Genomic DNA, 66,713 nt, shown 5'->3' with positions numbered 1-66,713 from the left:
ACTTTCGACTACAATGCCAACTTCTTTCTTTATGCCAGTCTGGAGCAGGCTCGCACGATTGCTCACGGCCGCGTCCAAAACGGCGCCACCAACAATCCTCCCATCCTGACTGGTGTTCCTGCATCGGGCATGGCATACCTCGACCGGCCAACCGAGGCTGGATATTTCATCTTCCCCGACCTGTCCGTCCGACACGAAGGCTACTTCCGCCTGTCCTTTAGCTTGTACGAGACGACCAAGGAGCCCAAGGACTTTGACCTAGAGCCGGCCGATTCCGACCTTCCCCCTGGGGTGGACTGGAGGATGGAGATCAAGACGCAGCCTTTCAACGTCTTCAGCGCCAAGAAGTTCCCTGGACTCATGGAGAGTACCTCGCTCAGCAAGACCGTTGCCGACCAGGGCTGCCGAGTTCGAATCCGCCGCGACGTTCGCATGAGGAAGCGCGACGGCAAGGGCAGCGGCTTTGACCGACGCGGTGAGGAGGAGTACTCTCGCCGCCGAACCGTGACGCCAGCTCCCGCCGAGGATCCCAACCTGCGAGCCAGATCCGTCAGCAACGCGAGCGAGCACCGCGGGCCGTACATGCCGCAGGAGCCGCCACGGCGACCATCCGCTGCCGAGAGCTACCATGCCCCTCCCCCACTGCCTCCTCCGCCGCCTTCGTCGTACGACGCTCCTCCGCCTGCCGCTCGTCCCGGACATCTGGGCTTTGGCGGCGATCACAACATGCCGCCGCAATATGGCGCACCCGCCGCTCGGCCATACGGCCACCCGCAGAGCGCACCGATACCTCCTGCGACACCCACCGGACCCTACCCGACATCGTCCGCGGCGCCGTCTCCGTATGCCAAGCAGGATCATCATCATCAGCAGCAGTACAGCTACAACTCCCGCCCTCCGGCGCCCAGTGCTTCCCCAGCGCCGCCGATGAAGCACGCCATGTACGACAACCGGCCATCCGAGCCTTATGTGCCTCACTCCTCGCCTTCCGTATATGCGTCGACCGAGAGGCGACCTTCTTATGCCAACTACTCTGCTCCTGCGCCCTATTCTACTCCCGCCTCCCAGCCGACCTACTCTACTCCCGCCTCCCAGCCGACCTACTCTACTCCCGCCTCTCAGCCGACCTACTCGGCTCCCCCGCCAGCGCCATACTCGGCTCCGGCGCCTCCTCCTCCTAGGCCGTCGATGTCTCAGTCGTCTCTGGCGCCGCTCAAGATTGCGTCCCTGGTGTCTCCCCTGCCGCCCATTGAGGCTCAGACCGAGCCTCTTCCTCCGCCTCCTATGCTGTCGACCGGTGGCAAGAGAAAACATGACCACGTCTTCTCCCAGAACCACAAGCCGCTGTACAACGGCCAGCGCCAGCTTGACGCGCACTATGGCCACGGATATCGCGGGCTCACCCCCGAGCCCGACCAGGGCCTATACTCTCGTGCGGACGGTCAAATCGGCGTTGTCACCTTCAACCAATACCAGGTGTAAGGCCATTGGACGAGTGTTTGTTTGACTCGGACCCTTGGGTGACACGGATTCACTGGAGTATATTATCTGCATTTTTTGATGTGTGATAGATTTCTCATGGGCGTTTTGGGACCAGTACCCTTGTTCAAAATACCTCTTTTGTTTTCTGTTGGAAGAGGGAAATACGAAGGGAACTTTTGCGGGTATTAACGGAGTTTGGGAACACATGACAATAGTTTGAGGGAAATTTCTTTCATTCATCTTTCTCTTTTCCTTATCCTTTCTTTGTCTGTTAAAGTGAGATGGTTCAACGGAACACAGCGACTTCATTCCAACTCTCCCCTTTGCATCTCATTCTTCTGTTGTCTTGCCATTTTTCGATATCTTTTATCCGTGGGCACCCTTTATGCGTGGAATGCTAATGAGAGGGACCTGGGATATGGGGAGTTTTCTTTCTCTTGCCTTTTTTTTTTCTTCCTGAAAGCTTTGGGGTACTATTCTACCTACCTTTTATGTGTCAAAAGCCGGGCGGCTACACTCATTCTCTGAAGTCATTTGATTTTGAACATCTACCTCTACGGTTCCGTCGACGTTGCTTATTCTGATATATTACTTGAAGGATATAATTCATGGAAGCTACTGGAGTTCTTACAAATTGTGATCTGAACAAGAGCTATCGTGGAGTCATTCCTGACGGCGTTGAAGTATCCGTGAAGTGCCATGTGGTAACGTGAAAAGAATGTGACGTCTCAATTGGACGAAGGGTCAATGGATGGAGATGTTGTATCGGGAGATGATGAAAGTGGCCGTACAGAGGATGGCCTCTTGAGGTAATCTTGAGGAGTTGAACGGTGTTCTACAGGAGCGGCGACACGCCTTACAAAAGGAACCAGCTCGCTCGGCTGAGCTTGATCAATGCTCGGGTTAACAGGACGTTTATGGGAAGCGGCCGAGCTGCATGTTGTAAATGCGTACATGCCTTTTTCTTTTGCGCAGAGAGCCAACGTCGCTATCATCACTTACGACTGACCTGCGTGAAGAGGAAGAAGGGAATGAATGCCCTTAAGCAGGTCCTGACCTGACCTGGCCCAGCCTGGCCTGGTTTCTCTTCGCAATGGAGAGGTTTTTTTGTCGGGTGAGAATGATATTCTACGTGGGTAACTTGGTTGGTACAAGACTTTGTTTTTCTTTTCTTTTTTGCCTTTGCACTTTGGGTTTGTCTACATGTAAGGGTCATCCATGAGTCTCGATAGGTAGGTAAGGTTTGGTTTTAAGATGGAACCTGCTGGGTGAAGAGGTGTTGTTATGCTTGCCTGGCAGGTGCTTACTTTGGCAGCTTGATGGTTGTTTTGAACAAGGTTGTCCGTTTAGACTCTGCAAGTGGTCACGGCAGGGCGTTCTCCTTCTTCCTTTCTTCCTTTCTTATTTCTCCTTCTTTTCTTGTCCTTCCATTTGGTTTTTATAGTCGCTTTAAGCATTCCAGGTTTTTTGCCCTGAAATAAATGGCATCAGAGCTTATAGAGCTGTCTGAAGGAGTAGAACCCTCCCCCTGGCTGCTCGATACTGAGGTGCTCGTGACCCCGTTCTCTTTGGATCGCTATTACTTGAAGAGGAGAGAAAAAAAAGAAGAAGTTCATAGAGGAGAAGAGAAAACTGAGCAATCAAGAGCAACGATTTCTCTCGTGAGGTACGAGTAATGTTCGACCGTTGGAAAGAAAGAGAAAAAAAGCAAGAGGCTGGTGAAAAGATTCCCGATGCCGCGGCTGGGTCTGTTAGGACCCGTTGTGTGTGCGCTCGTGGTTGTCAAAATAACGGGTTGTCGGTCAACTCCGAGTCAGTGCGACTGGGTTCAGGTAAGGGACGTAAACTACTGTACGCGCTTTAATTGCCTGCTGCGATCCGCGCGGACAGGTGCATATATGGATGGGATACTATGGGGTCTGGAGTCCGGAGGAGGTGCATGATGGACGGGGGGGGGGGCGATGGTTTTGATGCAGATGTAGATGTCAGATGGTATTACAGGAGGATTAACGTCTACTAGTTGTTGGACATACTATCGTGAGATTAATTAGGTGAGGATGAGATGAGATGAGATGGGGATGGAGAGATGTGAGGGACATTTTGGCCGTGACATTTGCTCGAGTTTGGGGTTGAGTCCTGTTTCAGGGGAGCACAGCCGCTTCAGGTGAGGTCGGGGGGAATGGCGGTGGCCTTGGGATCCGTTGGAGACGGTTTTTCTCGTTGCTTTTTTCTCTTTTTTTTTCCAAGCCTCTCCATTTTCTCTCCTCTCTTTCTCTCTCTCTCTCTCTCACCCTCCCTCTCTCTCGAACTTACCAAGACAATAATCTCAAGTTGGTGCTTCATTCTTACGAGCGATTTTTGTTTCATTGCACAGGCTGGCTAGCCAATTGAATCGCACCGAGACTCTCATAGGAGACACCAAAGCACGAGGCAAGATGCCAAGCATAGAAGAGAGCTCTATATCCCTCTTTTGCTGCTCTTGCCTGCTGCAGTCTGCGAGTCCTAGCGCTCTTGTCTTTCTCGTCGGTTCAGGATTTACACAAGAATGGAGAGCCGGTGGTACGCTCTGCTGGTGAATGAGAAAAAGGAAGCATTTGTCCGGAAAAAGACAGATACATAGCAGTATCAACACCCTCGCTTTTCGGGGGGGGCTGGTGAGGGAGCTGTTCGGACTGATTGTGGTAGTATTACTAGGCCCGGACCAGGAGCCCATGTTGCAATCTCGACGGCGCAGAGCGCTTAAGCTGTGCCGCTGGTCCTGTGATGAGTCGTGGCGCTGGTGGTGTCGTTGTTGCTGTCGATGCTGCTGCTGTTCGTGTCGGTTGCTGTGTCGTGACTGTTGTTGTTGTTGTTGTTTCGCTCTGTTTGATGGTCGTGTCCGGAACTGGATTCCTTTATAAACGAGCGCTTCTCCCGCCATTCATCGTCCTGGATGCAAGCTGCACGACTGTGACAGCTCAGCACCTCTCATCTGCTCCTTCAATCCTCTCTCGCCATGTCATGTCATACGAGTACACGCCGTCCCGCCACCAGTATATCCGAGTACGAGACCGACAAGCAGCACCGCAAAGGGGAGGCTACGAACTTGGCCAATCCGTGCCACAGCTCCCCCCCCCCCCAAACCCCTGCCGCCATCCGACCACTTCTCCCCCATCATCCCTGTCGCGATACCCTTGGCCGGCCGGGATCATCGGCGCCGCTGTGAAGCTCTTAAGCAGGGACTTTGCGAACCCGCAGGCCGTTGCCATGGGCGACGCTCACGTGTGGCCGGGGGAGGCGGCAAACGTGCAGGGGTGCAGGTGGTCGAATGGGGGGGGGGGAGCCACCCAAGCCTCCCTCAATGCCGCCCATAAGAACAAAACGAGCTGCGCCTGTTCTGTGTTCTGGCTCTCGGTTGGACCCCCCCCCCTCTCCCCTTTAGGCGTGACATCTGACCTGCGGTTGTGCTGCGAGCCTGCAGGCAGCTAAGAGGTTATTCGGGGCCGGTTGCGCGAGCCCACGAAGAAGAAGAAGAAGAAGTTGTTGTTGCTGCTGCTGCTGATGCCTCTTGGTGGTGCTTCTTTTTGCTGCAGGAAGAGAGAGAAAGCAAGACACGCGGGCGAGACAGACGGAAGAAAAAGCGGCCAGGCAAGACAACAAGGTACAGCATTGCTGACACCAGATCGGACGTAAGTTGCACCCCGACAGCACAAAAGAGAAACAATAAGCCCAATCAGATGCTCTCTCGTCTCTCCCTTTCCCGCTGTTTCTCCTCCTTGTTTTTCTTCCAATCAAAAGAGCAATGTCATCTCAGCGAGACTGTCGAATCGGAAATCGTTGGCTAAAATCTCTCTTCTGCTTCGACCGGCTCCAGCCTACGATCCCTCAATTAAACTCCTAAAGAAGATCGCGGAGAACGACAACGCGGACGAGATTCCATTCCAATTCTTGCCCTTGGACCAAGATCGACGTCAGCACAGAGAACCAACAGCTGCGAGTACATAACAAGCAGAGCCGGCAATCAGGCAATCACGCAGCAGAAACATTCCGGTCGCAAGGGCGCTTGGAGCTTGGGAGCCGTTTGGGCCGTGGTCCGTGTTTTAGGAGTGTTTTGTTTACGGGCCGTTTGTTTTGCGACACGGCAAAAGACAGGAGAGAGAGAGAGAGGCGAAGCAAAAAGGCGCTGGTGGCACGAAGCACAGCGGCGGGCGGAGTCGACGACAACTCAGCTCGAGAGACAAAGGCGATTCTTCTTTCCTTTGACCCGATGGGAATGGACGCGTCTTGACACCGACACCCATCGCTTTCATCGTCTTTCATCCCATCCCCAACGCATCGGCAGAGCCATCGTCAGCGGGCATCACGCCGTGGGCCAATCAGGCCGTCATCGAGCCCTTCAGCCAACGAAGCTGACGATTCTGCCCCCTTTTCTGCACCCCCTCTTCCTCTTCTTCATCGACTCCCTGCGAACGCACGCCTGCTCGCCATGGGCCCTCCTAAGAAAAAGGGCCTCAGGCCCAAGCAGAGCCGCAGCCGCTTCCACGAGGGCTCCATGAACGACCGCGTCTCGGCCGTGCCGCCGCCCCATTTCCTCGGGCCCGACGAGATCGAGGCGCTCGAGCGGCCGCTGGACGCCGAGCTCGAGCAGCACCAGTACAACCTGCGGAGCTCCCGCCGATCCCAGGACACCCAGCGCCATCTCCAGCTGTACATGTCCCGGCAGGCCCCCAGCATCGCACCCAGCATTGCCCCAAGCGTCGCGCCGAGTGTCGCGCCCAGCGTGGCCCCGAGCACTGCCACGTCACCCAAGAAGGGCGTCTTTGGCCAGGTGTGGGAGGGCGTTCGAGGGCGCTTCAAGCTGAAGAAGGATGCCCCATCAGCATCGCCGGAGCAGAAGAAGCACGAGACTCCTTCGACGCCTTCACCAAAGAAGCCTGCGCCGGGTGCCTTCGACGACAGGCCCACTAGGGAAGAGGCCTTGGCGAGCTACCATCTGCTGGTCGAGTCGGGCTTCTTCACCTCTCACGCCATCCAGTCCACGCGGCAGCCTCCTCCGCCGGGCTACACGCGGCAACGGCCAGCTACCAGCCACCAGGCGCTCCCTACATCTGCGTCAACGACGACACCGTCACCCCAGCCGGCGCCTACCCACGCCCCCCCTTCTCTGCCTCCGCCGCCAAAGTGGCCTCTCAACACGACGCCCAAGACGCCCAGGAGCACCAGGAGCAACAGGACGTCTCTATCCATCATGACGCCTGCCAGCGGCGACTCGAGAGGCACCAAGCGGACCGCAAACGAGAACCAGCCGTCGTCCCCCGAGATCCAGATCCACCAGGACGAAAGGCCCAAACCAATCCGGACCAGGGAATCTCGCACCAAGATCCGTAGAACGGCTTCTCGCGACTTTAACATTCCCATCCTTCGCACTACTGGATCCCGGCGGAAGCTCTCGACCGGCCGCACAAAGGCTCGGAAGAACCCGAGCAGCACCAGCCTGCCGCCCGTGGTCATCCACCACTATCACAGCCACAGCACGTCGAGCCGCGACTCCAAGCATAGCAGACGGTCCTCCCACCTGCTGTGCGCTACCTCGCCCTCTTCATCTGCGGCCTCGTCCCCTCGCGCGTCCCTCGACTCTACGGCGTCCTGCCGAGACAGCGGCGAGAGCGTCTACAGCGTTCGTGCCATCGGCTCGGGCTCCAAGAGCTCCCGGCTGCTACGATCCAGAAAGACTGCTCCCGCTGCTACTTCTGCCGCTGCCGCGGAGGCCCTCAAGGTGGTTCCCAACGCCAACCGGGGAATCCCCAGCGTCCCCTCTATTCCCGCCAAGTATACTTTCGGAGAAGATCGAGAGAATGGCCAGCCCTGGCGGGGGCTGAGACGGTGATGGAGTTTGTCGACTTGTTTTCCGCATAATGACTGTTTTATATGGCGCATTTCGGCGATTTCGGATCCATCATTTTTTTCTCCATCAAAAAGCATTCTCGGGTCGAGCCTGATTCGGATTTTTTAACGAATTTTCTTTTTCTCTTATGACGAGATATGAAATGATTTTGTCGCAACCCCCCTTTATTTTCTCATATACCCCATCCGTTCGGAGGGCCATCATCACAGATTACACAGAAAACCACACACGATGAAAAGAACACAAAAAAAAAAAAAAACAATTGGAAGATTACGCACCCGCAAAAACAAAACACCAAAAAAAAAAGGCACACCTCAATCACCAACCCGATGTAATGATTTCTCCCCCCTTGGGGTTTCTTGCTTCCCAGTAGCAAGGCTTCCCCGTTTTCCCAATTACCCTTCGTTGTTAACATGGGACATTGCGTTTTCTTGGTCTTATGCAAAGCAAACGTTTTTGTTGCTTGTTACGTTATGTGTCATGACAAAAGGAACAATATATGAAACCCCCACAAGCTCTCTCACGTATATACGACTTTGACGACATGTTTTCTGTGCAAGGATGAAGGGACAAGCGAGCGAGGTGGATCAGAAGCGGAAATACCGACAAACTACAGAAAACAAAAAGGAAAGAAAGAAAGACGAAGGAAGAAAGGGAAACAAAAGGAACGCCGAAAGGAAGGACAGGGGAGAGGGGGGAAAAGGAGATGGGGAGAAGAAAGGGAAGAGCTTCTTTTTCTTCTTCTTCATATGAGTCGAGTCTTGTGCCCGGATTGGTTATGATGACGATCTACAAACCGCAAGGGCCATATCGGATCGGACCTCCTTTATTTCCTTTTCAACCTGGTCCCCTCTTTTTGTTCTCGTTTACCATTTTTTTTCTCGTCTTCAGGGGAGGGTGAGATTCCACCCCCGGCCTTTTTGTTGTTTGTTCATGGCTAATGTCATGGATGTCGATGTTCTCGCGGAAAGAGGAAGCTGGCTTGGCTCGTCTTTTCTTTTTTGACATTTTGCTTTTTGGAATCTTTTTTCAGTGTCTTTTGCCAGCAGGAGAGAGAGAGAGGGTCTTGTATTGTTTTTTTTTTTTCCCCTTTTATTCTTTTTTCTTTTTCCCTACCTTTTCTACATTCGCTCACATGCTCGGTTTCCCCGTCTTCTTCTTCTTAGTCCTTTTCATCTCCCTTGTCTCTTTCGAACTGTTACTTCAGACGGACCATGTATCATGGCGTAAAGACCATGAACGTCCTAGAAATAGAGTTCAAGAGGGGAGAGTAGGGGAGATGAGGAGGCGGGATCGAGGAGGGGGGGAACCTTGATGATGATGATATCATGAAGTTTGAGGGGAGGAGGGAGGGAGGCGAGTTGACGGATGAGGAGTGTATTAATAGGTAGTTTATATAGTTCATTTCTTTTCACGAATGACAAGACATTACATCAATATCTCCATCTTGTGCTTGTGGCATGGCTGACGAGTGACTAATACACTGTATCTTTTCTCTCCTGTTACTCTTTAATTGAGTATCGTGGACAGCAAGTCATTCGGTTGGCATTCGTCATCAGCCAAAAAAAGAAAGAAAAAGAAAGAAAAGAAAAGTTGAGAACATCGAATCCTATTAGTACTAGTTTTCTACCTTGTTGCGTCTGTAAAGCTTCCCTATCCAAGAACTACCCTTCTAAACTAAACAAAGAAAAAAAAAAAGGAAAAAGAAACAACACCCATTAAGAAATAAAGAAAAAAAAAAAAAAAAAAACCACACAGCCAAATCTCTTGTTGGTCTGGTGTGAGAGAGGGCCCCCCGACAAAACACCAAACTATACTACCTAGTAGGTTCAAATAAAAAGGAAGGAATCAAGAGGTATAAGTTCGTTTGTCGAAAGAGGGGAGAAACAAAAAAAAAAGAAAAAAAGGAGGAAACTGCGCACCAAGGGAGAAAGAAGCAACAAGGAAGAAAAAGAACACCATCAAGAAGAAGTAGAAAGAAGAAGAAGAAGAGAAAGAGAAAAAGAATCAAGATACTGTACCGCTGATACCAAGTACTGCTGCTGTACCGGAAGACCACCAAAAACTCCCTTCAAGAGAAAAAAAATGATCGTAGAACATACCCATTATCCTGCTTCCGAACAAACATTGCAGCCCAGATTCCACCAGCCTTTCCATCCCAGCCATTCGCATTGGAGAGAAAAAAAAAAAAAAACAAGAACACAGCCCCTCTTCCCACTCCGAACCCCCAACAGACCAGCAAGTCGTCCCTTGGTGACGGTGGTCGTTTAATTTTCTTTTTGTGGTTGAATACAGGTCATTGTAAAAGAAGACAACATCGGGTATAGAGGCGCAGAAAGCCAGCGTAATAAGGGTACAAGCGTCGTCTACTTCGTCCCGAACATTTCATTGCCGGATCGACGTCGTTTATTCGAGCATGCGGAGCAAGACGTGGATCAGAGCTCGAATAGAGGCAAAGATGAATGGGAAGAGTGACGGGCAATAGCTGTAGAGCAGCGCGCAAACCATCACCAAGAGAAGAGGGATCTGACAAGGGTTAGCTACTGTAATTGAATCACAAAAGGGGCCAAAAACACCGCGACTCACCCAGATGAAGAAGAGGTTTCGGTCGTTACTAAGCTTCTTCAGCTTCTGTTCCCGAGCCCGCAAAAAGTTCTCTTGCTGCTCCTTGGTGATGGCATGCTTGCGTCCAATCTCCAGGATCGCGGGCGGCTGGATGACGGCGCTGCTGCTGCTTTCGCCGGCCGAGGCCTTGGCCGCATTGGTTGTCGTCGCATGCTCTTCGTAACTGACCGTGGCCTTGGTAACGGACGGCTCCTGTTCATCAGTTCGGACGCGGCGCCTCTTCTCGTCGGCCTCTACCTCAGCAGCCGCTCGGGCCACGGACAAAACAGACTTGGCATCCAGGTCCTCTACCTGAGCCTCCTTTGCCGGATAGATTTCGTTATAAGCAGGAGGAGCCACCGCGCTGTTCATGTACGATGAGAGGTCCCACCAGCGCGAGTCCGCCTTACTGCCATCATCGCTTGAGTCCGCCTTGCTACCATCATCGCTCGAGCTGTCCGCACCCTTCCCGCTCGGCGAAGCCGACATCATCTCTTGAACCTTTCGCATGAGCGGTGCGGGTTGCGGGATGTAGGCATTGAAAATGGGCAAGCTGGCCAGATTCACGTTCAGGAATGAATAAGGAGAGCGCGCCGGGCTTTCGTTTCCGTCGCTGAACTTGTATGTATAAGTCGTCTGCTGTCTGCCCATATGGGATTGGAGCGGAGCCTGCATGCCGCGTGGCGGCTGAGCTCCTGGCAGCAGTCTCAGAGTCAGAGGCACCGGGCCGCCAACTGTGGATGGCGGAACCAGGCACACCAACGACGCCTCACTCCAGAATGTGGTCGTCGTGGCCTTATTGTCGCCGAACCATACCTCGAGTCCCTGGAAAAAGGAGGCGCCAAGCACCGTGACTTCTGTTCCGCCGCTGAGCTCGCCCTCGGGCGGAATGACTTTGTGGATGATGGGTGGTGACGACCTGGATACAGGGGGGGTAGCAGGGGCGAGACCCATTGCGAAATGGTTGGCTTGAGCCATTTGGTTATGCGGCACCATGTTGCCCATGTTGTCGCCATTGGGCAGAGAGCCTCTAGTCGGGCTCAGGGAACCACCCGACTGAGGAGATACTGGCGTGGAATAGAGCATGGCCGAGTCTTCTCTGCTCTTGGGGCGACTAAGTGGTGGTGCGAGCCAATCCGGCATGTCATGGGCAATGGTGTTGAGAGCGTTGGGGCCGGTCGGCACCTGTACATGAGGGGTCATGGCGCCCATGTGGCCCTGCGACTGTTGGAAAGAATGCATGTTGGGCGAGAAGACGGGGCTGACCGCGGGAGTGAGCTGCGCCGAACCGCCCTGGAAGGGCAGGCGTGCTGGAGGAGCCTGGTGGTTCGTGGTCAAGGCCTGCGATTCCGCTGCTGCCGATGATGGCCGGTCGCTCATCGCGTTGTGTGTGCTCGATGAGCCCGATGAGCTTGCTGAGCTCGCCTTTCTCCTCTTAGCCGGGCCCTGAGGCTCGAGTTCCGGAGCGTCGTCCACCGCTGAAGGCGAAGTGGTCTTGTGGTCATCTGTGATCATGATGGAGCCAGACATGGCCTGTGCAACGACGTTGTTCTTCCAATCCTTGAAGGTGAAGATCACCCTGAAGCCCGTCTTCTCCTTTTGATGACGGCAGTAGCACGCGAGTCGCATAGGCACCACGACTTGCATGGCCGTGGGGCATTGTCGGAAGAGTTCCGCTTGCGCCGGCTTATCGGAGCCCTTCTCCTTCTGCGCGGTCGGCGGTCGCCAATCACTCATCTCGAAGGTGTTGAAGATGATGATGCGGTGCGACTCATCCAAGTACCAAAGCTCCTCTTGATCGGACCTCTCGTGCTCCTTCTTCCTGTTGGCTCGCTTGCGCTCTCTCTCCATGCATTTCGGGCAAATGCGAACTTGACAGCCATTTTGAGTCTCGTGCTCAACTTCTTCCGGGGTGGGAAGGTATCTGTGATCGACCTCGGCAGCTCTCTGCAAGGCCCTCTGCCTCAGCTCCGGCTGCTCCATAGGGGTCGTGCATACTAAGCTGACATAGAGCTCCAGCGTATCGGGAGATGGGGTCGGAGGAGGCCTCAACCTGTGCTTGGGCTTGGAGATGGTATGAGGAGGCAGATGCAGCTTCGTGACGCCCAAGGGCAGGTGAGACATGGTTATGGTAACCATCATTTGCGTCTCAACGCGAGACTTGAGGGCAGACTGCTGAATATTCACGCCATACTCGCCGAGGTAGGTGAAGGCGGGGAAATCGAGAGTGGGCATTTGTGGTATGCCCTCGGTATGCTGAGAAGGGCTCTGCTGCAGTTGCCCAAGCTGTCCCCACTGAGGCGACTGAAACGAAGGGGTGGCTACTGGCGATGGCTCTGCCGTCTGGAGAGCTGAGGCGGGCGGTTCTGGAGCCGCCACTCGTTTTTGGCCTCTTGGGCTCGTCATGTCCGGCGGCTGGGATGAATGTTAGCTGGCGTCCTTCCTGGTCTCCCGAGTATGAAGAATGCCCAGGCTTCTCCAAGCCGCGAGATGCGCAAGACAAGACGAAAAGAAAAGTCGACGTACCGTAATGACCTGCTGAACTAACTCTTCTGGTCGAGCCACCTCCATATTTGCCTGCCTATAGTTCTGAAAGGCAAGAGTAATACCAGACGGGTCGGCTGGAGGGATTGAAAAGACGAAGGGCTGGCTGGTCGCGGCCTCGTCACTGCTGCCAAACGCAAACATATCGCCTCCATCGGGGGCCCCGAGAAAAGTCGACGACTGGCCGGCGAGCGTAAATGGGGAGACCGAGGCCTCGGCGGTCCGAAAGGCGGCCATGAGATCAAGATGGCCATTCGCGTTCAGGGAAACGGTGTCGGCTGCTGCAACGGGCGCCTTGGGAGACGCGGTGCCCGAGTCGAAGTCCTCATCGAAAAGCGAGCCGCTGGTCGAACCCTCAAAGGGCCCCGTCGGGACAATCGGCGGCGCGTCCCATATGTTCTTAAATTGCTCGGTGCCGAACCCGCTAACGTACTGTTGGAGGTCGTCGGGGTTATAGTATTCTCCCGAGGCGGCGATGAAGGACTCGGGCACTTCCTGAGCCTCGTCTCGGGGGATTGACGACGATCTCGCAATCAGCGGATCGCCCGCTCCAGACCGGAACGGAGTCGACGCCATAAAGGGCGGCGGGCGGTGATTTCTTCTCTGTGCGCGTCTGCCTTGGCTCACCAGCGGGCGGGAGAGAACAGGGTGGGAGGATGCGGGTGGTTGTCGTCGGGCGGGCTGTTGATTTCGACTCAGATTTTGTGCGTTTCTTCCCTTTTGTGTCAGCGGTGGGAAGTCGCTGATAAGCCGGTCGAGATAACGGACGTTGGGCTTGAAGTGTGGGGAGTGTCTTAGGAGACGACGACGATGTGCGTGTGTGTCTGGAGTAGTATGTATGCCGCCTGTGGTAAGTGGTGGTTTATCTGCTGTTATGTGGGAGGACGGAGTCGACGAGGAAAAAAAGGGTCCGCCTGGTCTTGGGGAGGGGGGACGGCCAGCCTGCGCGGATTGGCTGCGCGACGATGCAATGCAATCACGCAAGTGCGAGTTGTCCCAGATGGCCTGAACCTCCTATGATTGCATCTTTTCCGAGCAGCGCAGCGTCGAGCGATGGAGAACGAGATGGCCGTGGACGAGCGGCAGGGGGGGGTCGGTTTTGTCTGTCCTTGGGTGAGGGAGAGAGGGATTGGGGGTTGAAGGGGACCGAGAGGGTTTTTCAACGACGTCGAGCGAGGCCAGGCCTTGAAACAGGCGGAGAGCAACCACGCGCACACAGTTAGCGCACACGCCGTCTGGGCAGCCGCGTCTTGCTGGAGAAGTGGGCAGGTGTTTTGGGGTACCCGGGGAACAGCAGCCAATCGTGGGTGGCTGGAGGTACCGCACTATCAGCAGGCCGTTTCGCTTCAAGGCTGATCGTGGGACTACGATGGGATTAAAGCATGGGAGATGCGCGAGACGAGCATGAACTGAAGAACTCGGCGCAAAGCAAGGCGTCACGTGAGAGTGGCTGAACCTTGATAACGGCCTTCAACGGTGAAGATGGCACTGGCAACCACGACGCGGCCGGTCCAGGAACCAGTGCAGCGACAGGGCGGCAATACAGGGCCCTTTCCCACTAACCGCTCGATTGTTCCAGCGGTCGGGTGGCCGTTTCAGGTCCCCCATGTGCGCTGCAGGAATATGCACACCATCCGATCATTGCGACCCCCCGGAGCATTCGCACTGTCTGGGTACACGCACTCACCACACAACAGCACCGTTGGGCTGCCTCTCGTCTGAGTCACCTGCGGGTGCAATGAGTCGCGCCCTGCGCAATGCGGCACTGTGGCTTCGTCCACAGCTCTTCCACTCGACAAGTCGTCACGATGGGCCTCCCCCCCCCCAAGCCTTTAGACCATCGCACAATGACCACACAGCCTTTGGATGAGTTCCTTGTCGTACACCGTCCGCAACTCTCTAGTTTCCGCACCGTCCACGGCCTGGCCCAGGGACAAACCCATGCCCGTGCATATGCACCCAGTTTAAAGTCTTTCAATAGCCTGGTCGCTGACGCACACAGTGCGTCGGTGGCCGCGCAACTCGACTTGTTCCGTGGCCCCGGCCTGCCAACAAAGTGGTGCCCTTGTTCCGCAGCTTTGGGCCCTGAATTTTGCACTCGGATTTCTGCACTTTTGGGTCTGACGTCCTAATAGTTGGATGCTGCTTCTGCTTCCTTGGCTTGGTAACCGAGCTTCCAGAACGCCATGAAAACGTGTCAACTTTGATCGCGGGCTTATCATAGAGCCACCTCCATGAAGCTAGATACATGTACTACCTGCCAGGTACCTAGGTAGTAGTGCTTTTAATACCTTATGTACCTAACCTACAACCTTACTGCTCACTCACACCAAAGCGAGGCTTGTGTGCTCGTGATGAATGTCCGGTGACTGATCATTTCTTTTGTGCGTGCAGGTGCTTCAAGCGTCTTTCCTTTGCTCCCCCCAGTAAGAACTGATACTGCGAGGCGCATATAGGGCTCCAAATGCTCATGGTGCCGAGGTTCGCGCTTACACAGATGATCAACCACGCGTTCATCTGAAGAGTAATTCCTATTACTTCTTCTGCCTAAGTACTACTCAACATGTCGAGCATGGTAAGGTACCGTAGTAGTATCTCGAAAAAGAAAAAGAAAAGAAGAGCGGCTGCCGTCTTCCAGAACAAAAACCCACTTCCCCACAAGAGCTAAGCCTCACGATTAAATCATTAAACATCCATTCGCTTCCATCCGACCTGTTGAATCGCTTCGCCGTCCCAACAAATGGCCAAATGTCATCCTCCGCAGGGTCCTTTTCAATGTCTCACGGCAACGTGGCAGCATGCCATGGAATTGCATCATGGCAGATTACATGATCAAGGGTTTCAGATACATTGCCTACTCACTCACTCAGCTATACGCATCTTTACCGGACATAACCTCACTTGGCGTGGCAGTGTTTCCACGAGATGCAGGTGTCTGTACAGATGTACGCGTGGAGGTGGAGATGCGAATGAGAACAAGTATCGTACACATGTCAGTTTTGATAGCTTGTACAGCGTCCAGTATCTACCTATCTATGCCATGCCTCTGTGGCCCCAAGCACAAAAGAACTTTGTCCATGAATCTCCCCTAATCGCCCGAGTCTACAACCATCATTCTTTAAGCTGTATAACCCAAGAACAAGAAATCCCAAAGAAATGCATGTATCAAGCTCCAAGAACATCTATATGGCTAACCTTTCGGCTTGACATCTAAACGGGGAAAGAAAATAGAGGCCAACACATCGCTCAGTTTGGGTTCGGCGAGGGCTTGGGACTTGGAGGCGGTCTGGGGCTCTGCGAAGGTTTGGGGCTCGGCGAGGGTCTAAGGCTCGACGAGCCTGATCCTCCCTCTTTGCGAGTTCCATTCCGAGGCTCCAGCTCGTCATGAAAGCGGATCTGCGTCTCCCGAACGGCATTTCGGGCCTCTTGTCGAGGCGCAGCACCCGGACCAAGGGCGTCCAGCGGAACATCGCTAGACGGTGGCATAGGTGGTGGCTTCGATACCTCCGAAGTGGCAGATGTGCTCATAGGGGGCCCAATGACTCTCTCAGTGGCCACTCCGCCAGCACCGTTTCCGCTGGGGAACCACCTGGCTATGGTGGAAAAGGTCGAGCCATTGTTCGGGCCACCGAGGTCACCGCTAGTGCTCATGCTTGTTTCGGTGAGAACGCGCGAAAGCGTGCGTGGTGCGAGATATCCAATCTTGCCTAGGGGAATACTCAAGCCGTGGACAACCTAAGAAAAAGACGTTAGCATCTTTCCACATAATCGAGCTCAGGACGCCGGAGGGACTTACCACGCTGCACACTGCCAAGAACCAAACCACGATTTTCACCGTGGCGCCCAAATGTGCGACATCATCCCTCGGGTTTCCCTCTTCATCACTCAAGAACTTCTCAATAAACTCCAGGGTGATGAACAGATAAAACACTGCCGACACACCAATCGGCCCAAAAAAGCCAACAAAGAGAGCCTGGTGCGTCCCCGTAATCTGATGAATCCACCTATGCAGGCCAAAGATCCACGGGAGGCGCCTCACAAGCAGCACCAGCACCCCGAGGGGCACGAGCTTGTACAAAGGAATGATGGAGTTGTGGCGGAACTCGGTCCAGGGAATGTATGCCCCGTACCACAGGAAGATGGAGACGTTTAGCAGCATGTCGATTGTCGGCTGCAGCGAGTCGTCGAGAGTCTCGAGGCGGAACCAGTCGTCCCACGTAAACGCATTTCCAGCGATGAAGCAGGCCAGGACGTCGTCCGTGCCGATGAGGCCGCAGGTTCCCAGCACAAACAAGGCCAGCGAGATGGCGGACACGATGAAGCTTTCGCGATCGACGTAGTTGCGCTTGACGGCCCAGCGGAGCAGCTCCTTTGCTAGCAGCCCGACGACCGCACCGTATATGATGCTCAGGATGATGGTGTAGCCCCAGGTGTACGCAAACCAGAGGCCCATGGCCTCTCCAGCTCCGCCAGAGGTCGCGCCCGAGCCCACGAATTTGATCAGATACAGGGCAAAGAAGAGGAACGGATAGCCCAGTCCATCGTTGGCTCCGGATTCGGCCACAATCAGGTTCTGCAGCTCCTTGGGGATGTTGTGATCCGCAAACTTCCCCTTGACGATGACAGCAGACAGCACAGGGTCCGTAGGCGTGACGCAGGCCCCGACAGCCAGGGCGTGCAAGAAGCTGTGCGTCCCGGCAAAGGCGAAGACAAGGAGGCTGGTGGCCAGCCACATGCCGATCATGCCCGGGCCGAGCAGCAGCAGCAGCGACTTGTGCTCCCGCCAGAGGTACTTGCTCGGCAGCTGCACGCCCGCAATGACCAGCTGGACGCCGAGGACGAGGCGCGAGAAGTTGAGCGTGATGCCGGCCAGGCGGTCCTCGGTGCAGGCGACGTCGGTCACGCCGGAGCAGCCGGTGTATGCGTCCGGGCGGATGAAGTTTGCGCCATGGGGTCCGAAGGCAACGCCGATGAGGAGAGAGATGACTACAGCAGGGCAGCCATGTGGGTTAGCAATCAATTGTAGGAAGTCGGTCTGGGAAGACAGACAGGGAATTGTTTCGTCTGACGACCGAGACACTCCATGACAGATATATGCCTGCCCAGGGGGAATGCTTTCAGGGAGAGGGAGGGTGCAGGTGAGACTCACGGGCTTCGGATAAGTAGTAATTCTCCTTGAGCAGATACGACACCAGCCCAAACAGCGACACAAAGCCCCCCAGGAAAGACACCACGATGTTGAAGTCGGTCGATGCCAACGGAACGGCCCAGATATCGGCCATTTTCCTTTTCCCCCTTTTCCTTTTCTTTTTTTTTTTCTTCTAACTCCCTTCACAGAGGGGGTAATAGCAAATGTTAGCAACGCGAGTAGAGGCCAGTGACGACAATAGTAGTCGAGATCATTTGGGTTCGTTTTTCTGCAGAGGAGGCGTTGCTGCCTCTGGTGGGTTTCGGCTCGACTATCGGACGTCCAGAATCCGGGGGTGGCGGTGGGTATGCTGGTTCTATCAATCGATAATGTCGGGAAGAGAGCCGACTGATGTGTTATCAAGACGACGAGGCACGTTTGTGGTACGGCGGTAAAGGGTATGGGCAGAATATGGATGGAGGAGGAAGAGCCTCTGCCAAGGACCGCCTTTTCCCACTCAGTTCTCTGAATCGGTGATAAAATGGGAAAGAAAACAGAACCGGATAAGAATCGCCAAGACGTAAAGAATTTCTACGAAAGCCTTGGCAAGTGGCGTCTCTCGTTCAGAGTCAGACCGTACTGTAGTACACCAAAAAAAATCTCCACCAAAGAAAGGCGGTTTTGGGGGCCGGGCTGGACTAGGATCTTGAGTAAGAGCTTGGAGCAGCCAATCTGGTGTCATCGATGATATAATCTGATGGAGAAGTGTCTCGCTCAGCTATGACGATCATCGGGACCTTGAGCCGCCAGTTGACTCTTTGACACACGACACTCGATGTTTTTGACCGCCGTGTCTTATATTGATCCTTCATTCTTATAGCCTTCATTCCGTTCATCGGATTGGTCAGTACTACTAAAGGCTATGAAGGTACCTTAGGTACTAACTCTTTGCAGGCATTAAATACATGGGGAAAACTACCTTATGCACTAAGCCGAAGTATCCCAACGACCTAAGCAGCCAGATCCAAGATACCTCTACCTATCAACACACCCACCCTTCGACAGCTGGTATATAAGAAACACTGAGAAATGGAATTGCGTCCAACCCGTCCCGTTACCGTTATACTCATCAATGTGCATGCCCAACTCCGTGCTATACATACACTCTCCACAGCACCTTCGCATCTTCCTCGTCACCCACGTATCCCTCGAACAATAGGTAGTGTCTGATACGGGTCTGAAAAGAGCATCAGGTAAGAACTGACATGTCAAGACACGAGTACGCTTGACTCCTCGTCCTTTTCCGTCATAGAGAACCGCGTTGCCAAAGTTGGTGATTGTTCGGCACAATAGTCATACTCCGTTATCAAGCAAGATTGGCTCCTCTGACGGCTAGCCGATCTGCGGCAATGTTGCCAATGTTCGTGTCGTGGCCCTTTACCCACTGAAAGTATGTGTTGCCGCCCGCTTTCGTTCGCTCTTCTATCTTTGCGAGGACGGCCCGTATAATGTCCTGATTCTTCACGACCTCGCCGCTAGCCGTCAACCAGTTCTTCCGCTTCCAGCCGTCGGCCCATTGCGTTACACACTTGATCGAGTACTGACTATCGCTGTGGATGCGAACTGTCTGCTCAAGCGGCGCAATCTCCAAGGCGCGTTGCATGGCCAGAAGCTCCGCGCGTTGGTTGGTCTGCGGCTCGCCGGGCAGCCTCTCTGCGAGATTGCGAGGGTCATTTTCTCCAAACCAAACGCCCAGGCCGGCTCTCGCGCCGGCCTTTCCGTTGGCCAGACTGCTTCCATCCGTCCATATGTTGAGCACGTTTTCGCGCGGCCTTGTGTCGAGCTCTCGGGTCTTTGTTACGGCCACCTTCTCGATGGGAGTGAATCTCGTAGTGACCGGCTTTTCCTCCACCTCAAACTTCTCCACTAGAGGCTCTACCTTCTCCCCCAAGGCCTCGATCGCTTCCCGGTTGCCGTACTGTCGGATATATGCGACAGCTTCTGCGCGTGTATTGAAGCGCTTGTACTTGGGACCTTTGATCCCGGTGATGGCCTTGGAGGCTTCCGACCAGTCTGTGAAGATGCCGGTCGGGTTGCCGACCGCGACCGCGTAGAATTTCTCAGGCTCGTCAGCAACCGCCACCTTTTTCCCGGCTGCGAAGGCTTCGGCGTCTTCTCTCGAGAGGAAGGATTTGACTGCAGGACGGGGTAGACCACAAGGTTAGAGCTGCTATCTCAAGCGTTACAGAAGAAAAAAAAAGAAAAGTCTCTAGCAAATATCTACTCGGTAGTCACCCGCCGGGAGGAAACAATGTGGCCAACTTACAAACGGCACCCTTGAAGCCGGCTGTCTGGGCTTGACATTCCGAGTACGTCAAATACACGCCCGGAACAAAGCCCGCCTGTACGGCATAGTATTTCGGCATATTATCCGTCTTTCTCTTTTTCGAGAGGCTCGACGCCGTGGAGCTCGCAGCGGCGGGTCGCTTGTTGTTACCGCTCCCCATAATCTCGAGCGTTGTGAGCGTCGTCGTCGTCGTGGTGTTTTCGATTATAAAGGCAAAACGGGAAGTATACGAGGCAGAGGCCAGGGCATAATATTCTCGCGCCAGGCTCGGCGCTGCAGTGCGAGCACGGATAAGGCTCGATCGCAGCCCAGTCGCGACCTGCCGCAGCAGCACACTCTGGCGGTGTTGTCGGGCGCACTTGGTCGGGGCAAGGGCAAACTCGGGGCGGACCGCGCTTATGCCGTTGGCGACGATGTTCGCACAAGGCTGAGGGCGAAGGCGCATCAAACTTCACATCAATGACATGACGATGAGCCAGCGAGGAGCAGAGGGCCAGCCGGGGGGCTTCCTGAGCTGCGGTTGGTGGGCTTGGTTTCCCTTTTGTCTTTTCCGGCACACGACTTTGCGGAAACTGACGGAGGGGAGAACGAGAATTGCGAGGCGAGGAAGCGAAGAAGGGGGGGGGGGGGGGGGGGTTCTGCCCTTGGAGGAACAAGGCCGAGCAGCCGCGTGATTCGCGCAAACTTTAGGAGGGGCACCCTCAGCGTGCGCTGTCCGCTTTCAGTCTCCCGCCTGTGGAGACGCTGGGGGCGGTCGCATTTGCCGCCCATGGGCCCGGAAGCCAGGCGCTACAATCCCTGTGAGGCCTCGGTGGTCAGGGCAGCTTTGGGGCATCTCTGCCGCCTGGCTGTGCAGACATAAGGCACTGGACTTGTAGTCTGGAGGCCGTGCGTGCGTCGACATCACCACGAGGTGCCCTTGGCTGGACGATGAAGCTGGTGACGACCAGCAGCATCACACAAATATAAGCACTGGAGGCGACGTAACATAGGAAGCTGGTGATTGCAGCAGGCGCAGTAGTACCGAGGTGTCGCGGCGTGCAAGTGTCAGCATCAACACGAAGGCATCAGTCTGATTATAACAAGACTTCCTTGTCATATCAACATCAAGGCGGCATTGTCATTGTGCCAATAAGTCTCTCTTTGGTTCATGATCCATTCGAAGATGTAATATGCCACTGAACAACATCTTTGCCAATACCGAAACAAAACAATAATCCGTTCGCCGTGCCATGCCCTGCCAAAAGCCACAGGTTTTCCACAAACTAGTAATCCGATGCCTCGTAATTCGTACCAAGTCCCTCCAGCGCACAGAGGATTATCTAACCCCTCTCCCTTGTCCTGCAGCTCTCCTCTTGGTCGACGTCGTCGGCAGCATCGTAGCAATATACATATTCTCTGACACAATACTCGTACAAACAGCCGCAATCTGTCGCAGCTAAAACGCGTTATACTCGAGTCGAAACCATGCCACGCGGCTCGGGCGCTCATCTGCTCGGACAGATACATCATCCAGCACTGCTCTAGCCAAGATTGGCAGCAACAAGTCTCATATCGTCCTCGGAGGTGGTAATCCTAAACGTGAGTGGTTGGATCAACAGGGGGGAGGTCAGGTAAGCCGTCACTCTCCCACTCCCATGCCAGCAGGCTCCAGTTGAGCTCTCGTCGCCAGAAAAGACCCAATCCTCGTCCACCTCCATTAGGACGATCATCTGAGCTCAGGCCGCCTGATCGAGGCATATGCTTGCAGAATATTGCTTTTCCCATGCGCGAGTGGAGCACGCCCATGGAGCACGCCACACATGGCTCATGAGTAGTATAGAGCTCCAGTCCGTGGCAGAGGTATCCGTCTTTGTTTGGGTGCTCTTGCTTGAAACACTCCCTTTCCAGCTCAATCAAGGGTGCGTCCTGGAAGGCGTCGTACGCCAGGTTGGCGTGTTCCATTGGCTGTTCGGTAGCCGATCGCTCATAGCGGACAAGCTTCTGAGCCACCATACTGATAGCACGCAGGACGCAGTGCGACATAGGGTTATTGGCGAAGCTCATGCCGTCTTCGTGATGGTATCGGGCATCTCCAGCGAGCCCAACGAGCTCCGTGCCGGTCTCTCCTCGCTGGACAATGACGGCTCCCATGGCCTCGCCGATGCCTGCTTCCTTGGCTTGAAGGGCGACGCGATGGGCCAGCGCCATCCAGATGGCCGTGTCATACTTGATATCGTCGGTGCCGCGCGCCACCATGCCTGGGTGCGGCCCCAGAGGGTTGTTCTTGCGATAAACCGTAGGCCAAAACTGCGAAGACCACATGGCGGCCTGGACCTGGGATGTTGGAGCCAACAGAGGGACAGGAATCATACTAATGAAGGGTTCTTTTTCGATTCCTTCCACGCTGGACAGCAGCTCGACCAGTTCGTCTTTGGAAAAGTCTTTGGCTTCTCCCACAATGATATAGATCCAGGTTGATTTCGCAGTATGAATCTGCCGCCCCGTTGGGGTGTCGTTCATCAACTGCGTTTTGAGATGCGCAGGGAGATCCGATGGCTTCGCGCATCTGCGTAGGTGCGGTAAGGTATTAGCGTTACCGTCGGGACACATGTCGCGCAGGAGACTGAGAAGCGGTTAGTGTACAGTACACTGCAGGCAGAAAAGGGGAAAAGCCTACGTGATGACATCGTTGGCGGATTTCGTAGGGGCTCTGGTGATGTACGCCTGCACAATCGTGTGATCTTGGCGGACTTCTTGAGTGGTCTTCAAGGGGATGAGGACGCCTCGAGGCAAGTCCTGAGCTCGGAGGTCATCGATCAAGGGGTTCGGCGATGCACCTCTGAATTGACGGGGTTCTTTGACGTCAAGCTCCATCCCAGCGTCGCCGTTCCCACCATCGTAATAATCAACCTCGACAGCCATGGTGTTCGGTAGTGTCTGGTTTTGTGACCGATCAGACCGAAAACGCGTTTCTCTGAGTGAAAGGGTTCAAATAGAAAGCTGAGATCAGCTGGAGAAATCTCTCTTCGAACAAAAAGAAGGAAGAAGCTTCGAAACACCAAGTCAACAACTCTCCTATTTTGGCATCCCGGGTTGCTTCAGCAGTGGTATGACGAGTGAGGTAAATGACTGAAAAGCCTTGAGTGGCTGTTGATGCGATGGAAAAAGAAAGGAAAAGGGTTGCCTGAGTGCGTTGCTGGGGAATTTGTTTTGGCCAGCCGACGCGAAGAAAGTGGCTGACAGCCGATCGACAACGCGGTTGTTGCTTGCGAAAACTGACCGCTTTGATATCGACGGAGAAACAGACGGAAGGCGCTAGCAGATCTGCCACGAAAAGTTGGCTACTACTTTGGAAGAGTGAATCTCGTTTGCCTTCCTGAGTGGCGACGGTGTTCGTTTGGTTGCCAGGAGAAGGCGACCGTAGAGATAACGGGTAAAGAAAGGCCCAGGAGCTCCTACAGTCGGGGTAAGGTTGCCCTGATTGTGCCTTCAACTGCAAACTCTATAGGGCTACTGTCTAAGGCTGTAAAGTGAGAGTGTGAATTTAAACGAGCTTGCTTGCCGTCTGAGAATGCTTGTGGACGAGGGAAGTTCGCTTGTGACTTTGTTAGAATGATGCCGACTGACGAATTTCCTTTCTTTGATGAGTTTTGGGAGGGCGGAACTTGGAGGGGTGACTTGCATGATGGTACTGGGACAAAGTGCTACAGGGCTCGAGATGCAATCAGGTGTTATCAGAGGAGCGTTTGATGCAGCGTGTTTGGAGCTTGATGGGTGAAGTTGTTTGATATTCGATCCATTGAACATTTCAGGTGAGAAGCCGATAAAGATTGCAGATAGCAGGTAGGTAAGAGGTAGTTGAAGAAAAGTGGGGATTGGCGAGGTATGGAAGGCGCTGGTTGGCCACTAGATCGGCAGGTACAGAGGCTCCACATAAAATGTTCACTTGCATTTCAGACACAAAGTCACCAAAAGTTTTGCATGACTGAGAAGGTGAGAGACGATAAATACTGTATGCAACCAATGCTCCTAGCATCGAGGGGTAGAACCCATGTCTCGAGATACTACATTGCATACCTAGTATCAAACGAAGAAAATTGCCACGAGAAGAGGAAGAGAGGAAGTAAAGGAGAAAGATGTAGGTATTTGCCCACGTATTTGCTTGATAGGCTGCGACTGCCGGAGATGGCTCCTGCCAAACAATAAAGTTGCCTTACCTAAGGCAGTTTCATCCTCCATCACATCACATCGTCTTGACAAATAGAACGGATGGCAGATTCATCGTCTTACGGGCCGCCGCCACTTGCGTTTGCAGAGCATCTTCATCTTGGTCTTCTATTCACACTTGCTCACGCTGCTCCTCTCTGATTCGCTTGCCTATCCTTTTTGCTTCACATCAGCGCAGAGGATCGGCTGCAACTCCAGTAGCCGCACCTATGAATTCTAGCCTTTGTTCCTCCTCCAGCTCGACGACGCTTCTTACCAATATCCAACATCGGCCGACGCCGCCAGCGCTGCATGCCGCGCTTTTCGGAGCTCGCGTCCCAGGCATGTCAGCCTTGTACCGATCGCCTCGCTCGTCTGTGATCTCAACGCAGGAACGACTACTTGGACGGGGTCGCGGAGGTTGGGGCTACTACTAGCTGGTGTTGCCCCCACGCCTCGAGAAGGAGGAGGTTCTAACCTGGAGAGGCTGGCCCCCAGTTTGCATCTTGCCAATATGCGCTTGTCACAGAAATTTCTTATCCGCCTCCGTTTACATTCACGGATCACGGATGCTCTTGATCGCTGCCGCTCCTAAGCCTGGAGAAAGTTCGCGGGGTATTATGATGGGGGAAAAGTGAGGATATGGGCATCTCGGTACAAAGCAGGTATGTACTTGTACATGCATATACGACTTTCTTTCAACCAGCCCGGCTGCCTTCTGAACTAGGCGGCAAAGGTAGGTTATCTAGTGTAGACACCGATTGAGAGTGGAAGCCTCAAGTCAGCGTCAGCTTGAGGAAAAAAGAAGAGCCAGCTGATGCAACGTGTACTAGTAGTAGCGGTTCATGGTTCAGCGAGCCCACCGAGATCGTTTGGCTTGAAGATCAGGGTCTTGGGCTCAATTTCCATTACGCGGCGCATCTGGCGCTTGGTCCGGATTTCACGAGCCAATTCAGTTGCTCACCCCTAGCACCAAATGCTCCCGGACGTTCCAAGCCCTCGAAGTCCGAAAGGCACTTCATGCACTAAGATCACTTGTTACAGCTCATTATTCCAGCTCGTCAGCCATTCCATTTGAGGAACTCTGTGAAGCTTCCTCTTCCTCTGAACAAGGATCATCCATAGCACCACCCGGACCGGAAACCCCGAGCTGCGGTAGCTTGGCATCCAATATCTTGCCGAAAGGTGCGATACTGTGCATGGCATACGAAGTACCTTAGTCCGAGCATGAGAGATACCGGTACGGGTATGCTTCGAAGGTGACATCGAAGAGCATCGCTCCTGGCTGTCAAGCCGTGTGTATTGAGTGATGCCATTGGTTGACAGGCTGAGCCACGGTAGCCGCCGACACCGAGATGAGCCCCCGGCGTGAGGCTCGCCTTTGACATACGATTGAGCACGAGACTTTGACCTGCCTCAGATTGGACAAACCCTGGAAACACGGCGATACTCCGCGTGAGCCGCCTGCGTTGATGATGAGGATCGCAACCGCCAGATCCTGCTGGATTGATCGACGCAACGTACTATGTCTTGTACACGCACGAACACGAGCACAATTCATTACCGCATTTGGCTCTTTTTCTCTCGCGGGCGCCCTTCGTCAGCGTGGCACATGATTGCAATATGCACTGTTGAGAGCAGTATGGCGTAGCGATCGATCCAAAAAAGCACGGCAGCACAGCATGGGGGCTGGAATGGCTACCATTTCCCGCCTGACACGACAGCGCAGCGGTGCTGTCATATCTCGCTGCCGTCAAGATGCCCACGTTGTCTCATGACTGGCAGAGGCAGATCCCTTTCGCATCGCATTGCTATTGGACAAGGAGCTAAAGGGGGCTGCCACCGGATGCTGAGGCAGACAGGCAGCTACGAAAGGAGGCCTGCCAAGCAATGGTCAGATATGCGATATGCCTCTCCTTGGTCCGTCGTCCTGGAAAGCAGCGACAATGTCTTGGGTACTGCCATGGCGTGAAACCACCCGACATACAGCTGGTGATGAATGAGGTGGAAAGGGGGGTGCGCAAGTCAAGCATACGCAGCCATGTCTCTGACCTGCCTCCCTTCGTCTGCGCTGTTCACCATGTTTGTGACGGCCTGTGCTACTACGGGGGTCTCACGTTAATCTCAACGACCTAGGTTTGTTGAGGCCGCTTCATGTCTCAGCTGCGGCTTGGCCAGTACGAGTGATACGGCTCAGGCTCAGGCGCAGCCACGTACTCGTATGTGCTCGACATTACGAAGACACTGGATCCATGCATATCGGGGTGAGATGCGAGAGTGCACGCTACCGATTCAATAGCACCTTGCGCAGCGCTGCAGCGTGAAGCCCCTGTAAACGCCAGCCGCTTCACCACGACAAGCCCTAAGACGTCAAGGCATGTTGGTCATGGCACCAACCTGTTAGTTGCATGGGCGGCGTTGCGGTACTTTTATGGAGCAGTGCCCCGTTGATGGGCATGATGTTGCTCGCAGCAGCTTTGCTGGGTCCCTTGTCTTGTATGACGTCGGCCGGCTGCCAGCGATGCCGCGCTGCAAGTCTGTCGCAAAGCAGGCTTCCTGTTCCTTCTCAATACCCTTTCTTACGCTTGCAGGACGGACGAGACGGCTAGCTACAGAACGCAAAGGGAGGCGAAGCAACCATCAATGGCCGGAGAGGGTTGAGCATCGGCAAGCGAGGTTGAGCAAGGCTGTCGCGGCCCTTTTTGGCACAACTGACATGGAGGACAAGAATAGGTTGCATCCAACTCCATCATGAACTCGAGCTTTGTGACAAGCGATAATTAGTTGTTATCAGATTTCCGTTTCGGCAGCATGCAGGCGAGTTCAACGGATCACTGCAGAGCTTCCCAGTGATATTACGCGAAGAGGAAGGGTAATGGCAAGCCTGCCAATCACGGTGGCCGCATTGCATCAGAGCGCCCTGTGTGCTGCAAGCTGGGCACTGATCCGTGATGTCCGATGCGTCTCCTCCGTGCAAAAGTACGTGAAGAGAGACGGTCCGCTATCGGCGGGTCGGAGAGAGGAGGGGCCTGTGTCGAGGAAGAACATCGACACAGTTGTAAGACATGGGTGTCGCCGTTCCAAATGCTTCACAGGTACGAGTACGAGATCACTTAGGCTTTAGACCAGGTACCTAACAATGATACTACTATGTAGTACTTTCTCGTCAACCGCGAAGCATGCCAGAGCAATAGCTGACGCTCGGGTTATGCCCTTCGTGGTGGACAAAGGAGCACGGTGAGATTGTGGCCAAGAGCCTGCCCCTGTGCCTGTGGCGGCCGAGGGGCTGCCGTGGATTTGCTAATAGAAGATGAGCCTGGGCTGGGAGGATCGAGAACGAAACTACAGTACATACATCGGGACCCGTGGGGGACGCCGATGGCGATTGGTCCAAAGTATTTCAAACCAGTTAGACGAGGGTCGGACAGGGAAATTAGCACGTGGGAAGCACAGAGGTGGCCGTGAGCTGGTGAGTTGGGACGAGATACGCACACCCTCCCAGAGGCGCTCTTGGACACCCTCTCGGTGATCCATTGGGACGGCACAGTTCCTTGGAGATGCCCCTTTGGGGAAGAACTCTGCGTTTGCCGCTGTCGTCTGCTGCTGAGCAATGGATTGGGAGGGGAGTCGAGAAGTGGCGAAGTTGAGGAGGAGAGTGCTGGAGAGGGAGAAGGGGATCATCGCTGGTCCGTGATCTTCATCCATCGCCATCATCCTGGGGCCGCGAGCTGCATCATCTCCACGGCATGGTCTCTCACGAGCCCACGTCGGTGAGCGCAAATTACGTAGTGCAAGGCTTTGGCAGCATCATGGGCCGCTATCTCGCGGGCTTTGGCGGTTGACGACACGGACACGGGGACAACCAGTACGAGTCTTCCGACACGTACGCAGTCAAGGTATCCGGCAACTCTGTGCCTTTGAGCAGATGATGGCTGGGCAGCTGAGCAGCACCGGCACTGGAGCTCCCGGCGGCGTGCATGGCGGCTTGCGGGTGGTGGTTGCGCACGGCATGCTGCTATTAATGAAAATCGCGGGGATGGAACAGATAAAGGGAGATCCAAGGCAGCACCACAGCGATCCTTGGACGGACTGGGGGGGCGGCGCGAGAGGCTGAAGAGGGATGAGACATCGACGGAGGGTGTGTGAGTCTGAGTGCGAGCGAGTGCATCGCGAGAGTTGGGGGACAAGGAATTACAAACGACGAGCCGCGAAGCGCGCCAAGCACCGGCAGACGGCTTGCCAGAGAGCCAATGGCAGAAACGAAGCTGTAATGCAGCTCATCACCAACCCAACCAGCGACAGGTTCGCAACCTGTGATACGCCTTCGAGCACGATACAGTACGAGAAGGACGAGGCAGGCCGAGGACTCGAGCGGCGGAGATTTGGAGGGTTTCGAGCCACACCCCTGGGCGTCCGACGAGCGAGGCCGGCCGTCTCTCGGCGCGAGTCCGATCAGCACCAGCCTACAGGGCACGAAGGGCCCTTTTTTTTTTTTCACCATTTCCCTTGGTGCTGAACTGGACGATTCTGCCGTCTTTTCAGAGGTAAGAATAATACTCTGTCTCTTCATTTGGGAGCCGCCCGTCCATGCCGCCCTGGATGCATGACGCGAGCCAGCTTGTCCGCATGCTACGGGTCTTGCTATTCTTACTCGGTCCATACATGCTGATGTGGGTAGGACAGGTGGTGTGCTACCTTGGTACCTCCCTACCTACCTACCTCTACCTAGTCCTACTCAGATGTAACTTGCTTGGCCTTTCGAAGGGCACGCTGCCGCCTACTTGACAATGCCGGCTATCTGGCTGGCTGGAGCATGAAGAGGAGGAGGGACTTGTCCGCCCGATGTATAAACGAGTACAGTACGAGGTACAGGCAGGGCAAAGGTGGGTTAGTCGGCCAGTCTGTCGAAGAGTGAGGTGATGCATTCCGACCACCATCCATGAGCACGTCTGCAGCATCGCCGAGTCGTTGCATGTATGTAGTAGCAGCCATGGAGGAGCCTGTTGATTGTTGGATTTGACAGCCGCGTGAAAGGTGGTTTCCGTGTATAAAGCCCTTGCTCCTCCTTGTGGCAGCCATGTACGTCTCTTTGACTCTGCCGTCTACAAGTATATCATCACGTCGTACCTCTTTTCCATTGATTGTCTTTCTGCGTATTGTAGACAAGACGTATGTTTTGACACAGAAGCCACTGGTATTATTCTCTTCGTTGCCTCTCGAAGTCGGTCTTTTGATTTCGAGTTGAACTCGTTGGCCATCTCACCTTGCCGTACCTACCACCTACTTGGCCAACGTCGCCCCCCTTCGGCGAGGCTCAACGAACAGGATTCTGCAGCTGCTATTCGTTCTCTTACACCAATCGACGCCGTCATTATCGATTGATCCGTCCAGGCACGGACTCCCATCTCCGACGACAGCGGCATAGATCACCTCACCTTGGCTGAAGCTCGCGACGAGACGTGGACGTCTTCGTGTCAGCGCTGGCACTGCTGAGCCCCCTCGCATCGAGTCATCCAAGCAGCAGCATCTTACAAGGTACGGCGAAACCTCCCCTTAATCTCTTGGTGGCCATGTAGCAGGCTTCCGACGTACGTTGGCCACCCACGCACAACCTGATGAATCACCTGTGTTGATGTTATTGTGGGCTGCGCTTCTGGTGTTTTTGTGTCTTTGGTCGAACATGAGCGCGAGACATGATGCCCTATTATGGGGCCCAGCTTATCTCTCGGCCAATTTTTTCTCGACCTGTTCCCATTTTCATGCATTCGAGGTGCCGGCATGATGCTAACGAGATTCCATTACGAACACGCAGGGCTTGGGCGATTCTTGTGCCAATTTTAACCACCAGCTGGACGCACTTCTTTCTCTTCTTTTCGCTTCGCTCAACCCTCGCGGCGGCCATATATTACGACATCTCGCTGCTCCCACACACACACACGCTGTGTCTTAGTGTGAGACCAACGGCTTACTACACCAACATTCTTGTGTCTTCCATTTTCCAAGCCCGACTTCCAACTTTTCCTGCTGCGCCAAATCGGGAAGCGATTCTCTCGCACCGGACTCGACCACAATTGGAGCGCCAACCCCGATCCGCCCTTTCCAACGCACAAGTACCGCTACTTGTGACTGCGTGCTTGTCCCTTGCCCCTCGCTGCTTTGGGGCCCCTCTCGCGCGCCCTAATCGCAGCCAAGCCTCGACGCCTCAAGTACCGGTACCCTGCGGCCGCACCAGGCACTGGCACCTCCAGCAGCCTGCGACCCCCAACAGCCCTTCTGCCCTGTGCGAGCCTCTCAACTGCTACTCCCTAGAAGCCACCACCGACACCCCCCCCAAACCAGCCCCGAGCGCTGTCTCTCCAGGGCCCCTGGCCCGCTAACTCGCTAACCGTCGCCCTCTGGAGGCACCCCCCGGCCCCCCCCGTCCAGCGCTTCCAGCCCACTCATCCAGCCCACGAGCCGGTTTCGCAGGGCCGCACACGGTGCTCGCCTCTGATTGGCCGCGCCACATGCTGCAGGCCCTTTATTTCCCTGCGAGGTCCTCCCCGTTTGCGTCAAACCGCAGCCTCGACGTCGGCCTTGATCGTGACCTTGACCTCGACCTTGAATCTGCACCTCGACGTCTCCAGATGCCTTCCGCAGTGTCGTTTCGAAGAGAAGGTGTGTAACGTCTTTCAGTCACTTCGTCATCATTTCCGGAGCACGGAGCCGAGTTTCATTGTTCTCTTTTCCCTTTTCTCACTTTCTCGTCAACTTTAATTGACTTTTTTTAAACTTTGGGGCGAGATTCATCCTCACTCTTTTCTCCTCGTTAAATTTCGTTCTTCTTATCCCACCCCTCCATCCTCCAACCCACCTCCCACCTCCCACCTCCAACCCCGGCCTCAACCTTTTTTCCATCCATTCTTGTGTGCGCCTCGATATTTGTTACGCCTCAGAGATTATTGCCCGCATCACTTCGAGAACTCGAGCCCCCAAAGCTGCGGTATAAAAGGAACAGTCCTGCTTACTCGTCGTCTACTCTTCTTCGCGCCATCAACAGACGCCGGACGCCGCCTCGCAAAGCAGTCGGCCCTCGCGAAACTGGTCATGAACAACCAGTTGCACTCGTCGCCCCCGTCGCCGCCCTCGACCTCTCCCTCGACCACGTCGCCAACGTCTCCCGACCTGGAGCAACACCCTCACCAGCTGGCGGTCCTGCCGCCCGCGGCCAAGGATGCGGCGGGCTCGCTGGCCCCGGTCGCCTCTGTGGCCAATGCTGTGCGCATGATGAACGACTTGACGGACACGCCGCCGTACTCGCGCAGCGTCACGTCGACGGCGCCCAGTTCGCCGCGAATGTGAGTGTTGAACAGAATGCCCCTGCTTCGGTTGTGGTGATTTTCCGCAGTCGCCGGCGACTTCGGCGGGGTTTTGATACTCGTGACGTTGTTTGTTTTGTTATTTCTTTGGTTATCACCACGGGGGGGAGCATTCTCGGTTCAGATTTGCGACGGTCAACTAACCAGCTGGCGCACAAATAGTCCTCCTCTGCGACAGAATTCCGGCAGCCAGACCCCTCGAGTGCGACCCCATGCGACGACGCTCAACATCCCGGGCATGACCCGATCCAAGGTGTCGCCCGACGGACGGATTCCCCAGCGCGATGTCGCCGCCAAGCTCGTCATTGTCATGGTCGGCTTGCCGGCACGCGGAAAATCCTACATCACCAAGAAGCTCCAGCGTTACTTGACATGGCAGCAGCACGAATCGCGCATCTTCAACGTGGGCAACCGGCGACGTAAGACGGCCGGTCGCCGGGTGTCGGTTCATCCCAAGCTGGCTCCCGAGCACTACTCACTTGACCCTCCAGTCCAAGCCGCCGAGATTCTGCTCAATGGCGCGCCCGCTCCCCGAGAGGAGCCTACTGAGCTCGACCTGAACCGGACCGACTCGCAGCAAGAGGCGGATCAGTCCGCTCAGTTCTTTGACCCGAAGAACGAAAAGGCCGCGGCCTTGAGAGAGCAGGTGGCGATGGAGACTCTGGACGAACTGCTAGACTACCTCTTGAACCAAGGTGGCGCTGTCGGCATCCTCGATGCCACCAACAGCACAATCAAGCGCAGACAGCATATCGTGGATCACATCAAGCAGAGAGAACCCAAGCTCGGCATTCTGTTCATTGAGAGCATCTGCAGAGATCCCAACTTGCTCGAAGCCAATATGAGACTGAAGCTCTCTGGTCCCGATTACCGGGATAAGGACCCTGTCAAATCATTGGAAGACTTCAAGGCTCGAGTAGAGGCATATGCCAGCGCCTACGAACCCCTCGGAGACTACGAGGAGGAGCACGACATGCAATACATTCAGGTATGTCGGCAATATCGTGCATGAGTGTCTAGCCCGTTGATCTCATTTCGCTAACCTCCTCTAGATGATTGACGTTGGCCGCAAGTTGATCCAGCACAGACTCAAGGGCTTCCTAAGCGGTGGCCTCAGCACCTACCTGTCCAGCTTCAATCTCGCCCCCCGGCAAATCTGGATCACTCGCCACGGCCAAAGCGTCGACAACGAGCTGGGCAGATTGGGCGGTGACTCTCCTCTTACCGAGCGAGGGCACTGCTACGCCCAGGCTCTTCACCGATTCATCACGCACAAGCGAAAGGAATGGATCATGGAGCAGAAGAGCAAGTTGGCGCAGGCGTCTTTCCCTCCTCTGCCGGGCGACAACACTCCGCCATATCCGGACATGTACAGCGACCTGGACGAGAAGAACTTTTGCGTTTGGACGTCGATGCTGCGGCGCAGCGTCGAGACGGCCGAATACTTTGACGTCGACGATGACTACGACGTCAAGAATTGGGAGATGCTCAACGAGCTCAACTCTGGCGAGTTCGAGGGCATGACCTACGAGGAAATTAAGAAGAAGTTTCCCGAGGAGTTTGCTAAGCGGGCCAAAGACAAGCTCAACTACATCTACCCAGGCGTCGGCGGAGAGGGCTATCTTCAGGTCATCAGCCGCCTCCGTGACATGGTGCGCGAGATTGAGCGCATCACAGACCATGTTCTGATCATTGGACACCGGTCCGTCTGCCGGGTCTTGATGGCCTACTTCATGGACCTCACCAGGGAGGATATCACCGACATGGACGTGCCTCTGGGTATGCTCTACTCAATCGAACCCAAGCCTTATGGCATTGCCTTTCACGCCTATCGCTACAACGAAGGACGTGGCTGGTTTGATGAGCTGCCCAACTACAAGCCCCAGAAGGCCACTCAAGGCAGCGTCTAACGTCCCGGCTACGCACCACTTCATCTCCCCCTCTTTTACTTCTTTTATGTTTTGACTTTTTTGAGGTTTTCGATCAAATTCGGAGATATCCGCCCGGATCAGCAGGCCAGGCAATGAATGAACTGTAACAACAATAACGAACGATTCTTTTTTGGCGTTTTGAGGATACGCGCGCAAGCGTCACGGCGGTTTACGGTGAAGGGGGTGGCTTAGGGCGGCGACGGCACGTCTTGTTTTCAAACAGGAGAAACAGGACAGCCTTTTCCTTACGACTACAGTCTTTACAACACACAGACCGGAAGAGGAAGTGCTTGTCAAGTCCATATATGGACGCGAGTCTTGTTGCTGCGACGAGACTGAGCATTGGCAATCGGCCTCCTTCCCACATGTTTTGTGTTCCTTGCTTGCTTTTTGTGTGTTTTTCTACTTTTGCCTTCAGGGCTAGGCAAGCTTTTTGGCGTTCAAGGGGGTTTAAAGGGCGAGAGAAAGACGGTATCACGGAACTTTGAGCCGACTCAGGAATTTGCTTGATTTATCTAGCTTTGAGACTTTGTTTTTTTCTTGGTTTGATGTCTTTTGTTTTTCTTTTCGGGGTCGGCATTATCTGATGCCGTGTGTGCCGCTTTGGCATCTGCTTTTGAGCGACGAGAACTACCTAGACGAAAAGTCACGAACCTGCGTGCGTCGTCTTTTTATCTTCTTTTTCTTTCTGTGAGAAAGAAGTCAGATCTGCTGAGATGTATTGTGTCCAGCCATCTTCTGTTTTACTAGATGTTACTTTGTCTTTTCTAAAGATGAATAGTATTGCCTAGGTAGCCACTTGAGAATCAATTCTTTGCTTGCTTTGAAGAATCTGACTTATTTCCTCAAAGTCACTGAGCAAGTATGATGAGGACGAAAGATGATATAAATTTGTAATGTAATAAATAGTGCCTGCCTTGATGCTGGCAGAATGATCATGACTACTTGAACTAAATGAAGTCTTATATCCCAGAAGAACCCGGATGCCTAAAACGCCGTGCCATGCAACAACCCGAAAGACTCCCCCAAGCCAAACAAACAACCAAGCCTTCCCCCCCTTTTCCCAAATTTATATGTGAAAACGACCCCTTCCTGAATGAAACACAAGCCACGAGAAGTAAAGGCAGAAGGAGCTGGTCCGTTACTTTTCCTGAGCAAGGACCATCTTCTCGCGCTCGCTTTTCCGCGCCTGGAACTGCTTGCTCGAGTGTTTGCGCTCGTTCTCCTCGCGGCGCTTGATGGACTTGAGCTCCTCGTTCTTGATCTCGGCGGCCTTCTTGACGACCTTTGGCATGTGGCGGTGGCGGCGGATGCGGTTGATCTCGGGCATGTGGCCGTAGCGCTTGACGAGGGCGTCGTTGTACTCGAGGGCCTGGCGCTGGCGGGTGGACTTGACGCCCTGGCGCTGGGAGGCGTTTGCGCGCCAGAGGCGGACGTTTCCGTCGTCGGAGCCGGAGAGGATGTACTTTGCGTCGGGGGTCCATTTGGCGGAGAGGACGCGCTGCATGCGCTTGGTGTGGTACATGTCGCGGGAGTGGCCGCGGTCGCGGTGCCAGAGGCGGATGGTGCGGTCCCAGGAGGCGGAGACGAGCTCCTCGCCGGTGGGGGAGAACTCGACGTCCATGACGGCGGCGACGTGGCCCTTGAGGACGTTGCGGGCGCGGTCCATCTTGCGCATGTCGAAGAGGTAGACGTTGTGGTCCTCGGAGGCGGCGGCGAAGTTGAAGGCCTCCATGGGCGACCAGGCGACGCGGTTGCAGGCGAAGGTGAGGACCGTCTTTGCGACGGCGGTCCCCGTGCGGAGGTCGTAGATGACGATGCCGCGGTCGCTGGAGCACGAGGCGAGGACGGACGTCTCGACGTGGTTGAAAGCGACGCTCGTGATGGTGTCGGTGGACGTGGGCCAGCGGAGGACCTCGGGCGCGGCCGTGTGCCGCTCGAGGTCGTAGACGGAGATTACGCTCGACGAGGCGGCAAAGGCGTTGCGCGAGCGGTGGTGCGACAGGCTGGTGAAGGCCCCCGAGCCGAGCCATGACGAGATGGGCGCCGAGCCGCTGGCTGGGTTGTACGGGTCGAAGAGCTTGACGGTGCGGTCGGCGGCGCACGTCAGCAGCTTACGGTCCCGCGTCCACTCGAGGCCCTTGACAATGTTCTCGTGCGCCGACGCCTGCCAGACTTCGTCCCGGGTGGCGAGGTCCCAGACCTTGACGACGCCGTCGCCGCTGCCGCTGGCGAAGCGCTCCAGCGAGTTGGGGTCCTTTGCGATGGAGTAGACGCCGTCGACGTGGCCGCGGCCGAGCTGCGCGATAAAGGGCGCCGCGTGCATGCGCTCGAGCTTGACGGCGTTGAGGGCGCGCTTGTACTCGCGGGCGCGCTCAAAGGGGTGGACGGCCGAGTCGAGGTTTCGGGGCTGCTTGACGGCGTCGGTGCCGGGGGGCTGGATGGCCGATACGGACCGGCTGATGGCCTTGATCTTCATCCTGGTTCTTCTATGTCTCTCCCTCTTGGTTCAGTAGTTTTCAGATTGTAAATCGTGGCTCAGCGGTTGGATCGGAGGGAAAGAGGCGGTGGTGGTTGTTGTTGTTGAAGGCGTTATGATTTTGCAGGTCTGGAGATGGTGAAGCTCCAGAATTAGCATGTCCAATTGCTCGGCCCTGCATTTCGCGGGGAGAACTTTTTTTTTTTTCTCTTATCGCTTGTTCGGAAGAGGTCCCGATAAGACCAGCGGCATTACTAATGATCCGGCTACTGCAGCGGTAACCCATTGGCAAGCTAATCGATATGGCGCGTGTCTGCCTTCAACCTTTTGGCTGGTGGCGGGCGGCTTGCGGATTCATCAACCTCTCCTCAACTCTTTCTCACTTCTCCCCTCTCTTGTGCACGCTCATCTTCTCCCTCTCCCAACTCGCGCGGCCAAGCTTTTTGCATAGTTCTATCTACTCTTCCTTTTAACGTATCGATTCAGACAGACAATAGTGTCCGATCCCAGCATCTTCATCTCTTCGTGCGCCGGCGTCCGGCCTCGTTTTTCTTCACGATGGATGCCCTGCACTACGACTCGATGGCCATTGATGGGGAGCCGGAGCAGCCCCAGGTGAAAATCTCAGCGGTATGAAGGACCTCTTCTCAGGCGCTGTTTGCTGTTTGGGGGGAAAAGATATGAAGAAGACGGGCATCATTCTGACTTAGTTCTCCCCCTTGATTGCGCTCCAGGCCGACAGCACGCGCGTGGACTTTGAGCTCTCGAGAACCAACCTGCCCTTCGCCAACGCCCTGCGACGAGTCATCCAGGCCGAAGTGCCCACAATCGCCATCGACCTGGTGGAAATGGAAGTCAACAGCTCTGTCCTGGCGGACGAGTTCATCGCCCACCGACTCGGCCTCATCCCTCTCGACTCCAAGGGGGTCAACGAACTCAACTACTCCCGCGACTGCGACTGCGAGCAGTATTGCGAGCAATGCAGCGTAAGCCTCACGCTGCATGCCAAATGCACAAGCGACGAGATTATGAAGGTGTACGCCCGCGATCTGGTTGTTGATGGACGCCATGCCAACTCGGTCGGAAGCCCCATCATCACCGACCCCGATGGGCTGGGGTGCCTGATTGCCAAGCTGCGGAAGGACCAAGAGTTGAAAATCACTTGCATTGCCAAGAAGGGAATTGCAAAGGAGCACGCGAAATGGATGCCAACGTCGGCGGTTGGCTTTGAATACGATCCTCACAACAAGCTACACCACATGGATATGTGGTTTGAGAATAACACAGATCCAGAAAAGGAGTGGTAAGTACACGCTTCGTCTGTCATGGGAGCGACTCGAGTGAACAGTGTCTGACAACATTTTTGCTTCAGGCCAAAGAGCAAGTATGCTGAATGGGAAGAGCCTCCTCAAGAGGGAGAACCCTTCGATTATGATGCAGTGCCCAACCGCTTCTACTTTGAGGTGGAAGCGTCAGGAACCATGGAACCCGACCTGATCATCCAGGGTGGCATCCGAGTGCTGCAGCAAAAGATTGGCGCTCTGCTGAAGGGGCTCGACCCGCGGAAATACGGCGGCGACGACGCCGATATGGACGGCCCGCGGAGTCCCGACATGAACATGGATGGCGGCACCACGCCGTGGGGGCAGGACGGCGGATACACGACCCCTTATGGAAACAACACGGCGTACGGAGGCGGCAACACGGCCTACGGGGGAGGTACTTCCTACGGTGGTGGCGCAACCGCCTATGGAAGCAGCACGGCATATGGCGGCAGCTCGACAGCGTACGGCGGTTCTGGATCGGGCGGCTCGGGATACGGATCGGGGCCGTATAGCCAGGGTAACGCTTGGCAGTAACTAGGGATGCGGCGTTTGATGGAGTGACTGGGGGGAAAATCTTTGCTTTTTCATCTTCTTTCCGTCGTATCAGGAAGGGGTGATTCCTTCTGGATTGCATAAAATTGGGAAACCAACAGCGTAATAGTTAGAGAGTGCAGTGATGAGTCCGGTCCTACCGCTTATCAAACTTGACATAGGGGATACGATGAATGCCCGACAGACAGCGCATAGTATTCAGTGTCACACATGATTAAACATGCCGGATGCCATTCGAAAAAGCATCTCATAATTAGATCCTTTGCCAAGTGCCTTTTGTTCATCTACCAGTCTATCTTCTACATACGGGAAGTATACATCAGGAGAACCACAGCTCCGAGAGATTTTTGCGGCTGATATGTCAGAGCCCATCGATTGAAACAAGTGAAAGCACATGATAGAAACCCGAATACAAAAAAAACTAAGGCGAAAAAACATTGAAGATGCCAAAGAAGAAAGAGAGAGAGAGAAAAATGTGCCGCCAAAAGAGAAACTCTATCAAAACAAGAAACGCCGCAAAACAAAAGTGTTATACAAACCGTGTTTCTCAACCCGTTCCACCTTGGCTCCCCGTCTTTTTTTTTTTTGGTTCCAAAGGTAGTGTGCATGTATGTATGTATGTTGGTAGGGGAGGTAGGTAGGTAGGTATGTAGTGAGGTATGTTCTTCGCCCTCACCTTGATGCTTTTTTATTGTCCTTTTTCGTGTTGGTGTTGTTTTGTGGGTTGTGTCTATACCGTCTTTTCGTCGACTCCTTTTACTTTTCTATATACCTTGCGGTGCATCTCTAGGAAGATGAATGTACAGATTGTGTGTCTGTTTGATGTCAGCGGGGATGGAAGGGCGAGAAAAAGGAAAGTGTGTGAGCTTGGGAGAAGGTTTGGTTTTGCGTTGCATCGGCTGGAGATATAAAAAGGGGGGGGTGGGGAGTATGTTTGGTCAAACTTACGGGCCAAGGCGGAGGAAGCTGGGGACCCAGCCCTTGAACATCCAGCGGATGCCCTCGGCTCTGTTGATGTCTCTTACGAGGTGGATGATGCCCTGCTTGTGCGACGTGGACATGACCCGAGTCTTGATGACGTCGATGGGGCTCGTCGCGGTGGCGGCGGCCAGGCCGGCGAGAAAAGAGGCGGAGAAGTGCGTGGTGAGGGTGTCGCCCATGGGGGTGTAGTCGAGCAGCAGGCGCTTGAAGGTGTCGTAGGTGGCGAGCTGGCCGGCGGTCATGACGGCGGCGCGGCAGCTGTTGGGCAGCCAGCCGCGGAACCAGCTGAGGGCGCCCTCGTCGCGGGCCATGCGGGCCATGCCGTCGAGCGCGTGCCGGTAGTTGCGGCGCTCGGCGGGCGGCAGGGCGGCGTCGTGCTGCATGCGCACGTTGATCACGTCGGCGAAGTTGCCGGCCACGCCGCCGACGAAGCCCGAGCCGACGGCCATGGCGATGAGCGCGGGGAACGAGGGGTCCTTGCCGCCGCGGGAGCGCGTGTACCGCTGCTTGACCTCCTCGTAGATGCCGAAGCGCGCCGTCGAGTACGTCAGCTGGCGCAGCAGGGACGCGGAGATGCCGCTGTACAGGCCGAGGACGCCGTCGTTCTTGAGGACGTGGGCAAAGGTGCCGCTCATGGACTTGGGGGCGTCGGGTTTGCGCGTTTGCAGGCGGACCTGGAAAGGGGGGTCGTTGATTAGAACTGGTTCTTCTCTCTTCATTCCTTTTTGTTTTCCTTTCTCTTCGATTGCTGCATAATTCCCATGAAATGGCAGCATTTAATCCTCATGGGAGCTCTCCAATCAGGATGGGTCTGGTGCCATCGTGAAAGGGCCATGCGCCGAACATCGGCGTAAGCGCCCTTCGTAGCTCAAGACTGCGTACCTTGACTATTCAGATAAATGGGTCAGCATGTGATATTTGACAGAGCGAGTCGAGATATAACCGAAACAGACGGTAAGAAAAGAGAGAGAGAGAGAGAAAAAAAAAAGGAGGCAGATAAGACTCAGGGACAAAACATACTCAAGTCCAGGGGATGCGTGACACAGGCGGCCAAGCTACTCGCGCTGCCTCCAAACCAAAAGGGATACCGCATCGCCGGCGCTCTCAGCTTCTTCTTCTTCTGCTCGCCAGCGTGCAGCTGCTGCGGCTCGGCCGAAGAGGCCGCCTGGGCTGCCGAGGTCATGGTCGTCGGATGCGCAACAACGGCGTCGAGTCGAGAGATTGCGGATGCAGAGAGAGGCGACCACGGGCTACGGGGACATGCCGCTGGAGGAGCATCAACTTGTACTCATGCGCTTGTTTGGATGATCCCCCGTTGCTCGTCCTGATGCCAATAAGATGAGAGAATAAGAGCGGGAATTAGCAGAGGAGGTCGCTATGCTGGAAAGGCGAGAAGCTGAGCCAAGGAAAGGAGTCGAGGGGGGAACGTTGGTGAGATTTATATAAGAATCAGCGACGAGAGAGAGCGAAGCCGGCCAAAGTTGCTGCAGCTGATGATGGAATTGGACTCTTTTTTTTTTTTCTAATGGCCCACGATTGTCTGATGATTGTACTCGCATTAGTACTTGGCATGCCGCTTTTATCAGCCCCGTTGATTTTTCTTATCCAAGATCGGCTAATTGGCATCTTTGACGTCGGCAGCGGCAGAAAAACCGAGCAGCCGCTCGGGGCCGAAAGGCGGTGAGGCGCGCCTCAGCTGTCAGTTCCCACTATTGAAGGCCGCTCTAGAGCACTACGTCAACCGCCCGGCGTCAACCGCAGTGAGGCTGTCGGACGGCATTGGCGATGTTACCGAATAGCCAATCATCCTGATTATGTATATCAGCACCGCAGTTTGGGAGCGGTACACTCTATGATTTCAGATGGGAATTACATATATACATATTGCCGTTATATAGTCGTTTCTACTATTGCCATCCGCTGAGTTGTGCGACGGGTATGCATGAAGCATGTGAGCCCGCTCAGCCATTTGTTGGATACATGTACATGACTTCCCATGCTGCGTGGCCTTTGCCTTGCCATCACCATCTACTTACGTCCCCTTGCATTATTACTCGCCATGTCTCTCTGATAACATGGATATTTTCTTACTCAAGAGGCCCCGACTCCCGATAACTCGATTAGGTCTTACTCGCTACATGTACTCAAGACGCGCTTAAACACCTACGCTCACTTACATATCGTCTCGCCTAACCGTTTGCCGACCCGCGAGCCTCATAAAACTTCACAGCGTCTTCCATCGGTTTGATCCACTCTGGATGGCATGGTCGACCGGGTTGGAGGCCGGATGTCGGGCCCTTGGAAGCAATTATCGAACCTGGAAAGAGAACAGGGTAAGTTTGTAGGACCGGTGCCCTTTTAACACAAGCTGCCAGAAGGATTTACAGGGTACATATGTATAACCACATGTGGCAGCGGTACAGCCGAATCAAGGCGCCTCATTGATACAGGTAATCAGTAGGCGATATGGAATAGTGAAACTTCAGTATCTAGGTAGCTTCTGATTGTCGATGAACACGCGCCTCATCCACTCCATTGAACCACATGCTTAACCTGTAGGTGAGGTCGCGTCTTCACTTTACGCACGCTCGAGCTCTGACACTGGAACTTCTTCCTTGTTCCCCCTGATATCCTCAATGCAGACATAGAAGAAGTTGTAGGGAGGCCGATAGCCAAGAATGGCGATAACAGTCCACAGACGGTCGCGATACGCGACGAAAAATCCCAACTCGCACTCGTCTGGCTGGAGAAGCAAGGTGTCAGTCAAGGTCACTCATCCAAAGCAACGTCGTCCAGCTTACTAGCATGCTTCAGGATGTATCTGGTCAATAGTAGGGGTTAGGTAGGTCTTTTTTATTTGCAGAGAGCCGAGGTGACTGTGAGCTTTCCTGATGTCGATGGCTTATTGATAGCAGGAAAGGGGAAGTGGAATGAAAGGGCGGACAAGGCTTTCCCATCCCCTTTTATCTTGGGCAAGATGAAGGCATCCCCCAAAGCATATGCACCTTTTTTGGGCTTCAGGCACACCTCGGTTATGACACCTACGTTTTGGGTGGTCTACAACATCATAAAATACCGAAACGGGGAGGAATTGCCTGACTCTGTCATTGCATCTCGGGTTACACATATGTGTCATTTTGGGGCGGCCGACTGAAAGCTTCGTTTCTCCAAATGCTGATAACATGTGTATGGTCGAAGATTGCAAAGCCAGCTATCTACATGTATGTTGGCCTCCATCGTTCATGATTCAAGCCCTTCAATCGTCGCTCAACAGCATCTTACTACAAGACATCAAAGCGCCATTTGGCATCTCTAGACTATCGTGATGATGAAGAGGACATGATCATACCCGCGCGGCTGAGGATCTTCGGTGAACGAAGGATTCATTGCACCATGTCCGGAGATGACAGATGACAATGCTGCCTGCTGCCTTATCCTGCCTTTTTGTCGTTCCAGCCTGGGATTGGAAAGGTGGTGGTTGCCCTCTGGAGCCATAGCAGGGGTTGTCATGTTCTGTTGGTGCGTTGCCTGTGGCCCTGTCGACAGCCTCTTTTGCTGCATGGATTCGGCATCAGAAAGTGCAAGCGCATGTGTAAATCAACTGTGTAATCGGGCCTCATAAGCTTAGCATGTGATGATGCCTTGACCTCCTCGTATCCGAGACTTGTCCAGCTATGATACTGATCATGCCCCTTGCTACATACAAAAGAGGTGGTATCAGAGGCTTCATGCAGGATTACGTATGTACCCATGAGAGAAGCGAAGCGTCTTGGCCAAACAGGCAGTCGGTGAATGCAAGACATGGCGGGGAAAAGCAGAAAATCATGCACAGACGAAGCCCCATCCTCCTGCATCCACATCAACCTCTAAGACGCGCGTGTGATCGTGCTTGACTCGCCGCTTCATTCGCTGTGCACATGCGCTGGTGCTCCGCTGCTTTTCGTCTGCATGCCTGCGCTGCCGTGGACTGCACTGTAATACGTCTTGGATGACTGATTGAGTGAGTGCGCGACGGACGAGGGCGCGAGACACAGCGGCAGGGAGCAGCGGCTACGCGAGAGCCAGAGAATATGGCACCAGCTGACGGGCGACTCGTCTCCATCTCTCATTCGCCGCAAGCAAGACCCCGTGAAGCGCTGCAGACGGAGCTGGATGAGGCCATCATCCGGGCTGCGGGCTCTCACCGACGAGCCTATGCCCTTACCGTCGTCCATGTCTCGCGCAGCGATCATTCACGGGTGCAGTCGTCCATCTTGACGTCGTCCATCGTCTCCCAGACGGGGCTTGGAGCCCTCGACCGACTGCCCGTGGAGCTGCTGCTACAGGCCCTGCGACACATGGACATGCAGACGCTCTTCAGCCTGCGCCAGGTCAACCTCCGGGCCCGTCAGATGGTCGACTCGCTCAAGGAGTACCGTGCCGTCGTGTCTTACGGCCTGACGGCGTACTGCGCGCTGCTGCGGATGAGGCTCGCCGCTCACGTCACGCTGCTGGGCTTTTACAGACTGCTGTGCTCCCAGGACTGTGCCTTTTGCGGCAAGTTTGGGGGTTTCGTCTTCCTGCCCTTGTGGATACGCTGCTGCTTCGAGTGCATCGAGGAGGATCCCGAAACGAGGATGGTGACGGTCGCCGAGGTCCGGAGGCTGTTCCGGCTGTCGCGCGCGGAAGTCGGGCGGCAGCGGGCGTGCCTGACGATGCCGGGTATCTACACCACGGGGCTGTACTCGGCGGACAAGTCCTACCAGAGAGCGCGGCTCAAGCTGGTGCCGTACTTTCCAGCCATGAAGGAATTTGGCGACCGTCTGGAGACGGGAGTGCCTCGCTCGCGGCATCAGCCCTTTTGGGACCCGGTTCACAACTTCATGGCGTCGTGCGAGCTTCCCTACTATGATCCGCAGACCCAGACTGTTGATTACGGGATATCATGTGTTGGCTGCGAGGCCCGCGCTGTTGAGGGAAATCCCGGACAGGCTTCGAGGCCGGCAGTCGCTCCGTGGGACGGGATCTTTTCGCGAGACAACTTTTTGAAGCATTTCAAAGGTTGCAGACAGGCGCAGAAGCTGTGGGAGGCCAGCCCGGAGGCTGCTCTTGAAGCCATTATCAAGCGGGATGTTGTACATGAGTGAGCATGATCTGGAGTCTCACCCGGGCTCCTGTTTGGAACAACTCTCGATCATGGGCTGTGACTGTTTACGAAGTTGGCACATGATTTGCATGCGCTCGGAGCCCAAGATATCTGATGGACTTCGTATGTACTGTTTTGGAACATACCACACATGGTTGGATATACGGATGGAAGTAAGTGAGGACATGCCTCCAACATCAAACATGAAGGGAAGATGAGAATACAACACAACAAAAGCAAAAAAAAATACTACTCTCAAAGGCCAGCGCAGTGACAAAAAGAGAATCTGACGAGAGTGGGACTCGAACCCACGCGGATTGCTCCACCAGGAATTGCTTGTTAAGGTAGCCTTAACCTGACGCCATAACCAACTCGGCCATCTCGCCAATCCGATTGATGTTGAGGCGACGCCGCAGATTGTGGATATGAAGCTCCAGAGGTTGAAGCCCTAGCTCTAGGGTAGGGTAGCCGGCTGTGTCTGGGTAACTGAAATATCTCAGTGGTGCTGCTCACCCCACTTATATGAATTGAACGATATGCGTCTAAACGGGCCTTGGTGGGATGAGCTCAGAGTAAGTCGAAACTCTTCAAATGGGGGTTGGTGAGAGTGCTCAAGCCAATAGTGAACAGGTGCTGGTCGCGTTTGGTTCCGTTTCGTGTTGATTTTGTAAGAGAGGCGACCTAGGCTCCTTGAGATTGCCTTGCTACAATGGCATCGGCCGGCATGGGAAGCATGCGGTGCCTCGGGGCGTCACTCAGAGCTCGGCAGCTCTCACTGAGCTCAAGAGCGTTGCGACAGGGATTCGCCTGTCGTTTCTATTCTGCAGGTTAGACTCACTCTGCGTGATTGTCTCCGGTAGGGCGAGAGAGGGAGACGATGAAAAGGGCATCTCATCGAACAGTTGCAAAGCTGACGAGGCTTATAACTGACATCTGCAGCTACCTCACCGAAGCCCGAGAAATCAGCATCAACAGTGACCATCCGCGGAGAGACACATCCCACAGAAAAGCCCTGGTTCAACGTGCCGCAAAACATCGTCTCCAAGACATCACGGCGCCTCCATCTCCAGCCTGACCACCCCATCTCCATCACGCGGCAGATCATCCAGGCCAACTTCCCGGAGCCGACGTACAAGTACTACAACGAATACAGCCCCGTGGTGACGACGCACCAAAACTTTGACTCGCTGGGGTTTCCCAAGGATCATCCCGGACGAGCCCTCAGCGATACGTACTATCTCAACGAGAAGCTGCTGCTGAGGACTCACACCAGCGCGCACCAGGCAGAGACTTTCCGGGCCAACGAGAGCGATGGCTATCTCATCTCGGCGGATGTGTATCGGCGAGACGCCATTGACCGAAGCCACTACCCAATCTTTCACCAGATGGAGGGCGCGCGGTCATGGGACCGCAGCAAGGTGCCCAACGGCGACGTTGCGGCGGCGGTGCTGGAGGACCTCGAGCGACTACCCAAGCACGACGTCGTAGTGGAGGATCCCAACCCGCCCATGCATCCCGAGCGAAACCCGCTGCAGGAGGCGCACCACTCGGCGGCGGAGGCTGAGGCGCTCGGCAAGCACCTAAAGAGGTCACTCGAGAACATGGTGGTCGACATCTTCACCAGGGCAAAAGCCGCGGCGATCAAGGCGGACCCGGACTTTGTGGACGAGCCCCTACGGATGCGATGGGTGGAGGCGTACTTTCCCTTCACCAGCCCGTCGTGGGAGCTCGAGGTCTACTACGCGGGCGACTGGCTCGAGGTGCTGGGCTGCGGCGTGGTCAAGCAGGACATCTACATCAACGCGGGCGTGCCGTCGCAGCTGGGCTGGGCCTTTGGCATCGGCATCGACCGCATCGCCATGCTGCTGTTCAAGATCCCGGACATTCGGCTCTTCTGGTCCGAGGACCAGCGGTTCCTGTCGCAGTTCGCGGGCGTGTCGGCCAGCCTGGACACGCTCAAGCGCTTCGTGCCCTTCTCCAAGCACCCGCCCAGCCCCCGCGACGTGTCGTTCTGGCTCCGCTCGACGTCCGCGGCGGGCGGCAACGACAAGGCCGTCTTCCACGAGAACGACGTGATGGAGCTGGTGCGCAGCGTGGGCGGCGACGAGGTGGAGAGCGTCAGCCTGATTGACGAATTCGTCCACCCCAAGACGGGGCGCAAGAGCGTGGCGTACCGCATCGTCTACCGCAACCTGGAGCGCACGCTGACGGGGCAGGAGACGAACAACCTCCACGAGAGGGTGAGGCAAGCCTTGGTGAATAAGCTCGGTGTTGAACTACGGTGAAGAGGGGGGGAAGGTTTGAGGCTGAGCGAGGCTTGGCCGGTGCGCTATGCGCTCAGCACAGGGCATTGCATGTCAGGCAGGAAAAAAAAAAGGGGGAGGAGGGGAGAGAGGCGATGAGAATCTGCCCCACGATAAAGGCTGTTGGGCATGGTAGCATTCTAGCTCTTGGAGCTGAGAGCAGCCGAAGTGACCTTGGCGAGCTCTGACCGAGATCTTGGCGTTGGTTCTGCCGAGATGGTTCGCGTGGATGGGCTGCTTGGGAAGTTGGCCGACTGTGCCAGCCTTGTACAACTAGTATCACGTGTATAATTTCATTGGGTTTCCGAGCAATTTGATACACGTAACCCACCACACGCTTGACGAAAACATCAATACAATCGTGACAATCACATCACTGTTTGAAAATGCTGTGAGGTCTGATTCCAGATAGACGCCTTGCAGTCCACCCTAACAGGGCGTTGGAAGCGGCAGCGTACATGGAATCACAACATTAGAGGTCCAGGTGCTGCGCCTCGGCGCTTTGACAGCAAGGAGAGAAAAAAAAAAAAAAAAAAAAAAAAAAAAAAAAAAAAAAAAAGCTTCGTAGCAAAGAGCTGACTCTCCTGGAACGGCTTCCCAAGGCTAAGATACCTACCTAGGGTCTAGGATACAGGGGCAGAAGGAGCAAGTGACGTGGCAGGGGGAATAAAGAACATAAGAGAAGAGCGGAAGAAGCGGCTTTTTTTTTTCGGCACGGCCACCGGAGGATTCACTGCTGTCAGGTACATAGATCCTAAGCGAGATTGAGGTTTGCGTTTGTAGGTGTCAAGACTTCGGTATCATGCGATCTGGAATCTGTTTGTTGGGTGTTTTTTTGTTGTTGTTTGGGCTTTGAGAATAATAGGGACCTAGGCTAAGCCACAGAGGGGGGCTGTTTTCGTTTGAGTGTGGCTGAATGCATGAATTGGAGATGCTGGAATGAAGTGAGGCAGCCACGTGATGCATTTCTGCGGAATGACGTTGTTTGGTTTGTTCATAATTACCTACCTATGGGTGTGAGAGGGGATGGGGGATGAGGAATGTCATCAAGGCTTTGTTTTCGCGTGTGGCTTGTTTTGAGGGATGGGCTGTGTGTGGTGTCGAATCAAGTGTTATCTGTGTCAGTTTCGGCTGTGTTTGTGTGAAAAGATTAATTGGAGAGGTTAATGGCCCATGGCGAATTCGTGCGTGTCACTCTCAGACCGAGCTTGGAGTTTTGTCGTCAAGTGTACTGTAAGGTATCGATGTTCGAGAGATGGTGTGCCGAGATGGGGGATGTTGCATGCATATGGATCTCGGTGACACATTGCCATGTGTAGAGGTGTTACATAGAGCACACAAACTGCACAACGGGGGCCACTGGAACAGTAAGGTACTAGTTAGTCGTACAAAGCTGCAGCTCGAGGCTGTGCGATTGATCTTTCAGCCGTGAACGAGGCTCGTAATACTTGTTCAGGAAAAAAAAAAAAAAAGGGCACAAGGCACACCGGAAAGCTTCCGGGCAAGCAGCCAATAGGAACAGAAAGAGATGGAGACGACACAGCCCGGTCAGTCGGTCAAGACAAGGCGATCGAGGAGTCCGAAACGCTTTGCCTACAGACGTGTTACATAGGTACCTACATGCACGTGCACGTACGTACGTAAGTCTTTTGTGGCGCGTTCCAATGTGATACTGTAAAGGCATCGGAAATCGGGGTGCATGTGGACGGGCTTGTGACGATCCCCCGTTTGAACTCCACCTTGATGGCTGGTTCTCGCTTTTGCTTTGCACTGCCGTCCTGGGAGTGAGTAACAACTACTGATGAGTGGATAGCCCGATCCAGGAACCAGACGTGACGAGGTTAGTATTAGTGCCTATCGTTTGTGATTGATCGACAGGCCTTGACGACTTCCAACTGCAAACGCGTGCCTATGAAGGCCAGGGATATCGTGGTGAAGGGACTACTATGTACTACTACTCCGTACCTATGTAAGCCAAGGCATATAGCCGCCCGTGGAGAGACCGGGGTTGAGTTCAAACGGAGCGAAGATTCGGCCGCTGCGTCCGGAGTGCTGCCATTCCATTACCGTGCTTGGTATCCGTAGATACGCCCGGTTTCTTCTGTTACATTGCAAGAGGATGCTCCCCGGACCATGGTATTCGTTGGCTGAGAGATGCCACGAGAGTCCGAGATAAGGAGTCTTTGGGAGTGGATAGACCATCATCGCTGGAAGTATTCTCATGCAACGTTGTCGAGACCTTCGATTGCTGAGTGGCTCCGATTGGATGGACGGATATGCATGCGTGTAGCCATCCCAGTGACAGGCACTGCACGAAACAAACGGGCTCGTTCCAAATAATACTTAGTAGTAGAAAGCTCAAGAAAGGTCAAGAACAACGAGGCATTGACAAACAGAGGTATTACCGAGACACAAGAAGAAAGTCTGATTAATCGCAAACTTGACCTGACCTCGCACAGCCCCAAAAAGCCCGCTGGGTCTCGGAGGCGGGGATCAAACCAAAGTGGCTTCGAGTGCCCGTCAGCGGTAAAGCGCAAGGGAGGTACTTTGGCGCTTGCGTCGAGGGACTCGTGGGAGACCTCGATTGGATGGTGCTGGGTTGCTGACCAGACGCGTATTGTCTGGGTACTTGCTTCGAGAGTTTTGCGTTATTTGCTTGTACTACTTACCTATCTTTTTTTTTCTCTTGCGCCGTAGCGATGCTAGACTGTGATGAGAATGAGACAAATGACGACCTTGAAGTTGCGTGCAGAAACCGCAAAGTCATCTGCACCTTGGTTTGATCTTGTGTCATGCCTTGCATCTCTAGTTTGCGCAAGGCACATACTACATTCAATCTACCTTGTGCAGCCTCAGAGGTGATGTGGCGAAGGAACTGATCCTGCAGGGGAAAACGAAGAGAAAAGAAGGATATTTCAAATACAGTGGAAAAAAAAAAAAAAGTTCTGGCAGGCTCATCGCACGAACTCGCCTGCATTACTCACTCATTGACCACAGCTTTGCACAGCCCCCCTCCAGTGCTCGATGCTCGATCAGGTACCAACCAGCCCAGCCACCTTTTGCATTAATGGCAAATGCTCATGGCAAAAGCAACGGCAAAGAATGGCAACAACCGCGACAGGTAAGGTACCTTATGTACCTCCGCCCCCGAAGCTGCCCTGTAAAGGTACCTCGCTCCAGCGCAGCACAGGGGGACCAGCCAGCGCTAAGCATTGGGCCACGCCAACCGCGGCTCCACCGCCTCGCCATCCGCACCTCTTTGCGCAGCCAATCCGGGGCCGCAGCAGTCCCGTGGCCTCCCTGGTCGCTTTTCTTCGCACCTTTCCGCCTTCTTCTTTCGGGGCTTTGCTTGGGTTGATGGTATAAGATCGCCTCCTCCTCTTCCTCCTCACGTTCCCTCTTGTTCTCTATCCTTCCTCAAGACAAAGACAGACAATCTCCTCTGCTACAAAAGCCAGTCGCCGTTTATCATCCCAAACGGCCATCATTGTGCATTTGGCAAAGTTCGAAGCTACAGCAGCTACTCCCATTGCCCGCTTTTGCATCAGACACGTCACACGACTCCGGGAACCACGGCTTGATATCACCGCCATTGCCATATCGCAATATCTGGTTTCCCACCTTATGATCGACATTCCCTAAACCCCTCCTGAATCTCGAAATCCAACATCACACTACAAACCTCCGCCATTATGGATGTCACACCGAGTCTCTCACGGTCCTCGTCGACCTCGTCCCGCAACAAATCGAACCTCAGTCTGGACCTCTCCAACCTCCCGCCGCTCGTCCAGCCGACGCCTCCCTCCAACACGCTCATCTTCACAAACCTCAACAACACCGACATCTTCCTGCCCGAGAACCTACAGACCATCCGCGAGCTCATCGAGCACACGGCACCCATACACTCGTTTGCACCGCTCAAGTCGTTCCGCCGCATCATCGTCTCCTTCTTCGACGTCGACGCCTCATTAGCCGTGCGCCAGGTGTGGGACGGCGAGGCCGTCATGGGCGAGCGCATCAAGCTCTACTTTGGCCAGCCCACGCCCATCGAGACCAAGCCCGAGCACCTGGCCCTGCCCGACGCCGGCAAGCTCTTCTTCATCTCCCCGCCGGCCAGCCCTCCCCACGGCTGGGAGATGCGCCTCGAGGACGCGCCCAACAAGCAGGTCCACGCGGATGACCTCGCCGAGGCCCTGGCCAAGCTGCACCACCGCCCCGTCCCCACCTACGACTCGCCCGTCACCCCGACCGACGGCGGCGTCCCCAACTTTGGCACCCGGAGCCGCAGCTCGACGCTCATCTACCAGCCTGACGCGGAGACGAGCCCCGGCATCCCCGCCGTCTTTGTCGAGGATATGACGGACGGGCCGACCATGAGCCCCATTGAGGTCTCGAAGCCCATAATGGCCCAGACTGCGCGGCCTCCCGTTGAGCTGATGCACGACGCGTAACCGAGTTTCTGGGGCATTTGTTGATACGAGGGACGGTGGACATAATAACTAGTACTTTTTTCATGTGTCATTCTTTTCTCTGGGAATGAAGGCGCTTGGTAGGCGTTGGCAAAGTCATGACACGGCTACTTTGGCTTTGGAGGCTGTCAAATATTCTTCTTGGACACCTTACTTTCATGGGATTGGCGTTTTTGGGCTTTCTTTACGTTGACCGAGCATAAGGAGTTGAATGAAAAGCAGAAATATCCTGTCAGAATAGATCCAGACCCGTCGCAAATAGAGGGGCACAACATCATATCTGTAGCATGTGGCTTGATGAAAAGATCGAGCCAATGAAATTGATCAAGTTACAATTCTAACTTGCCTACAATAACTGTATGATATTCTCAATACCAATCGAGTTTCATCAACTGTGACGGCCTTGAGAGCGTTCAAGGCATCGTTTAACTGGGTGAAGCGGGACAACCACCAAAGGCGGCCGGCCCCACCTCGAATCCCCACTAACGGCACCTAATCGATTTTCCTCATCCAGCCTTGCCATATTTTTCTTCTTTGCCTCCAATATCAAAAAATCCAACAACACCTTGCCTTTCCACTCCTGTCCTCGCGTGCCCTCGACAATGAGCTGCTCGTGTCGCTTCGTCACATGGCGGACGTTTGCGCGGGGTCTCGCCCAGATTCACCGATCCGACAATCTCTCTGCGGCGGCGCCGCTTCGATGGCCGACTCGGCAGCTGGTGATGCTGCCGGGGCAGAGCCGTGGACTGCATGCCTCGGGATATAGGAGACAGGAGGAGGCGGCTGCTGCGAAAGGACATGATGAGGGGGAATCTCGGAACACAAAAGCTGAGGATGGGCGATCAGGCGCAACGGAGGCACTGAACGAGGCGGTCGCCGATGCGAATGAACAGCCGGGCGAGAAGATACGGGCTAAAAGGGACGGAAAGAAGAAGTTTTCCTCCGCTGCTACAGATGGCAAAGGCGACACACGAAACACAACGCCAAGAGGAAAACGGGAACGAAAAGCCAAACCATCATTCGCGGAAGACAATTCGCCCGATGCCACCGGCCAGCAACAGCCCTCCAAGCCCGGGCCGCGCACCCAAGAGCCGTGGAAGCTCCACAAGGCGGCTTTGAAAGAAAAGTTCCCTCAGGGCTGGCAGCCGCGCAAGCGGCTCTCGCCCGACGCCCTGGCGGGGATCCGGGCGCTCAACGCGCAGTTCCCAGACGTGTACACGACGGCGGCGCTGGCGGACAAGTTCCAGGTGTCGAGCGAGGCGATCCGGCGGATCCTCAAGAGCAACTGGCGGCCGTCGGCGGACGAGGAGGAGGAGCGGCAGCAGCGCTGGTTCCGGAGGGGCAAGCAGGTGTGGGAGCAGAAGGCGGCGCTGGGGATCAAGCCGCCGCAGCGGTGGCGGATGGAGGGCATCGCGCGGGATCCGGGGTACCACGAGTGGAGCAAGAGGGCGAGCCAGCGGGAGAGGGAGTGGGAGGAGGAGGAGGTGGCCAAGTATCGGGCCTATCGGGAGAGGATGAAGAAGAAGGCGGAGGGCAAGGGGAGGCAATGATGTGCGGATTTTTTTTGAGATGTGTATGATAATCATTGGAGGCCATCGAAATTTGGGTTGATGGGAGCATCATATATATGGATAAAGGTAGACTCTGCTCTCGGAGACTTTATGGGTTCTGGCATTTTGACGGACACGGGCTTTGCATATGGGCATTTTGTACAGGTCTTGCATACTGGGCGAATCATAACTGGTTCTTTGACTCTTGGAATCTGAATCACCACCAGCATCATCATCATCATCATCATCATCATCATCATCATCATCATCATCATCATCAATATGAAATGGCACGACATTCGAACGACTGATGCCACAAGCAGCCACGAGGGCACTCTTGAATGCCCCACCGCAAAGTGAAACGCACAGCATCTCACGAAACAATCCTGCTTTTCTACAGCTCCAAACTCTGGCAGAGCTCAGGCACAACCCCCAAAGCGTTTCACCTCAGCGTCCGGCTACCGAATCTGTCGGTTCTGGCCAATGAGATCGCGAGGCGGCAAAGGCTGAAGCTAGGCGACTGGTCCAGGGGTGGCGCTAAGACCGTTTCATTGAATCAAGGGTCTTTGGGGTCACCGTCGCCTGTTCGTGAGAGAAGATATAGAGGATCGATTCCTTTTTTTTTTCCCCTTCTCTTCTTTCCCATCTATCGCCATTTCTTTGCATCTTCTTTTTGTTTTGTTTTTTTCTCTTTTAGAGGTGTGATTCCTGGATTTTGTCTTGTGTGACTTTGCCAATTGAGGGAAAATCCTTTGTTGAGCTCGGTTACTAAACAGCTGTCTATTCATAAATTCTTTCATGTGATACCCTCCACTGCGGCCACTTTAGCTGTATCAACCACCACCTCTCGTCCTCTTCTCCTTCTACCTACCTACCTACCTACTTACAAACCGCTCCTTCAGGCCCTTCAGCCTTCATCAAAACCCGCACTTATCACACACACCGTCGCCATGCCGGCAACCTACTCGCGCCCTCCGCAGCGCGACTCGTGGTTCGCGCCCCTCTCCATCGACCTCATCCTCAAGGTCCTCAGCGTCAGCATCTTCCACCCCTTCATCTGCTGGCTGATCCCGCTATGCCTGCGCGCGCAGACGACGCGCTGGGAGGCGCCGCCCATGGTGGCCGCCATCGCCTGGGCCATCTTCATCTCGCTCATGTGGATCGCGAGCTACGTCAACCAGCGCATCGCGCACGGCGCGCCGCGCGAGGTGGACCTGGGCGAGGAGGTGATTGTGGTGACGGGCGGCGCGAGCGGGCTGGGCATGCTGGTGGCCGAGGTGTACGGCATGAGGGGCGCGAGCGTGGCCGTGCTGGACGTCAACGAGATGGAGAATGGGGAGGCGAGGGGCGTGACGTTTTACAAGTGCGATGTGAGCGACAAGGCGCAGGTGGCCAAGGTTGCGGTCGAGATTGAGCGAGACGTGAGTTGTTTCCTTTTGAATCTGAAGCCCGAGAGGAATAAAGGAGTGATGATGATGATGATGATGATGGGATCTAACTTGGGTTGAACAACAGCTTGGCACGCCTACCGTGCTCATCAACAACGCCGCCATTGTCATTGGCAAGCCGCTCCTGGACCTGTCCATCGACGAGATCGAGACGAGCATCGCAACCAACCTGCTCGGCCCCTTTTACTGCCTCAAGACGTTCCTGCCGGCCATCATCCGCGGCGGCCGCGGCGGCACCATTGTCAACGTGTCGTCCGTCATCGGCCACCTGGGCGCGGCGCAGCTGGCCGACTACGCGGCGGCCAAGGCGGGCCTGACGGCGCTGCACAAGTCGCTGACGGCGGAGCTGCGCGAGTCGCACCCGGACATCCGCACGGTGCTCGTGACGCCGGGCCAGCTGAGCACGCCGCTCTTCTACGGGGTGCAGACGCCGAGCGCCTTCTTCGCGCCCGTCGTCGAGCCGGTGGACGTGACCAAGGAGATTGTGGCGGCGATTGACGGCGGCAAGGGCGTCACGGCCGCGATGCCGTTTTACGCGCGGTGGGTGGATTGGTATAACGTGTTGCCGGTCGGGGTGCAGCTGCTTGCGAGGAAGATTTCGGGCGTGGATCGCGGGATGAAGACGTTTATTGGGAGGAAGGGGGGGTCTGGGGAGGAGGAGGACAAGAAGATGAGGTAGTATTTACCTAGGCTTGAGGCGCTGGCGTCTCTGGTTGCTTGCACAGAAAGGGGAGCATTTGTGTGATGATGGGCTGATGCATAATTCTACGGTGGCATATGATAGACTGCTTTCTCTTTCCTGCTAGAATAGATCCTGTTGTGGATGGGACGATATCGTGATGTGTACGATTTAGTGTTGTAGCTTAAAGTGAAGCTTACATGTATGACGTACCTAGAATAAAGGGGCTTAAGAACATTAGAGCTGGATAACTAAACAAGGGACATGGATGCATAGAAATATTCTAAGGTACATACTACCTACCGACTTACCTACTGTACATCAGCTGCTGCTAGTATGGCAATTTATTAGGTACTCGTATTGGAACTGCCCCAACGATGCAAAAGGACCATGATATTAACCCAGGTGGGTACATGTAGGCAGAACCAGTGATAGACTGACAGACAGACAGACAGACAGACAGACAGACAGACAGACAGACAGCCATCGGAAAGACCCGAACTAGGTACGTGATCTTGATGGGGGAAGGGACTGTCCCATTCGAGGCCCTTATATCCGCCCCTTGCATGCACGCCACGTGAATTGCAACATGAACCGACGGACAAATATTATGTCATGATCTTAGTACCCCGGGTTTACTACCAAAAGTCGTACTGGATGCGACTTCGTATCATGAAGTTCCAATCTTACAGGAGCCACTAACTGTACATACGTGTATATGTCACTGCCAAGGGAGGTAAAAGAAGGCAAGTGTAGGTACATACAACAAGTAAGCGCCAAAAAGAGACGATACAGGGTGAAACCCCCGTGTTCCTGAAATGAGGCACCTCGTTAGCGGCTGGACAGCAGCACGGTTTTGAAACACAGGGCGAGCGGGAGGGAGCATTGATGGGGAGGAGGAGGGTGAGACATCTGCAGCGATTGGGGGAGGGGGGATTCTCTGGGAAGGGGAGAAATGATGGCGATTGGATTGATGGGGTGGCGAAGAAACGGGCCTTGTTATTCTTGACATTGTTCTTGGATTGCTATTTGCGATAGATTTTCTCCTTTGCTCTTCTTGTTGGGAAATTTGTAACATCTGGAAGCTAATTGGTGAGAGCATCATAAACGCCAAGGGTGGTTTACAGAGTACCTAGGTGATAATATCTCGCCGCCATAATGCCGGCCTTGCGATAACAGGCGTAAAAGGGACGAACGTACTTTTTTTCTATACGAGGCCGCTGTCCTGCGTTTTTCATTGGATTTTGATTTGCGCTTGGGCTTTGCCGGCTTGGCGGTCTCTAGTCGGAGACGGGGGGGAATCTATTGCTGACACCTCAATCTATTGGCTGTGAGAATCCGAGGGTGAATCTTTTGGGTTGTGCGGGATGCATGAAGACGGGCAATGCAGCACGTCATGATGCAGCTGGGAATGCGGTTCTGTAGTGACGGGACTGACTAAGAGAGAGAGAGAGGGAGCATTGGCCTCTATCGTGATGCCTCGGTGAATAGAGAGAGTGAGTGTGTGTGTGGTATTTCCCACTGCTGCGAGCTTCAATTGAGAGCAATGGCCATGATATTACACAAGGTTCCTACCTAGGTAAGGTAATGCAAGGTACTACAGCGAGGTACAGTAATACTAGCACGCAAACAAACATGGGCCGCAACACGAGAGTCGTAAATCCCATCGTCTACCTACTGCCTACGAGTACATGTAGCCTCGTGACCAACTCCCCTCCCCCCCTTGTCCTACGAGGCTCTTTGTGCCTGGACAGCACAGGTTTCCAACCGTCGCACCTCGAGCCAAGAAATCCGAGCCGTTTAGTAGCCAATTGATGCCGGATCCTCTTCATCCTCGTCTGGGGCACTTTCCACCCACCCCTGTTTTTTTTTCTCTTTTCTTTTTTGCGAGCTACTGCTAGTCGCATTCTGGCAGCTAACGGCAAAGATGGGGAAATTGAAAGGCTAGACAGGACGATATCCTTGATTTTCCCTGTTCGTATCGTATCTGGCTTGAAAAGATGGGGGGGGTCTGAAGCGGAACTAGTAGGACAGGGCAGGACGGGACAGGACAGGACAGGGTCAAGGCCAAGGCCGAGGTCGTGGTGCATGCTGGTGTACAAGTACGATGCCATAACAATCTCATCATCGCGCTTCTCTTGCTGGTGGACGGGATCTGCAGGTTTCCTCCTCTTTTCTCTTACCATTCTTTTGACTCTCTCGGTGCCTCTGCAGCCGCTCTTTCTTGCATTCGCCGGCTTCAATCGCGGTTGCTGGGGTTATTCACTGTTGGATCCAATCACTCGCTCTTTAGATAAAACCCACTGGCTTGCCAGCTGTCGAGGCCCGTCCGTCCACCGCTCTCGCTTCCTCTCGTCTCTCTCAACCCTCGCTCGCTCGCTCGCTCTCTCTCTGGGTCACGTTGCGCTCACTTTCTTGGTTTTCCCCCCTTTCCGCCTCTGGGGGACAATCTGTGGCCAAACAATTCTTGGGTTGGGACGAGAAAAAAATCCGCCTTGTGCTCGGTTCCCTCTTTCTTTTACCTTTCTCTCAGTTTCGGTTTTGAACCCATTGACGAGCTTCTCTTCTTGGTTGGTTTGGATCTGCTCGACCACATCGCGAGCCCTTCATTCATCCCATCTTTCTTTTTTTTTTTCTCTTGTTCGCCAAGAGTTTTGGAACAGTGAACAGAATTCGATTTACCGCCGCTTCCCTTTGGAACCAACAGCTTACCTGCATTTCGACTGTGTGACACACGATGCGTTGGTCTTCGGTTGCCGTTGCGCTGGCGAGCGCCAAATCCTTTGCCGTGGCGCTGGATCCCGTCTCCGTCGTGGGAAACAAGTTCTTCAACAAGGACGGCTCGCAGTTCTTTATCAAGGGTATGTGCTTGTGGCGGCGTGGAAGAAAAGAAAACCCACACTACAAACATCTGTTCTGACGCTTCTCCAGGCATTGCGTACCAGCTTGTTCCGCAGGACCCCCTCGTGGACACTGACCAGTGCAAACGCGATGCTAAGCTCATGGCCGAGCTCGGAACAAACACCATCCGCGTCTATCACGTCGACCCGGACGCCGACCATGACGGCTGCATGAGTGCGTTTGACGACGCCGGCATCTACGTCCTTGCTGATCTGGATACCTTTGATACCTACATTATTCCCGTGCGTCGAACCCCCCCCCCCCCCCCCCCCCCCTCTGCTTCTCTCCCTGTGGGCTTCACTCTCACACATCTTTATAGCAAAATAACTACTGGAATAAGACAAAGTTCGACAGGTATGCCGAGGTCCTGGACACGTTCCAAAAGTACGACAACCTCCTGGGCGTCTTCGTCGGAAACGAGAACATCGCTACTAAAGATGACTCGCCCACGGCGCCCTACCTCAAGGCTGCTGCCCGCGACATGAAGGCGTACCGCGACGCCCAGGGCTACCGCGAGATCCCCGTCGGCTACTCGGCCGCCGATATCTTGCAGCTTCGCCCCATGCTCCAGGACTACCTGACCTGCGGCGGCAACTCGTCCGAGACAGTCGACTTCTTCGCCCTCAACTCGTACTCGTGGTGCGACCCCAGCACGTACAAGGAGTCCACCTACGACCAGCTTGAGGCCTACGCCAAGAAATTCCCCGTGCCCATCTTCCTCTCCGAGACAGGCTGCATCGTTCCCGGCCCTCGCCAGTTCGACGACCAGGACGCCATCTTTGGCCCTGAGATGGTCAATGACTGGAGCGGCGCCATCATCTACGAGTGGATTCAGGAGGAAAACGGCTACGGAATTATAACATATGCCCCAGCCGGCCAAGCTGCTGGACCCAACGTCGAGGGTGGCTTCCTTCGCAAGGGCACTCCCACGCCAAAGCTGCCCGACTTCACCGCGCTCAAGTCCAAGTGGGCGACCAACACCCCTACCGGCGTCAGCCGAGACGACTACGACGCAAAGGACGTGTCGACCCGTGCGTGTCCTTCGTCCACTGCCGGCGGCTGGTGGCAGGTGGATGGCGATGCCAAATTGCCCACCCTGGGCCAGATTCTGGCCGTCAAGACCGAAACTGTCAGCGTGGCCACCGAGACCGGTACCAGCACGGCGGAGAGCACCGCAGACAGCACCTCTGGCGACAGCACGGGTGCTGCCACGACTTCTACCCCGAAATCATCATCTTCCACCACCTCTAGCGCCGAAAGCACGGAGACGTCCAACGGCAGCCCCTTGGACAAGCGCGTCACTGCGTTTGGTGCCGGCCTGGTTGGCGTCGTTTTGGGTGCTGCGGTCTTGTTGTAAGATGGATTCAAGTTGGTTCGTTGGATTTGTATCGTCAAATCAGTATCAGATACCCATCTACTTCTCGCCATGCTTTTCTGCTCTTTGTTTCTTTTTTTTGATGTTACCAAGGGGCTTGAGCTTGTTGGCCTAAATTCCCCCCTAATGCTCTTTGTATGATGGCTGAACGTTTGGAGAGGGGATGGTTTTGTTCTATGACATTTGCCGCGTAACGAGGCATGACTTTATTATATTAATGCATGAGGATATGTTGTACATGAGGTGTGAAGAGCCCTTGCTTATTTATGGTGTGGTGTGGTCTGACGCCGACCAACCCTGTCATCGTGTTCTTGTTATTATGCCACGCGCTATCCTAGCTGAAATACGGGAACCGATAATTGCCCTCGCGTTGTGAACCCTCGCGTTGTGAACCCTTGCGTTGTGAACCCTCGAAAACCGTGTTTCCCCCTTTTCATATATGCTTTTTCATCTTCTTTCTATCCAATATCTGCGGTTTTGGTTTCATCTAGTGGAACTGTAATCGTAGGTGAGAGTAGTGTTTTTAGGCCAGTAATGGTTATAGTTGTGATTGTTTCTGAAGTATTCTGATTCAGCCTGGTGGCACTGATATTCGTCGTCGACAAAGGTATCTCGGTCGACAAAGGTATGCTGGTCGAGGCGGTTGTATCGTCGTCGTCAGAGGAGGAAGAGGACGAGTAGGTCCTGACGGCCGAGTTGCCGACGAAGACGAGGCTGACGGTGAAGATGGCGAGGACGGAGGCACAGAGGAGGCCCATGGCCAGGTAGCGGATGCGCGGGTCGTAGCGGTGGGGGGAAGAGCCCCAGGGGGTGCGGGTGTGGGTTTGGCATTGGAGGTTGTCGATCATTTATACGGTTTTTTTTCTCTTGTTTTGATTTTGTAGGTTGTTTGAGCTTGATTGATGTTGCTGAAGTATGTGGTTGAGAATTGTTGGGTTGCAGAATCGTAGGGTGGTGAGGAGGTGGTAGATTATGAGGGGGGAATGGGGGGGTTATACTAGGTGGAATGGATGAAGTTGGGTTTACTTGATATTGATATTGTTGTTGGAGGCGGATGTTGGTATTGTATTGGATTGATCTTGTATATGGGACTACTACAGGATGTGCTAGGTAAGTATTGCATGGCAATAGCAACTGTTGTTTGTGGATATGTGATGGTCTGGCAAGAGAGATGAAGTTCGGTTAACGAGCAAGAACTAGAGGGGCTGTGGATGAGGTTGGCTTTCATGGTTGACTCTACGTAGGGTGTCTAGTCAGAATCTTGCCCGAACATATCAAAGTGTCACATTCAATATAAAATATTAACTCTGTTTCACAGTCGTTCACCATTATATCAGAATGCTGGTGGTAGACAGAATCACCTTGCGTGAACCGAGGCGTGCAATCTATACTGGAGCAAGATTGAGGGAGAGTGACATCGCAGTGTCTTATGTAAGCCGCCAGGAACATGTCTTGCTTGTCTCCAATTTCGAGCTAAAAGCCATCGGCCGATGAACAAAGATGAATGAAGACGGAACAATCCCCACCGAAGCCTTATCGTAGTAGGACAAAAATCTCGGGCCAATGAATGTCTCGCTATTCCGCCTCTGGTGAGAAAAAAAGAAGAAAAAAAGTAGAACGTCTGCCGTTGACAGCAAGAACAAGAGCCCAGAAAAAAAAAAAATCCGCCTAGTGGCTAACAGCTAGGATAAGGATTTTTTTTTTCCTTTATCGATGCACGCCAGCCTCGCCTGGCCTTCTTTGCCTTGTCATTTGTTACTCCGCCGTGTCTTTTTTTACAACCTCTCCCGCAACCGGGAAGACGTCGAATTTCTCAACCCCCCAATTAAATTTCTCAGCCCCCCAATTTCTGGTTCTGTGCCCGTTGTGTATCTGCGAGCAGCTGCTTTCCGGGGCAAGAAATAAGGGCATCGGCGACCGACTGACTCAGCAAAATTTCTGGCCGCCCGCCCGCCATCATCATCATCTTGCATCACGTTTGGGGTTGGCGATTGCGATTGCGAAACCGACCGCTGCCGAGACTCGACCTGGCCTGCGTTATCGATATCGATTCCGGCTCAATCGCATCGAGCAGACCAACTCATCGCCTTCAGCTGGACCGACCTCGCTTCTGCTCCTGGCGACGGCAATCGCTGCAGATGCTCCCCTGACGAGCCCTCCTCCGAGGCAATTGGCAACATGGCTGAGCCGGCGCAGCTTCAGACAGCGCCTGCTGGCTCTCCCCGAGGTGAGAAGAGATGCTGCACCTGTTGTTGGCTTTTTTTTTTGTTTTTCTGCCTTGTTTCTGTTTGTTGGACGGGGCTGCAGATGCAAAAAGATTGGACCCGGGCAATGAGCGACGTAGCTGACCGGCCGTTTTCTTCCTCTCTGGTTCGTTCGCATAGAGATCAAGCAGGAGCACGAACACGACCACACGGCCGTTCTCGAGGGCCTCGACTTCAGCCTTCTCGCCGAGCTCGCGTCGAAGCGCCCGTTTGAGCAGGTAGCCCAGGACAGCCACGAGGAGCGCGAGCAAGAGGCCAAGAGGCCCAAGACGGAGAACCCAAACCACACCACAGAGGAGGAGTCGTCGCTCGAGGATGGCCTGGCGCTGCTGGTGCAGAATGCGCTGTCCAACGTGGGCGACCTGGTCCGGGGCTTCACCGTCGACGCCGGAGAGGCGCACAGCGATCCCATGGACGTCGACGACGCGCACGGAGCAGACGCCCGCCCGGCCCCGGTGTCGTTCCTGTCGGAGCCGGAAAAGTACGTGCGCATCGCCAACACGCATGCGCTGGGGAACCTGGCGCTCTCGGTACTGCTGATATTGCTCCAGCAGCCCATTGACGACATGTCCAAGCTGGCCGGGGACGCGGACTCGGGATACGGGCGCTCGTACGGACGGCTAAAGCGATCTTTCGATGCGACGTGGCAGCTCTTCTCGGACAGCCAGGTGCTGTCTGCCGACGAGCTGGAGATACAAGAGGCCGAGGCCCGGACGTTGCTGGAGCTGGCCAACATTGCCAAGTTTGGCATGTGGTTGGTCGAGGGCGGGCTGGATTCCTTCACGGCTGCCGAGAGGAATTTCACCTCCGTCTTTCGGTGTCAGATTTCCGATCTGTCGCCGGCGCTGTCCCAGCTTTACGTCGAGATGAAGACCTACAAGGCGATCGAGTCGTTGATAAAGGACGGCGAGGGCTTGTCAATAGAAGAGGTGGTGCATGTGGTGCAGAAGACTATGCTGGACGGGCTGAATGATTCTTCAGCGAGTGAGCCGATGTCAACTTCACAACAAGAGCTGTTGACCTTGGCCAAGGCTCGAAAAGATGTCTTGGAGGAGGAACTCAAGGTGAAGCAGCCAGGTTCGTAACCTCTTGGCCCCCTCCGACCTGTGATTTCTTCATTGACTCTTTGCTACGCTCATCTTACTGAATCAGCAACTGACGTTGTGAATAGCCGCTCTGAAAGAAAAGTTTCCGCCCGGCGATGTTCTGAAAAGCTTCTCGGCACATGTTCGAACCTTGTTGGCGTCAATGACAGAGGTCGGAGAGAAGCTGGGCGTCTCGGCGCTGCTGAGCGACGTTGCCAACCAAGAGTCAATACCAAGCGGATCGGGTGACGGCGACCTGGATCTCGACGACCTTTCCTCCTTCTTTGAGAAAACGACCTCGGGTTTGGTGCAGAATGCCTTGGCTGGCTTGACGGAAGAGACACCGGCAGAGGAGACACCCGTGGTCGAAATCACCGAGACGCCAGCAGAGACGGCGAACGGCGAGCCAAAGGCAGATACAGCAGCGGCTGCACCAGCACCGCAGACCAACGGCGCCAAGCTGGATCTCATCTCAGACTACAAGGAACTCGAGGCACTGGTAGCGGAGAGCACGTCGAACTACGTCAAAACGACGCTCAATGGCCTCTCCGCCGTTGCCTACCAGCCCACAGTTCCTCAGAGTACGGGTAAGCATCTCAGCTCATCATATACGTCAACAGTGCCGAGCTTACTCACACACGATACAGCTGAGACCATGGCTGCGCAGTCGCCCTATCTGAGCCATCTTCATCAACACCAATCCCACCACCCCTACTACACCTCATACGCCAGCCAGCCACCTCCTGAACAGCAACCTCAGCAGCCTGCAGGATCCTCCGACAACCTCCCACCTAATCAGACCTTCCCCAGCGCCATCCTGTACGACAAAGCTCGCCAAGCAGCGCTCTCCAAGTCATCGGCGCATACGCGGAGAGAAGGACTTCACTCGACTCGCCGACCCTGGACCCAGGAGGAGGAAAAGGCGCTCATGGCCGGTCTCGACATGGTCAAGGGCCCTCATTGGAGTCAGATTCTGACTCTGTTCGGTCAAAATGGCACCATTTCCGATATCCTCAAGGACAGGACACAGGTGCAGCTGAAGGACAAGGCACGAAATCTGAAGCTGTTCTTCCTCAAGACCAACTCGGAAATGCCGTACTATCTGCAAGCCGTCACGGGGGAGCTCAAGACTCGAGCCCCGACCCAGGCTGCCCGGAAGGAGGCCGAAGAGAGAGCGCGGATGAACTCTGAGGAGGAACAGGCCAAGCTGCAGGGCATCATGGCATTGGCCGGGGGACTACAGCACCCGCCTCAGCAGCAACACCAGCACCAGCACCAGCACCAGCACCAGCATCAGCATCAGCATCAGCATCAGCACCAACTTCAGCATCAGCAGAGACAACCGCTTCATCACCAAGCCAGGCCACCCGTCACAGTGGCGGCAGCCGTCGGGCAGAGTGTCGTGACGCCAGCCCAGGCTGCGAGCGCAGCTCAGTCGGCATCCTCCGCACAGCAGCATGCGTCGCATCTGCATCACACACCGACGGCAACCATGACAAGCACGCCGCAGGCCAACCTGGCGCCGATCCAGCGAGGCGGCATCATCCTGCCCAACACGGCGCAGATCAAACCCGACTCTCATTTGGCGGCGGCGCAGCAGGCTTCGCAGCATGTCCCGCTGGCACCTCAGCGACCGCAGACTCAGCTTGCTCCGCAGGTGCCCGTGGCCCAGGCTCAACCTCAGGCTCAACCTCAGGCTCAACCGCAGGCTCAACCGCAGATGCAGCAGCAGCAACAAGCACAGCAGCAGCACCAACATCAACAATATACCCAGGCGCAGAGTCAAGTCCAGACACATACACCAGCCATGCCACAGGCCCAGAATCACATACCGATACCTGCGCAAGCTCAACCTCAATCTCAGCACCAACCTCAACTACAACACCAAATTCAACCTCAGCCTCAGCACCATCCTCAACCTCAACTTCAATCTCAACCTCAACCTCAACCTCAACCTCAGCACCAACCTCAACCTCAACTTCAGCACCACCAATCTCAACCTCAACCTCAGCCTCACCTTCAAGCGCAACCTCAACCTCAAGTACAACCTCAACCTCAGGTGCCTCAATCCCAAGTGCAGCCTCAAGCCCCAGCACAACCCCAAGCTCAAGCGCCTCAAGCCCAAGTGCAGCCCCAACCCCAAGTACCACATCAACCTCAGACGCCTCAACCACAAGTGCAGCCTCAAGTTCAAGCACACCCTCAACCAGCTCAATCCCCGCAACAGCCGTTACAACAGCAGTATCACCAACCACAGCCATCTCCGCATATCCAACCGCCGCAATCACCAGCTCCCGCACAGCATCAGCAAGCAACGCCAAGTCAGCCCGGGACGCCGATCGTCGCCACGCAGCTCCAGAACGGGACGGCACCTCATCCTTCACCCACACCAACGATTCCCTCCACACCAACGCCGTCGCACCTCTCACAACACATCTCGACGCCTCTCCAGCCCTCGCCCGTCCCGACGTATTCGCCTCAGCCGCAGCCGCAGCCGCAGCAGCAGCAGCAGCAGCCGTCCGTGTCCGCGCAAACTGAGCTGCATAAGCTCGTTTCTGCGCCCGAGGCGACAATGTCCCAGACGGCGGTACAAGATGACGAGGCGGCGGCAGAGGCGGCCTTGTTGGAAGGCTTGCAGGCTGCCGTTGCACAAGCGCTGGCTTCGTAGTCACGCGCTGAAGGGGATGATGATCTCTCTTATCATATGCTTGGCGACGAGCTACTGATGGGGTTTCCCTTTTTGCATCTATGGCGCTCTTGAAGAGGGTAAAAGGGGGGCGTTTATGCTGCTCTTCCTCTTTACGTTTCTCTAGCTTGTTTAAACGCATAGACTTTGTCTCTTTTCGTTTGTGAGCAGGAATGTGAGAAGCCAGGAGGATAGACTTGCGGCTGAGAGCTACCTCCTCATCTTGACACGTGCGACAGTCTTTGAGCGAGGGGGGCAAATGGTGTGTATATATATAGATATATACCTTTTCTATTGTCGTTTCTTTTTTTTCCTTTTCCTAGGGGGGTTATACAAAGCGTTGACTATGGCCGAGTAACTGCTTCTACTCGATTTTCATTTACAAGTTCGTGGTGGAGGAGAGAATTGGGGTGGGTTAGGGTGAAAGGGGACATGATACCACTGGTGGGCGGCGGCGAGGAATGGGTTACAATCTTCACAGGATGGTAGATTTGGAATCAAGATACTATGAGCATTGGGGAACAAAAGAAAAAGAGAGAGATTCAACCAAGATTCTGTTCCTCGAGAGCCTGAGTGTGCCCAGTGTGGGTGTTTCTCCTTGTGTTGGCTGCCTCTTTTCGAGATTTGTGCAAGTACGTGTCGAAGCAATATCAGCAGTTCAAAGATTATTAGGACTGTGTGGCATGCGCTGTGATATATTTGGAGATGGTAGCTATACTGAGGCAAATGCTGAGCCATCAGGAATGATCAGTTACGGGAAGCCTCTCCAGCATGGCGACATGGTTCAAAAAAGTTGACAACTAATACAACTGATACTGCATGTTTTGTTGCCAACGTCAATCTGCTGTAAGTTGAGGCAGCCAGCAATAGGCCTGACAGATGCGTCCTGTAGCCTAGATGTACCTACTGAATAGTCTTGTCACACGACAAAGACATGGCAGCAACTTGCGTTTGAGCAAGGGCAGAGCTATGAATAGCTCCCTTCCTCGGCCATTCCGTCAAAGAAAGGCAACAGAAGTATTATTACCTAAACAACTGGGATGAAAATAGGGCAGAATAGTGCACGTGTGGTGTTGTTGTTAGGGCGGGATCCTTTGAGTCCTCAGTATGACAAGCTCAGTCAACATGGGTCTATGAGTACATGTACCTAGGTACATACATGTAGTTACCGTTACTCAGATGTAGGCCAGGAAAGAAGTAGACACGGATTTCGGACTTGATGGACTGATATGCGTTGAGCTTATGATGGATTCTGGGAAAAAAATAAAAGTGGAAAAGAGGGGGAGGATGGCTCAGGCAGGTGCAGCCATTGGGGAAGAAGACGATTGGTTCATTGCCGCCGTCTTTGGGGAGGATGCGGCGGGTGAAGAAGGGACGTGGCCTGTGACGACTCCGGTTGTCCCGCGAGTTGGAATGGGTTTGCCTGGATGGAGGAAGAAAAGGGTTAAGGGCAGGGCTGATTTTGGAACCGTACATGACATGAGACGCGATAGTGTGTGTGTGTATGTGAAAAGAGGTGGCGATAAGGTAGAGAGGGAGGAGGGTCGCTTAGGCCCGTGGTACAAACATGTAGGCAGGCAGCCTTAGGACTGAAGATGGGGGGGAGGGAATGGTCGCTTGGGGTTGGTGTGGATGGATGGTTGCCTCTTCGTATAGAGGCGGGAGGTGTTAAGAGTTTGGTTGATTGAGCTGCTGTTAAGGGATTAGTGAGGATAGGTATGCCTCGGGGAAGGAGGACGAGGTTCCGGTTCGTTTGAAGAAGGCCGCCTCGCGATATGCACATGAGTTGGTGTTGCATATGTTGGCTCGAAGTGCTGTATTACTTACTGAAAGCGGTTGAATCAGCGGTGCCGAATGAATTACTACCGTCTTGTAAAGTGATAAGGCTTCAGCATATTGACGCATCAAAGACCAGGATGCTCTGCGCCATCCTGCGTGTCGATAGGTATAATGCGTAATCCCAGTCTGTTATCACGATCGACCCAGATGCTTCATCTGGCAGAACCGATCCAGCAGCAAGCCTGG

General features: G+C 54.6%; 17 protein-coding genes across 17 annotated transcripts in view; 11 read left to right on the top strand and 6 right to left on the bottom strand.

Annotated features, from left to right (window-relative positions):
• TRIREDRAFT_122284 (red and blue light sensing protein) overlaps positions 1-1,482 on the top strand; it is a gene marked incomplete at its 3' end in the record, with an annotated part of 2,233 nt that extends 751 nt beyond the window's left edge. Inside the window, exon 3 of the mRNA XM_006966084.1 lies at positions 1-1,482. This exon is cut by the window's left edge and continues 89 nt beyond it. Coding sequence (XP_006966146.1) covers positions 1-1,482 — 1,482 coding nt within the window.
• Positions 1,483-5,594: 4,112 nt separating this feature from the next.
• Positions 5,595-7,348, top strand: TRIREDRAFT_122283 (uncharacterized protein; the record flags this gene model as incomplete). Its single annotated transcript, XM_006966083.1, has 1 exon — positions 5,595-7,348. The coding sequence occupies exon 1, from the start codon at positions 5,948-5,950 to the stop codon at positions 7,346-7,348; it is 1,401 nt and encodes a 466-aa protein (XP_006966145.1). The 5' UTR covers positions 5,595-5,947.
• A 2,424-nt stretch (positions 7,349-9,772) lies between these two features.
• On the bottom strand, positions 9,773-13,090 carry TRIREDRAFT_108227 (uncharacterized protein; the record flags this gene model as incomplete). Its single annotated transcript, XM_006965948.1, has 3 exons — positions 9,773-9,892; positions 9,953-12,385; positions 12,497-13,090. 3 exons carry the CDS (start codon positions 13,088-13,090, stop codon positions 9,773-9,775), a joined length of 3,147 nt encoding a protein of 1,048 aa, XP_006966010.1.
• Positions 13,091-15,561: 2,471 nt separating this feature from the next.
• TRIREDRAFT_78738 (uncharacterized protein) lies at positions 15,562-17,849 on the bottom strand. The gene is made up of 3 exons (XM_006965947.1): positions 17,664-17,849; positions 16,311-17,500; positions 15,562-16,249 (listed from the first exon to the last, which is right to left on the bottom strand). Exons 1-3 carry the CDS (start codon positions 17,794-17,796, stop codon positions 15,761-15,763), a joined length of 1,812 nt encoding a protein of 603 aa, XP_006966009.1. The 5' UTR covers positions 17,797-17,849; the 3' UTR covers positions 15,562-15,760.
• Positions 17,850-19,008: 1,159 nt separating this feature from the next.
• TRIREDRAFT_4265 (uncharacterized protein) lies at positions 19,009-20,068 on the bottom strand (the record flags this gene model as incomplete). The annotated part of the gene is made up of 2 exons (XM_006965844.1): positions 19,009-19,838; positions 19,969-20,068. 2 exons carry the CDS (start codon positions 20,066-20,068, stop codon positions 19,009-19,011), a joined length of 930 nt encoding a protein of 309 aa, XP_006965906.1.
• Positions 20,069-21,196: 1,128 nt separating this feature from the next.
• TRIREDRAFT_22515 (uncharacterized protein) lies at positions 21,197-22,845 on the bottom strand (the record flags this gene model as incomplete). The annotated part of the gene is made up of 2 exons (XM_006965859.1): positions 21,197-22,594; positions 22,649-22,845. 2 exons carry the CDS (start codon positions 22,843-22,845, stop codon positions 21,565-21,567), a joined length of 1,227 nt encoding a protein of 408 aa, XP_006965921.1. The 3' UTR covers positions 21,197-21,564.
• A 7,703-nt stretch (positions 22,846-30,548) lies between these two features.
• On the top strand, positions 30,549-33,445 carry TRIREDRAFT_78732 (uncharacterized protein; the record flags this gene model as incomplete). The annotated part of the gene is made up of 4 exons (XM_006966082.1): positions 30,549-30,834; positions 31,217-31,514; positions 31,698-32,523; positions 32,588-33,445. Exons 1-4 carry the CDS (start codon positions 30,684-30,686, stop codon positions 33,443-33,445), a joined length of 2,133 nt encoding a protein of 710 aa, XP_006966144.1. The 5' UTR covers positions 30,549-30,683.
• A 1,162-nt stretch (positions 33,446-34,607) lies between these two features.
• On the bottom strand, positions 34,608-35,945 carry TRIREDRAFT_122278 (uncharacterized protein; the record flags this gene model as incomplete). Its single annotated transcript, XM_006965946.1, has 1 exon — positions 34,608-35,945. The coding sequence occupies one exon, from the start codon at positions 35,943-35,945 to the stop codon at positions 34,608-34,610; it is 1,338 nt and encodes a 445-aa protein (XP_006966008.1).
• A 558-nt stretch (positions 35,946-36,503) lies between these two features.
• Positions 36,504-38,018, top strand: TRIREDRAFT_78726 (uncharacterized protein; the record flags this gene model as incomplete). The annotated part of the gene is made up of 3 exons (XM_006966081.1): positions 36,504-36,575; positions 36,680-37,248; positions 37,318-38,018. The coding sequence occupies 3 exons, from the start codon at positions 36,504-36,506 to the stop codon at positions 37,802-37,804; spliced, it is 1,128 nt and encodes a 375-aa protein (XP_006966143.1). The 3' UTR covers positions 37,805-38,018.
• Positions 38,019-38,552: 534 nt separating this feature from the next.
• Positions 38,553-39,896, bottom strand: TRIREDRAFT_108216 (mitochondrial dicarboxylate carrier; the record flags this gene model as incomplete). Its single annotated transcript, XM_006965945.1, has 4 exons — positions 38,553-38,637; positions 38,771-39,477; positions 39,686-39,690; positions 39,824-39,896. 4 exons carry the CDS (start codon positions 39,894-39,896, stop codon positions 38,553-38,555), a joined length of 870 nt encoding a protein of 289 aa, XP_006966007.1.
• A 2,776-nt stretch (positions 39,897-42,672) lies between these two features.
• Positions 42,673-43,929, top strand: TRIREDRAFT_78725 (uncharacterized protein; the record flags this gene model as incomplete). The annotated part of the gene is made up of 1 exon (XM_006966080.1): positions 42,673-43,929. Exon 1 carries the CDS (start codon positions 42,874-42,876, stop codon positions 43,927-43,929), a length of 1,056 nt encoding a protein of 351 aa, XP_006966142.1. The 5' UTR covers positions 42,673-42,873.
• A 708-nt stretch (positions 43,930-44,637) lies between these two features.
• TRIREDRAFT_122275 (phenylalanyl-tRNA synthetase-related protein) lies at positions 44,638-46,213 on the top strand (the record flags this gene model as incomplete). The annotated part of the gene is made up of 2 exons (XM_006966079.1): positions 44,638-44,755; positions 44,868-46,213. 2 exons carry the CDS (start codon positions 44,638-44,640, stop codon positions 46,211-46,213), a joined length of 1,464 nt encoding a protein of 487 aa, XP_006966141.1.
• A 3,441-nt stretch (positions 46,214-49,654) lies between these two features.
• TRIREDRAFT_48924 (uncharacterized protein) lies at positions 49,655-51,085 on the top strand. Its single transcript, XM_006966078.1, has one exon. It carries the CDS (start codon positions 49,924-49,926, stop codon positions 50,680-50,682), a length of 759 nt encoding a protein of 252 aa, XP_006966140.1. The 5' UTR covers positions 49,655-49,923; the 3' UTR covers positions 50,683-51,085.
• A 217-nt stretch (positions 51,086-51,302) lies between these two features.
• On the top strand, positions 51,303-52,250 carry TRIREDRAFT_108211 (uncharacterized protein; the record flags this gene model as incomplete). The annotated part of the gene is made up of 1 exon (XM_006966077.1): positions 51,303-52,250. One exon carries the CDS (start codon positions 51,303-51,305, stop codon positions 52,248-52,250), a length of 948 nt encoding a protein of 315 aa, XP_006966139.1.
• A 729-nt stretch (positions 52,251-52,979) lies between these two features.
• TRIREDRAFT_22512 (uncharacterized protein) lies at positions 52,980-54,377 on the top strand (the record flags this gene model as incomplete). The annotated part of the gene is made up of 2 exons (XM_006965858.1): positions 52,980-53,671; positions 53,766-54,377. The coding sequence occupies exons 1-2, from the start codon at positions 53,201-53,203 to the stop codon at positions 54,375-54,377; spliced, it is 1,083 nt and encodes a 360-aa protein (XP_006965920.1). The 5' UTR covers positions 52,980-53,200.
• Positions 54,378-57,012: 2,635 nt separating this feature from the next.
• On the top strand, positions 57,013-58,383 carry TRIREDRAFT_78713 (uncharacterized protein; the record flags this gene model as incomplete). Its single annotated transcript, XM_006966076.1, has 3 exons — positions 57,013-57,238; positions 57,309-57,520; positions 57,598-58,383. Coding segments are annotated over exons 1-3 (1,122 nt in total), but the record flags the coding sequence as incomplete, so codon positions are not given.
• Positions 58,384-60,831: 2,448 nt separating this feature from the next.
• Positions 60,832-64,670, top strand: TRIREDRAFT_108208 (uncharacterized protein; the record flags this gene model as incomplete). Its single annotated transcript, XM_006966075.1, has 6 exons — positions 60,832-60,880; positions 61,038-61,994; positions 62,089-62,589; positions 62,650-63,788; positions 63,850-64,323; positions 64,356-64,670. The coding sequence occupies 6 exons, from the start codon at positions 60,832-60,834 to the stop codon at positions 64,668-64,670; spliced, it is 3,435 nt and encodes a 1,144-aa protein (XP_006966137.1).
• Positions 64,671-66,713: the final 2,043 nt, after the last annotated feature.

This window comes from Trichoderma reesei, assembly GCF_000167675.1.
Source record: "Trichoderma reesei QM6a unplaced genomic scaffold TRIREscaffold_11, whole genome shotgun sequence".
Taxonomy (NCBI): domain Eukaryota; kingdom Fungi; phylum Ascomycota; class Sordariomycetes; order Hypocreales; family Hypocreaceae; genus Trichoderma; species Trichoderma reesei.
Note: the sequence above shows the minus strand (reverse complement) of the source record. Positions and strands in the feature narration are given on the sequence as shown.

Bases quoted from the DNA above. Each gene is read 5' to 3' on its own strand.
- TRIREDRAFT_78738 (XM_006965947.1), bottom strand. From the start codon at position 17,796: ATGGCCGATATCTGGGCCGTTCCGTTGGCATCGACCGACTTCAACATC. The intron at 17,501-17,663 runs GTGAGTCTCACC...GCCCTGCTGTAG, and splicing joins TTACTACTTATCCGAAGCCC to TCATCTCTCTCCTCATCGGC. The intron at 16,250-16,310 runs GTAAGTCCCTCC...TCTTTTTCTTAG, and splicing joins TCTTGGCAGTGTGCAGCGTG to GTTGTCCACGGCTTGAGTAT.
- TRIREDRAFT_48924 (XM_006966078.1), top strand. From the start codon at position 49,924: ATGGATGTCACACCGAGTCTCTCACGGTCCTCGTCGACCTCGTCCCGC.